This window comes from Barbus barbus (genome assembly GCF_936440315.1).
Source record: "Barbus barbus genome assembly, chromosome: 21".
Taxonomy (NCBI): Eukaryota; Metazoa; Chordata; class Actinopteri; order Cypriniformes; family Cyprinidae; genus Barbus; species Barbus barbus.
Window position 1 is genome coordinate 20,852,783 of NC_136749.1, and position 70,262 is coordinate 20,923,044.

The window sequence follows — 70,262 nt, forward strand, 5'->3', positions numbered from 1 at the left end:
TCAGACGCCAAACAGTTGTACGTGATATTCAACACGGGTACTGAATAACAAGCTCATGAAGTTATGGCAACAGACACCTCTTATTTTGTTCAGCTCCACCCTGAGAGACAGAAACATGGACTATAACCTCAAAATTCCCTTCATACTTGAAGGGATAGTTCTCCTTAAAATGAACATTCTGTCATCGTTTACTCACCCTCATGCCATTCCAAACCATTTTTTCACATGGTAGATGAACACAATAATATGTGTTGAAGAATGCAGGTGGTCGCTATTTTCTCTGGATTGAGATTTTCCTTTGTCTTTGGAGTGTTAAAAGCTGTTTGCGCATATAAGATGCATAAAGTCACAAAGATAAAAGTCTCAACCCCAAAGCGATATTCTTTCTAAAAGTTAAGACTCGCCCACGCTTTCCTAAAACGCCTCATTTAAACACACCCCCACAAGTCTACGTCACTGTCTTCGAAGATATAAGATATAAGCATAACACCGCCAAAATGTATATGCAAAGAAAGACGACGTAACTTTTATTCTTGCTGAAAAAAATGGCCTCTGGTCTCCTTTTCGTTAGCATTAGCTGTTACGCTTTTTTGACTAAAGATTGCAGGCTTGCCTTCTAGTGGCTTGGTATTGTTGTCTCTGGCATGTCGTGGAGACCATAGATATGTATAGATACCCCATTCGACCGCTCCAGGCACGTAGATGCAGCCGCCATCTTGGAATGGTCAACTTGACATCATTCACCACACTGTAGGTTCTCACAGAGCCATTGAGCCGCTCTGTGCAGGATTGTGGCATCTTTCGAATATTCAGTGATTATTATGGTGAATGACGTCAAATTGACCATTACAATATGGCGGACGGCTTACGGATAGCAGCCCGTAGAAACCATGGACATATATAGACGCCCTATTCGACCGCTCCAGGCACATAGATGTGGCCGCATGGAACGGTCAACTTTACGTCATTCGCCATACTGTAGGTTCACACAGAGCCGTTGGGTTCGCAGACCATCGGCTGTGCAGGATTGTGGCATCTTTCAAATATTCAGAGATTACTATTCAAGTTGACCACTACAATATGGCGGACGGCTTATGTATAGCAGCCCATAGAAACAGTCGCTAATGAGGCATCTACATATACATATCAATGATAGAAACAGTCGCTAATGAGGCATCTACATATACATATCTATGGTGGAGACACTGTGTGGGCGTAACATTTCCGTCAAACACTTAAGGTATTCGGCCAATCACAATGCACCAGATAGCTGGCCAATCAGTGCACGCCATGCTTTTCAGAGCTATGTAAAAATCAACTGTTTCAGAAAGGTGGGGCAGAGAGGAACAACAAGAATGTACGGTATGTGGAAAATAATGTGTTTTTTTATCCTTAAACTGTGTAAACACATTGCATTACACCAAATACACAAAATAAAGTTCTTTTCTTGATTCACACTCACCCTCCTCTCTCGCCAGTGAGCAGCTGTGGACGGTCCAAGAGTGCGATCAATCGTACTACTCACGCACCCTCTGCCAGAACGCAGGTTGGTGTTGCACACACGTTGACCCCGCTTCGGACCGACAGCAAGAGGCCCGAGCTGGGTCCCTGCGTTCCCCTTCGCTGCCCCACCGTGGGTATGTCCGTGGTTCCGTTGGTGCCACTTGTGCGGTTTCTGGGAGCCTGGCTAGCGCTTCCCAGTCGGTCTCGTTGGCTCCGTCAGACCATCAGACTCGGCTATGCGATTCAGTTCGCCCGGCGTCCTCCCAAGTTCAGGGGCGTCCACTTCACTTCAGTGAAGGCGGCAGAAACGCATCTTCAGGTGCATCTGTCCCGAGATTGGTTTGCAGCGATCGACCTGAAGGATGCGTACGTCCATGTGTCGGTCCTTCCGCGCCACAGGCCATTCCTGCGGTTTGTGTTCGAAGGACAGGCATACCAGTACAAGGTTCTGCCCTTCGGGCTGTCCCTGTCGCCCGTGTCTTCACGAAAGTTGCGGAGCCAGCCCTTGTTCCCCTGAGAGAACAGGGTGTTCGCATTCTCAACTACCTCGACGACTGGCTCATACTGGCTCAGTCTCAGGACCAGTTGTGCGAACACAGGGACTTGGTGCTCTCGCACCTCAGCCAATTGGGCCTTCGGGTCAACTGGGAAAAGAGCAAACTCTCCCCGATGCAGAGGATCTCTTTTCTCGGTATGGAGTTGGATTCGGTCGATCAGACAGCACGCCTCACGCAGGAACGTGCTCAGTCGGTGTTGAACTGCTTGAATACGTTCAAGAGCAGGACAGCGGTCCCACTGAAACAATTTCAGAGGCTCCTGGGGCATATGGCAGCTGTGGCGGCAGTCACGCCGCTGGGGCTGCTTCACATGAGACCGCTTCAACACTGGCTCCATGGCCGAGTCCCGAGGTGGGCGTGGCAATGCGGCACTCACCAGGTCCAAGTCACAACGGCCTGATGGCAAACCTTCACCCCGTGGTCAGACCTCGCGTTTCTCCGGGCAGGAGTGGCCCTGGAACTGGTCTCTAGGCATGCTGTGGTTTACACGGATGCCTCCACCACCGGCCTAGACAGCATCCTAGACAGCCTAGACAGCATCCTCAAAATCTACTGGGTGAATTGGCCTATATATATACAGGCCTAGATAAGCTATATGTTAGCAAAACAAGAACGGATTTGTTTCCAAAAACTTTAAAAAAAAAAAACTAATATAGATGGGCAAGAAACTGACATTATTTTCCAAGGTAAGTCATTGGATTTTATCATACTTAAGGCCACCCTGGAAAGGGTGATCTGAAACATTGTTTACTCAAACGCCACACTGTTCAAATAAAATTAACAGGTACTTTATAGTCATGAGTGCTCAGTCTCCTCCAAGGGCTGATTCATTTTGCTTTCCTCTGAATGGCTTCTTAGGTGCAGAGCTGAAAAGGAAGGAAAATATTTAGTTGGAATGTGAATGAGGAAAAATGTAATGAAGATGTTCCTTTATTGCGAGCAGATCACTATGTAGATGTCATATGTTTTCTCTACAGTTTTGTAGATAAAAAATTATATCAGGAAAAAAAAAAATAACGTTTTATTGACCACATGCAATTGACCACAGTCTGCTAAGGCAATTGTTGGTACAAGTATTGGCATGCATTCTGAATAAAGACGAGTCATAGGGAAGTACATACAAGGCTAATTCATACCAGAGAACATTTGGAGCGTTTGTGTTCCAAATGATCTCCTTAGGCTGTTGGTGATGTGCTGGTAAAAGCCCCATTCACTCAACACACAAAAGAGTATGGACGCCGTAATGAGGTACAAGACATGACTTTCTGTCAGCAGTTAACTTTCATATCACTTCATTGGAAGTTTGAAAAAGTGCTGAACTAAAGAACAAGGACACAAGTCTATTATTCAGGGATGACTTTCCCCATGGTGATGTAACTTATCCTTCTCTTTTTGCCTTTACATTCAAATTTTTAACATTAACATTTTATTTCGCTTGACACAAAGCATGGGCAGGAAAAAATGGTGTGACCTCAGTTTTAACTAAATGAGAGGCTAAATTTATGGAAGGAAGTGCAGTAAGACAGTTTTGGCAGTGTGAGTGCCTGTGCAGATGCCTGCCCGGCTAGAGAACGCCATTATATGGCAAGGCTCATTCATCAAAGGATCGTGGGGGACCTTACTCTAATTTACAGGTCCTGGAGCATGAATCAGATTGAATGTTATATTTGGCTGAAAACGTCATCTCCACTGAAAGCTGGCTGCGAATTAAGAACATTTTCTCATACTGCATTTCTCATACTCTCCATTAATACTGCAGGTCATCTTGACCAATCTGAAATTTTAACAAGGGATAGTTCACAAAGTCAATTCTGTCATCATTCATTTACCCTCATGTTACATACCTGAATGACTTTTTTTCTTCTATGGAGCATAAAAGATGTTCTGTGAGGAACAGGCCCAGATATAAAAAATAAAAAAAATCACAAATGTTTTTTGAGGTACCATTTTGAATATGCAAAATAGAATGTGGAAAAAAATGCAGTATAAGTGGAAAATAAAATTTGAGAGATACTACAATGAGGACATTTTTGAGTATAAAAAAACTAATTAAATTACACTGTACTTTATAAAGAATATCATATGGAATAGTTATAATTGTAATGATTCACTGCTCTGAGACTAGAAAGAAGACCCAAATGCTGTCTTTTATTCACAGTGATTCATGAGAGTCCAGGAAACCTTAAAGGTGCCATAGAATGAAAAACTGTCTTTACCCTGGCATATTTAAATAATAACAGTTCTGTACATGGAAATGACATACAGTGAGCCTCAAACACCATAGTTTTCTCCTTCATATGTAAATCTCGTGATTAAAAAAGACCACTGAAAAACAGGCGAATCAGAACATAACACCGACTGTGACGCAACAGTCGGGATCACTACGCCCCCAACATTTGCATAAACCCGCCCTTGTTCTAAGCCATCAGAAGCTCTGCAGGTATTGTAAATAAACAAGCGCGGACAACAGCGAAAATAACAAAATAAATTTTATGTTCCAGGCCGTGCAGGGGGTGTGAAGTGCAGGGATGGGTTGGTGTCTGTATTCAGAAAGGCACAGAAAGCAAATAACGCGAGCCACTAAAGGGACATGGTTAGCTCCTTGCTAGCGGTAGCCTGTGACAGTACATAAGATTTCACTCTCAGTAAGGAGAGATGAGGATGATGGCGAATGACTTACAGATCCTGAGCACCACTGACAAGCATCTGATCCTGTGAAATGTGTGGTAAGTACTGTTGCTCCATAATGTAAACATAGTTTGTGTGATCGCGTCTCTTGGAAGTGAAACTATAACGCGATCGATGGATCGTTCAAAAGCAGCCTCGCATATTAATAACGGCTCCCTGATGCCCGCGTTTTATATACAGTATAATTACCCGACGATATAACTGCCAGAGAAAGTATTTAAATATATATTTTCCTCCCTGTGCTTCCTTCTTGCTGATGAGCCGTACTGTGAAACAGCCAATCAGAGCAGAGCTCAACATTGAGCAGCACTGTGAAACAGCCAATCAGAGCAGAGCTCATTATTATTCATGACCCTGCCAAATAAGCCAATAACAGACCGTTTCATTCTAGGGAGAAATCCTAGGGTTGTAAATGGACATGTAAAATCGTTTCTGGAGATTTTTTGCCCTTACCTAAGCCACATACCTTCTGTGTAGATATCAGAGAACAATTTAAAAATACTGTATCAATGCATTCTATGGCACCTTTAAACAAATAATCAAGGGAATCCAGGAACAGGCAGGAGAGCAAAATCCTCAGAAACCAGAACTTTGAAATGCAATGTTAACAGAATGAGGACTTCACAAAGATTAAATGGAAATACAGAGTTTATATGGGCAAACCTCAACAAGCAAACCAATCACAGGTGGAGGTAATCGGGCCATAAAGCGTTCATGCAAAGGATTCTGGGAAATGTAGGAGAAGCTAAAGAATAGGAAGAGTACCCTCTGATGAAGATCATAGGGCACTCCAGCTAGTGGGTTTAACAGGAATATAGGACACTAGTTTTATTTGGACTATAGTTTTATGGTATTTTTTGTCATTGCTGCAGCTGTATGCCTCCGGACCACATTCACTTTTATTAAATAAAAAAAAAAAAAAAAAAAAACACAACATGTAACAAAACATCTTTAACTCAAGTAAAGTAAGTAATTTTAGGAAACCTATCCTTTTTCGATATTCTGGGGAAAAAAATTATCATGAATTTCATTATGCTTTATCTGATCAAAGTCAATAAACCTTGAGTTCATTTTTTGGCATCTTTATTTAACATAAAATAAACATCAGTGTTTCACTGGTGTTTTATTCTGAACATCAGAGCTGATCAAGAAAGATTACTCATCACTGATGGTAAAAGAAAAAAAACTGTAACTACAGATCCACACTGAAAATCTTAAAATCTAATTTATTTCCTGAGGATAAAGTTTCAACATTTAGCAAAATTTTAAACAACATTCAGATGTGAAATGAATAAGAAATATTGTCAGATTTACATGATAAGCCAGTTAAATTCCTCTTTTTATGACCAGATTAAATGATACCATTAAATGAATGAGATTATATAGCAGCAGTACAGAACGTTGTTTTGTTGGACTGTGCTGGGTAAACATGTCATGTGTGTTAGATATTAAAACAAATCTCTGGCGCCTTGCTTTGACTGTGGTTGATCCAGGTTAGTCATTATGACCTGTGTCTGGAGAGGTAGTGTGAAAACACACAAGAGAAAATGAATGTGCAACCTTAGAAGGCAGCAGAAGCACCTTGGAGATGCTCTGTTATATTGCTTGATTGTGGTTACGAAGGGCCCATGCCCTCAGTAAACCTGGGTATTAACACACTCTATCTAAAGTGCATCCATAGCTCATGTAAATTTACATCGCAGGAGAACATTGAGTGTGATGGATCGATGAACCATGCATTCTAGATGCATCAGAAGACTCTTCAGCTGAAGCCAAGGATCAAAGAAGCCTAGTAATTACATTTGGCATATACTTCATTGAATTTTAAGGGCACACAAACAACATGTAACAATGAAACAGGAGTGTGTAGTGATTCACCTTACAAATGCTGGCTGGCTTAAAAAAATAATAATTCCACTATGGTTCTTTCAGCCATAAAGGAATTTAAAGGTAGGATTGGAGGCTGACATATGACGAGTCATAGACCCATATTTACTCAAACCACATATGATTCTCTTGGAAACAGCTGCTGAAAAGTCAAGGCCATTTTCTGAATAAACATCATCAGACCCAAACACTAATCATCTCTGGTCAGTTTGATGTCAAACAGATATGGGCCTGAGTAAAGAGTAGAGAAGAGAAACGGGAAAAGTCATTTGATTTCACAGTCAATGGCGGTGAGGAATCTGAGGAGAGTTGGCTGACTGCTCTGAAATTCTAAGAAATAACTTTTTTTGAACGAATTTCCCTGTTGTCCTATAAAACACAAACTATTTGCTGACAGTCAATATTTAAATAACATGCTTTTTGGCCTGTATCAATACATTCATTTGTATTTGTGTACGTGTGCGGAAGGAAAAGAGAAAGCACCAAAAAACTTTGACGAGGTGCAGTCTTTGACAAAATACATGAAGACATATTCACTTAGTTCGATGTAGAGATTGAATGTACACCAAGTTATACCTTTGGCCCACAGAAATGATTTTAAAATGTGATGAACAGACAGACCAAGTAATCCAAAAGTGACCTGTGAAAGAGAAGTAAAAACCTTTTGTAACATCCAAACAACAGGATAGAGATCTTCTGGTCTCTCGGAATGATGTTGTAAATGAAATTGAATGATCTCAATTCTTCAAAATATTTCCCTAGCATAGCCAACAATTCTTCCATGACAAATTTAATTTTGAAACTTACTTATATTCGATGGTGCTTCTGTAACACAATTACACAGCTAAAGTTTACTTCTTACAGTTGAATGAGATTATATAACTTTTCCCTGATTTAGTGGTTCTTTTCAATCTGCTCTTCCTCGGCCAGACAGGCAGAGCCAGTGAACTGACCTGACCACAGATGTGTTCCTTTGAAAATTTTTAAAGCATCGGTTTATAATTCACAGAGTTCGGACATTTTGAACATTATGCACTCAATCAACATCCAGAAAACTATTTTTTTCTCAAGCTCTATGTGAGCTGATTTTTTTCCCTCAAACCACTAAGTGAAAGGGTGGAAACTGAATGCCTACAAGGAGATAAAATGGATTATAGTAGCGTGCCTTCTTTTGATCTTTACTGAGTAACTTCCTCTGGAGAGATGGGCCTACGTCACACTTTACAGTCCAGGTATCGAACAAAGAACAGAAGCACAGAAGTCAGAAAGACCATGACTAAGAGCTAAATGGCCTGCACTGTTGTCGTTATCTATGTTAAAGGGCAAAAGATAACCACTGGACCCACAGGCTGCCAGGTTGCCCTGTGATGTGAGCTTTTTATAAGTAAATAGGACGTTTCTACAGCTGATGATTTTTCATTGAATCAAAATGTTGCTGAATTGTGATGAATAATAGATAATACAAAATCTTCATGATTTCTTTTGGCTAGAGTAGCCTAATTGAATTAGCTATTGTTTAAGATCACAAAAATTCATCATTTGATGCCTTATCATCCAAAGTACACCCAACCCCCTTCAAATACCTGAGGACCATCGGTAAACCAGATGCACTAATGTGATGCAAAGAGAGACTAGAACTTCATGACAGCTTGTCTTACTTTTTCGAGCTGGAAGAGCTTGTTTGTTTTGGCTAGACTTAAAACAGACTTGGTCTGGCAGCGCTAGAGGTTCATGAAACTGATATTGTGGGTGGAAAGCCATTTTTGCGTTACACTTCAGATTAACGCAGGTTTTGATGAAAAAATATTTTTTTAATATTTTCAAAATATTATTACAATTTTTTGGAGATATTTCTCACCAGAATATCAATAGCTGTGCCAACTAAGGGCTGCAAAGTCACACTTTCTGAACAGACTATAATATGTAAACTGGCACTACACTAATGGGACTACACTGCAAATTTGACAGTGTTCCAGTACATTTCTATTTTTAATAATGCTGAAATAGCATGGGATAGCTAATTCACTTGCCTTCTATGAGAAGTAACTGTTATACAATATATATTTTAGTTCATTCATGGTTTTAGACAAACAGAAACTGATAAAGAAGGGAAAACTAGCCTAAAATCAGTGCACACACACCTGAACTCATCCATCCTTGTTCTTGGTCAGTAGAATGTCTATGTGCGTTCAACTGTGTGTTTTACGGAGTGGAATGATGAATTCATTTGAAAATCCCCACCTCATAATGTAGTTACCTTTTTATGAGATCAGGTTGGTCCTTTTTTGCATTCAGGCCTGATATTCATTATAATTTTAACATAGGAGTGGAAATGCAGCCATTTGTAACTTGAATGTGCGAGGCTTCCGGCTTCCAGTTATTTTTAGCTGCTTAAAACAGCTCATTATACTGTTAGATTGCAAAACGGTATAGTGCACTTTTGTACTGCAAGTCTAGCAAAGTAAACTGAATATTAAGCAAAAATGTAGCTTTTTCGCGTAATTGAACAGTTATATCTATAAATTTTAGGCATGTAAAAGTAACTTCAATTAATACACATTGAGCAAAGCTTTAAAATTCCTGCTAAGCTTATAAAAGCTTGGCTTCACTATAAACCCAAGTTTATATTGTGTGTTCCCGCCGCCCCCCACACACTTTTCGGATCGCTTTTAAGCTCCTGGCTAGCAGGATTACAGATAGATGTTTTCCTGTCTATTGCTATGAAACAAGTAGAAGAGCTTCTGGCTGATCTTCTCAAAACAGACACAGTGCTGACACACAGTATGAAGAGGCCCACCGAAAGGGCCAAAAAGAAGTACAGCAAAGTTCAATGGGTTCATCACACACTATTCCAATTTTAAGGATCAAAAAATTAAGCATGTTACTTCCTTGTCTTCAGCTAAATGGTGAAGTACATATGGCAGAGGGGTGCTCATAAACACTGGTGGTTTGAGGAGCATGCTCCTGGCATTATCGCCATTAACGGCTGCCAGAAGATAATGCTGCACTGTGATTTATGTGGTGTGAAAGCTGAGGCTACAGGGAGCAGAGAGCTAAACAAGTGGAAGCTTCAAGGAGTAACTTAACAGAGGATAAACACATTAGAGGAATGTAGCACCACACACAAGCCACAGTCCTGGCTCAGATGTGCCTATATGCATCGATTATTCACTTGTTCTGTAAATTGATTTTATTTTTCATGCTCAGAACCCCCAGATTATCCCCGTGTGATATTTTATACATGAAATAAAGTGAAAATAAATTTTGGCCTTTATACTGTCATTACACTAAATGATTTAAATGTTAACTAGAAGCTATTTATTTTCATTTTCATTGTTAAAGTAATGTTAGATACATTTTGTAAAATAAATAAACAAGCAAAAGAATCACTTTTTTTGTGGGACCCACCCTAAAAATACCCTGCAATTGTACTTTTGTTATACTAAACTGGTATACTTAAAGTCTGCTAAATTGCAACAACTAATTTAGTTCACTGTAAAAAAAAAAAAAAAAAAAGAATTTGGGCAAACTTAAAAGTTTAAGGCAACCAGCTTCAGCAGATTTTTGAGTTTTCTCAACTTCTTGTTTTAAGCTTATACAACAAAAAGTAGAGAAATTTCCTAAACATTTACTTGAGAAAACACAAAAATCTGCTGAAGCTGGTTGCCTTGAACTTTTAAAGGTGCTGTATGTAGGATTGACTCTAATACATTTGAAAAAAAGTATGTGTTTTAAGAAATGGCGGCACTGACAACATAAAAAAATATTTTATTTCATTAGAAGCCTGCAGTGTGTCATGCTAGCTATACATTGCTGTCCGATAAAGATGACTAATGTGTCTTGCTGAAATATTATCCAGAGATGCACATATGAAATCATAAGACACAGCAATTCAACTGGATGTGACTGTTAAAGGAATATCTGTCATGATGAGGTATGTTTTGATTATTCCTCGGCGAGGTTTCGATTCGAAAGAGGCATGTACCTTTTAGCCTGTAGCATCTTCTGCATCTGGAATTTGTCTAGTGACAAAGAGAATCTTGAATGTTTTCCGTCAAAAAAATGTTTATGATTTCTACCGCAGCATATTACGGTCTGACCAAAGAACGTTGAGGGGGAAACAGCCTAATGTTTATAAAAGATCATTGTGAATTTGGGATACTTTTTGTTTAACCAGAAGCCCTTAATTTGGTTAAAACGATATGCTACGCTTACTAACAGATGAAAGATTTCAGTGTTTACATTCATAAATTCGAGAAAACAAACTTCCTGTTCTGACTCGCATCACCACATATATTATTTGTTTGTGACATAATTTTTTACATTTAGAAATCAGGGTACATTCAGAAAGACATGTTTACCTAATGTTTAGATTTTTTTTCTTATGAAGCTGTTAATATAATAACTACTGTACTGCAAAAAGGTTTACCGTTACTAAACAATGTTATTAGAAATCTCTAGAAAGCCTCCGTGATTATCTGGAATGAATTGTGAGGTCACTTGTTGAGAAACAGATCATGGTCATATTGCATTTCCACGTTTGCCAATAAAATTCACTACACTGATACAAAAAATCAGCCTCTGGCTTTTTGCTTCGAAAGCTGTTTCAATCAAACTGCCGAATGTCTTTGAATGTCAAGAAAACAACGATTTTGGCTTTTGTAATGACTTCAGTGGTAACTGCCTGTCATTGGTGTGAGAACTGTGGATAGGGAGAATATAACTTCCTGTATTAATGCTCAAACATTCCATTCCCACGTTCTTGAAATAAATGAATAAAACGTAAATGTAAGGTCTACACTTTCATTCTTTTGCTTACGCATAAGAGAGCAACTGTTTTTGCCTTTGGTCTGTTAGTGTTTTTCCTCCCTGTTTTGCCAGTAGTCAAGTGTTGCCAATAGGGTATTTAACTTGATGGTGAAATGACCTGTTTAGCCTAAATCCTGGTTTAAGTATAGCTTTATCTGTACTTCCCTTTGCTGATGAGAATAATTGATAGCATTTGGTCTTTTAAAAGGACAAACTGTCTGCTTTCAATTCTTTTTTTTAAGCTTTAATCTTGTATCATTTACCAGTGACTCAGCTATAATTTGCTCAGTGCAGAAGGGGTAATGAGGCCGTAGGCCATCATGACTGACTGTTGAAAGGTACCTCTGGAGCTGGAGGTCCATATCTGCACTACAGATGATTATGTGACACATTTTCATCTTTAACACATTTTTAAAGCTGACTTTGAACATCGGTTTTACACAAACACTAAATGTTAACTTATATAGGGTTTATCATATTTAAAGAACATTAATCAAAAACTAAATGTATTCATATAATGTTAACAGATAATATGAATGCAGTGATATTACATGTATGAGATATCAGTAATATGAATGTAAATGTTATAATATAAATTAAATAATATGGATATTTATTATAATATAAATAATGTAAACATTAATTTTCAATAAATATATTATTTCACTCCTATTTATTTCCACTCTTATTTATTTGTATTATTATTAACCAAAATAGCTTTTATATGTCTATTCTGACATAACCAGTGTCTTAATGGCCTGGTTTCACAGACAGGGTTTAGACTGTGTCAGGATTAGGCCATTGTTCAATTAGGAAATTTAAGTAATTTTTATTAACATGCCTTAGAAAAAACTAATTCTGGTGTGCATCTTGAGACAAAACAAAGGCACTGATATATTTTAAGATCAGTTTCTTTCAGTTAAAACAACTCAGACTTACACTTTAGTCTGGGACTAGTCTTAAGCCTTGTCTGTGAAACCGGGGGTAAATGTTTTCAGAATTACATTTTTATTTTAATTTATTTACTTTTGTTCTTGTATTTATATGTGTGCAATGAAAGCTTCATTACCAAGTAAAACTTCTTAAGCAAGCATACTGTTACTCATATTATTAAATATGTCTTGCATAGTACATATTATGTTATATATAAAAAATATATAAAAACATTATTAAGAGTGCAATATCATTGCATACTTACAATATAATTGCAACTCTTAATACCTAAAGGGATATATTAATATTTTAAACTATAATGTAAATAAATAAATATCAATCTTAAATATAATATAAACTAAGCCAATTGTATTTTTTTAGCAATCATTTATAAACATATATTTCACAATTCTTCACCTCTTCTTCTGTAAGGAATAGTCAGACTGATTCGATTTTAGCATTCTAACGAAGAAATAAGTATGTATGTTTGAGGCAACTTTTTTTTTTTAACTTTCCTTTTCTGCTTTTTGTAAATAGGAAAATCTCAGATTTCTTTTTTATTACCGTAAGAAGCATGAGTTATTTATAACCCCAGAATGATAAAGATGATGAAGGTCCTGAACAAATAGCTTGCTTAGTGCATTTCCCACCACCAGCCAGACGCATCCAAATCCAGTAAATCCAAAAAAAAAAAATCCATCCAAATCAAGGCTATGGTCTCGATCCATCATTACTTTCTCCAGTGTGGATGCCGGGCAGTTTACTGGCAGTTCTGAGAGCAGATTAAGTGAATACCTAAAGGATATCATGACCCTGCAACTTTACCTAATCTTGACGGAAAAATCAAACAAGTAAATTCTCCCTCACTGACTGAAACACAGTGGACCTATCAGCAAGCCATCTTAAAAATACCTCTCACTCTGGCATCCATTGTCGGAGCACACCTGTTCGCAGCTGCTGTTAAATTGTTCAATAAAATATAATACATGCTGAATCCTTTATTTTAGGATAGCATTGTTCAATATCTTCTAATATCTTCTAAGAAGAGTTCATGTTATTTAGTGTTTAGCTTGAAACTGTGGTGTCCTCACTTGACTTTTAGTGTCACCATCCCAACGCAACGTGAACAATATTTTACTCACATATTATTTTATGATGATGATATTTGGCAAATGTAACCATGTTTCAAATGTACAATTGCACATCAAATGTAGCTCAACAAGGTTCTGTAATAAAAATGTGTCTCTACAAATCCTTCTCCAGATATTCTTTAAAAATCTAGTGCTTCCATATTCAAGCCAAATTATATTGCTCTAATTAATACTATACATAAGCAATTTTCAAATAACCTTGATAGCAGTTTTTCACAGACAACAATGTTTGAATTCAGTCTAATTTTGGAGAGTATTGTTTTTATTGTGACTTATACCAAGCAATCACAGAAATGAGCAAAGAGTCTGGAGCTTTCATAAAAGGATTTGAAACAAAATATAAAATTTACAACTCCGTTCAAATTTAATAGCCTTTCAGAGACAGTCCTCTGAGAAAATGTCTTAGGAAATCATGATTATTTGCCTCTCATCTTCTTTTGTGATGACAGCGTCTTATTTAAGCAAGCTGGATGTCAGAGAAATGAGGGTCTTAAAAGAGCAAATTAAATCTGAAAATATTTATCATGTTGACACATTTGATTTTAACTGAGTAAAGGCGAACAACTGGACTAAAAAAAAAAAGACTAAACTGTTTAAACTGTTAAAAGTTTCCATTTCTCTCACAAGACTATGAAACTGAAGATATTCCTTATACTGAGTTTCATTCATTGTACTGAGTTTTCATTCTCCTAAGAAATGTAGGAAAATTGTAATATTGTGTATATATTATGTTGGAATAAAAAAAAGAACAGAAAAAAGGACAAGTTTATTTATAATAACATCAAACTATTAAAGACAATCTGATATTTTTCAAGATTCCAGTGATGTGTCTATAGAATACTAGTATTATACAAGGTATGCCTGGTTCTCATTGACTATCTGAGCTGCCCCAGAAGCCATTATCTACGCATTCCACACAGGCTCTGTGCAGGTTTTAAGTTTACACGATACACCGGCTGGCAACGCAACATGTATTGTTGGTCCAAGCTGAAAACTGTTAATGCATCTGTGTAATGTTTGCTTTAATTCTATTTTGACAATATGCAATGTTTATAGTTCCTTTTTCCAATTTGTTTCCTTTAACTTGAGTCAAATGTAAACTTATAGTAGCCTAGAACATGTGCTGAAAGAAAACAGGTAAGTCATACATCTTGTTTTAATGTCAAATTTCAAGCAGCTCTCTTTAATTGGTCTAAAAGCATAAGACAAAGTCTTCATTCAGTGTAGCGAACGGACTCTGACTCTGGTCGAAGTGCAAAGACATGGGACAGGACAATGCAACTTAAGCAACAACTATCCCGGCATGCCCTCTTCTGGGTATGCAGAGTCCTGCATGAATTTAATGTGTGCATTATCAAGTCATACTGAAATAAAATGCAACTAAGAGTTTCCCAAATTAAAAATATATTGTCCTGTTACAATATGGGGGCGATAACTGTATTGATGCTGCAGGTCTAAGAAGACATTGCTAAAGCAGATTTTAATGCTTAGTCAACCGAATTGATTTTCAGATTCAAATGTATTGAACAAATAAACAGAAAATTAAACAAGAATTGGCCATTTAAAACATGGTTAATTGTTTATGATATGTGTCTTTTATCAACATCAAGATTCTTGAGAAGTGGGACAAAGCAGGGTGCGAAATTGAAAAAATACAACTTTTGTACTTTGAAGCTACATTTATGTATCTTATATGCACTAAGCTACTGAGCTATGCTTTGATGCAACCTCCCAACTTTTCAAATTTTTTAACAAAATGTGCTTTTTACCTTGGACTGTGTAATATAATTTCAACTTTATCTTTAACAGCATTCAAGATGTTTTTAACATTTCAAAACACATTCTCATGTTAGCAAACAGATTACACTTCCACATGTGACCAACAATTCCACAACAAAAATAAAATATCATAATGAACTATTGTCAAAATATTCATCTGACGGAGGTGACACATCTGACGGTGATGGCGAAAACCTGAATTTGTAACTTTTAACTATCAAATACATTGGACCAATCAATTACTGTACTAAAACAAACACAACAAACAGTGAGTTTGTTATTGTTCATAAAGCTTTTATTTAAGAGTCACATTTAAGTATATTGATATATTATTGGAACACAAAATCTGACGGTGGTGACAAATTTGGCATTTCTTTCACAAAACAAATAGAGTTCATGAAGTACTCATTTAGTTTTTTCTGTTGTTGCTAGATGCTAATGGAACCTGCTTCAGGAGAATAAAAATATCTAAATATTTCAAATAATTTCCTCAGAAATTGGAAGATGGTGTTGACATATCATGGTTGTGACCAGGAAATATTAACATTAGGATTTAAAATATTCTAAAACTATAAAACTTAGCAGAGCCTGTCTGACAGTGATGTACTCTACGGAGAAGGATTGTGGCGAGGGGGTTCTTTAGAGTGACAGCTGCCCCTGATATTCCCTGATTTTATTACATTTTAATAAATGTCTGACGGTGTTAACAAAAAGTGGGGACACAAATTTGAAACCTTATGAAACATGCATGTATCACTGAAAAACAACCTTGCTTTGATATGAGACTTTATTAAGTGTTACTTTTCATAAGGCTTTTCATCATTAAAAAAACTTTTTATCCATTTTATAGCATATGAATGATTGAACCCTTCTCTGTGGACACACTGTTTTAGATCTAGTGAGAAGACAATAAGTGTCATAGATTTCACATAGTAATGATAAAATCAAATTGAAGGGGATAATTGTGTTAAATACATTTTATTATTAATCCCCATAACATTTACAATTGAAAATATGTTTTATTTTTAAACCTAATAGCAGTTACATTTGCTGGACATGTTTTGTCCCATGTCTCATTTAATCTGTGGGTTTCATTTGAATGGTTCTGCTGTGTTAATCGGCCATTTTAAAAGTACAAATATTCAATTTAGTTAATCAGTTAATTTGTTATAAGGTTATGAAACTACATAATTTTAAAATCTGTTTAATGTTGTTTGAAATAAGTTTATTATTTTATAATTTTATAACTTATAAGACCGGTTTATTAGTGTACACTGACATAAATGTGGGTAAATTGAATTTTGGCTTTGTAGATTCTCGTTACTAACTCAGATTTAATTTCTGAGAACCTACGAACAAATTTGCTCAGGTTTGATGGTAAACGAAGAAAAAAAAAGTCGTCTCTTGAATGATGACGTATTTCCGGGTTTCTGTAGTTTATTGTAACACGTGGAACTCTACAGTGGACTAAAACTCAGTTATAATTCTTTATTTACAGTATTTGGACTGTCCCGGAGTAAGCGGTCACAATGGTCAAGCCAAAATTCAAGGGAAAAAGCTCCATAAATCCCTCAAACTCCAGCAGTAATCCCGGTAAGATTGAATAAACCGCTGGTCTGGCTGTGAACTGCTAGCCAGCTAAAGCATTAGCGAGCTATTTTTCAGGAATATATGAGACGTTCTGTAGTCATGTTTTCACCGTTGCCTGTTGGTAGAGCAGCTTTCTTCAATGTTTACAGGGTTATTAGTTGATTTTCGTGTAGCCTCCAGGTGTCCCATTAACTAGAGGCTGCTGACACTTGTATTGTCAGTCGTGTCTGGGTACCAAATTGCCGGGTTGTACATAGCATTTATACGTGTTCAAGAATCAATGAATTACAAACTTGTTCTAGATTGCTCCCACAATGTTTGAATGTTTTTCAGAAATGTTTAGAAATTATCTTTATTTTTAAAGGACAGTATTTGCTCTCTGCTTTCAGGGAGAAGTTTTTCACCATTATGAGAGCATAAAAGCACGCCCCGTGTTGTGCGTTTATGCCAAATACTTACAATGACTTAGTCTGAAATTGTCAGTCTGTCACTTACAATAGATGTCATATTTTAAATATACTACATATTTGTTTGTTGTCTATTAGTGCCATTTTGATCCAGACCGATTCATTTCATACATTGCTCATAATAAACTACTTTTTAAATAAAAAGCAGTATTTCTCTTTAAAATGTTTTGCATCTCAAGATGTGGTCCAAAGTTGAAATATTTTGAATGTAATGAAGGGTTATTTACGGCCAAATGCTACAAGTTGTACACTACTGTTCAAGTTTGGGGTCAGACTGATTTTTATCTTATTCAACAAGGACATATATTGATCAAAAGTGACAGACATTTGCAGTGTTACAAAAATGGTATTATAAATAAATGCTGTGCTGTTGAACTTTGTTAAAGACTCCTGAAAAAGCATCATATTAAGCAACACAGGTGTTTTAAACATCGATATTAAAAAATAATAAAAACGTTTCTTGAGCACCAATTTAGCATTAAAGTGATTTGTAATTCAAGTTGCCATCACATTTTAAAATATATTTAAATAGAAAAGTTATTCTAAATTATATTCACAATATTGTTTCATATTATTACCATTTTACTGTATTATGATCATTTAAATGCGGTCTTGGTAAACACAACTTTTTTTTTTTTACCTCAATTATAATTGTTGGACGTTGGAATTGACACAAGGGACTCTTCTGTTAATCATGGCCCTTGTGCTTTGATTTAACGATCTGTCACATTTATGAAGTGTATATAAATTATTGTAAATTGCACTATGTCCCTGTGTATAACAATGTTCATCTCTTTTAACATCCTCTATCCCACAGACCGGGTTAAGGGAGCTGGAGGGAACAACATGAGGGACCGTGCCACCATCAAACGCTTGAATATGTACAGGCAGAAGCAGAGATGGTAAGTCATTTACAAAATAACGAATCAGAATGAGCTTAATTCACCAAATGAACACAAGCAAACAGAATTGAATGAAAAAAAATAATATGCATTAAACACTAATCATAGAGCTTATTTATTTTAAATAAATACAAATCCCAATTAAACATTTTAAATTATAATGAAACAGATTTTTTTTTATTCATATGCCCTCAGTAACAATCGAGGTAAGGTGATCAAGCCCTTGCAGTACCAGAGCACAGTTGCTCCAGGAACTGTGGCCAGAGTTGAGCCCAACATCAAGTGGTTTGGTAAGAGCAATGCAGGTTTTTTTTGTTTGTTTGTTTTAATTAGTCTTGCCATCTTTTCCAAGTAATATTATAGACCACTTATTCTGTGGTCACACCATTCAAAATTCATATTGCATGTAAATATGTCTGATTATGTGAATAATCAGTTTCTTTGGTTTTCCCATATGCTTCCTGTGCAGCCAATACACGTGTTATCAAGCAGTCATCCTTACAGAAATTCCAGGAAGAGATGAACGCGGTAAAGAAAGATCCGTACCGAGTAGTGATGAAACAGAGCAAACTACCAATGTCCTTGCTGCATGACCGAATAAAAGCACATGTGAGTATAAACTCAAGTTACACATACATGCTGTTTTTATACAAAAATCCTGTGGCGTGATGTGAGAAGACAGGTAGGCTCATTGCTTGCGTGCAGTTTTGTTTGCTGTTTTTCAGAGCTGGCAATCCAGTAAAAAGTAGTATTGTGAATACTAAGGTTATTTATAATTCACTTACAACCAGAAAGTATAAATAAAAAATGAATTAAATCAGTTTAATGCATTTTTATGTGTATTCGAGTATTATAATATAACGTTAGCAACGTGGTAACATCTAACTTTACATGAGTATATAACATTTCTTTACTATAAGTGTTGATTAATATTTAAATTTTCCTTTATTTAAAATTTTTCAGTTTTCCTTTTAAATTTTGTTAGGTGGTTTTGTCATTTTTATACTCTTTTTCTTTTTCGCTTTAATATATTTTCTTTAATTTAAGTCATTTTTATTTTAAGCGACATGTTTTTTAAGGTTTTCATCTAATATTTATATTTTATTTCACCTTATTTTGTTTCAGTGACTTAAAATTATACTTTTAGTTAATGGGACGCTACGTGTGCTGTTTTTATGAGACACAAAAACAAAAAAATCTGTCTGCGTAGATCATTCCAAATTTAGAAGTGTCATAGTATGATGCTGTGTGTTGTCATTTGATTAGAAACATTATAGCCTAATTAAAGCAAAAATGTCTCAGACATTAGACTCTAACGGGAAAATTGCCCTTTCACAAAGTACTTTTCTGATTTGATTCATCAGCTGCTCATTTCTGGCAAATTCCTGTGAACAACTGGCTTTGCTCATTTGTATTTAAATGAGAAAACAGCTTTTTCACAACACAAGAACACAGTAAGAACAATTGTTGTGGCATGATAACAGTACAGTTATTTTGTTAGTCTGACGGTGGAGAAAGGGCATTGCCTGACCTGCGATAGAACTTGTTCTTTGGCACCTAAGGGCCTGCTGTCTGCCAGTAGTAAAGAACAGAGCAAAAAAATATGTGCTCAGAATAAAATGTTAGGTTTTGCTCTGTTCTTCATGTTCCTTCTGCAAATGTTGTTGATTTGCTTCAACATTTAAACTGTTCCATGTGTGAGCAAAACCTTTGCATAAGGAACGTCCCAATTTACTTTTGTTCTGTGTCTCAGGACTGTGACACACTCGCTGTGTTTTTTGTTTTTTTTGGTCTGGCAAAACTGTGTCAGTTATTGATTTTCATCTTCTCTTTTTGATTTGTGGTGTTTGAGCCGCTCCTCCAGCATGTGCCATAATGCCCATTGTTTGCGCACATTTTTTTTCTCTTTCTCAGAAATATTTTGAACATGTTGTGATGTGGTGGTTAGACTCAAATGAGGTTGGTTTTTTATCATCCACGTCAATTGTTTTCCAAAGAAATGCAATCTTACCAGAAGTACAATTTCTTACGAGAAATGTTACTGGCTTTGACAAGATCTGTAAATTGCTTGTTTTATTCCATCCTCTGTTGCAACAGTGGTATGGCTTCACTTTTGTTTTGTTTTTAGGTCATTACAGATTGCAATTTGGCCTGGTCCAGTTATAGACTTTAACTGTAAGAAGTTTTGTTCATTGTTATTTGGCTTTTGTATGACTTTATTTATTTTAGCATATTTTTCTGTATATTAACACTATTAAAATTAGCTAATTTTGGTTTAGGTTTTTTTTTGTAAAAGCCTATCTTCTATGAACACAAGTGTTCAATAGTTTAGAGTTAAGATTTTTTAATGTATTTTTTAAAGTGTCTTATGCTCTTAAGGCTATTTATTTAATTATTTAATCGAAAATTCTGTAAAAAAAAACTGTAATATTATGAAATACTATTACAATTTCAAATAACTTTTTCTATTTCTTTCTATTTCTAAAATTGTAATTTATTCCTGTGATGACATAGCTGGGGGGGGGGGTTCTTTGATGAATAGAATGTTAATAAACAACATTTATTTTGAATAATCACTTTTGATCATTTTAATGCATCCTTAATAAATATAAGTATTAATTTCTTTAAAAAAAAACATACTGACCACAAGCTTTGGAACAGTACTGTGTACAACATTCTATATATGCACAAGAATTTGTGAAAGCTGGTGTTTACAAACCTAATGTAAACCACATCTGCATTTAGTTTGAGAACTGCAGATTACCATCTGATTTTTTTGGGAATGTGTCTAAATAGTCAGATCGGATTTAAAGTTTCCCATGTTTCTACATTGTGCTGTACTTTCTGGAGCTGTGGCCAAATACACAGATTTACCCTCATTGTGTGAATTATGTCACTTAGCATCGTGTTTAGTCTTAAATCTTTACTATAGTAGGTAAAGTGCAGGCTACACTGTCTAAAAAAACTGATTTCACCACTCCATCACACAGAAAGTCAATCTTCAAGATAAGGAAACTAAATAGATTTATGCACAATGTGAATAAAGCCATATTAATATATGCTTTATAGAAGAAATCACGTTGTTTCGTGTAGCACAAAATTTTATAATCACTTTTGTAAGCCTTATATAATGTGCAGATGTGTACACGCTGCTCTCCCATAAATCACTGGGGCTTCTTTCCTCTTGGTAGCACAAAGCTGTCACAAAAATGCTTGCAAGAGCTGAAATATCAGATGCTTCATCAAAGAAATTCTAAAAAAAGCTATAATGACGAGGATAAAACAGTTCTCATGAAATCTGTTTGTCAATTGATCGTCTGCTGGTTCTTCTAGAACTCCAAGGTGCACATTCTGGACACAGAGACATTTGAAACCACGTTTGGCCCAAAGGCACAAAGAAAGAGGCCCACCTTGTCTGCGGGAGAGCTGAAGGACTTTGCTGAAAAGGCAGAGGTCTCTGCTCAGAGCTACAATGCTGAGAAAGACCGTGATTTGGTGTCTGAGGACAGCGGAGTCAAGTGAGCGAGTGCCTTCTAGAGATTATGAAAATATGTATTTCTGTACTTACTATAGAAACAAGCTAAAGCCCTGTTTTTCTAGCAAACGTGGCTTATATATCATGACATGACATAAAGCCATTTCATGTTCTCGTCACTGCAGGGACGAGGCTCGGGAGGAAATCTTCAAAAAGGGGCAGTCAAAGAGGATCTGGGGCGAGCTTTATAAGGTAGTTATTACCATCTCCCAACACCTTACTCATTGAAAGTTCTAACAAAAACCATAGTTGACCCCACATCCTAAAATGAACCATGCTTTGTGCAGGTGATCGACTCTTCAGACGTCATTATCCAGGTGCTAGATGCTCGGGATCCTATGGGCACTCGATCCCAGAGCATTGAGTCCTACCTGAAGAAGGAGAAACCTTGGAAACACCTCATCTTTGTGCTCAATAAGTGCGACCTCATTCCCACATGGGTCACGGTAAGAAATGAAAGTTTAATACTAGTACCAGTTCCAAAATCTGTTGAGCTCCCTATGTAGGCAGTATTATATAATGTGACATAAGCATGCTATTGAAGTGAACACTGTTCCAGAAGCTTTGTAAGATACCTTCACTTGTCAAAACTCAGTGTCTTGTTTCAGAAAAGTAAGCATTACAAAACTGAATGTTACGTTTGTGATATAACTATACTATTGTTGAGACATTAATTTAGCAACTTGCTAACACCAGCCTCTGTTAATCCATTTATGTTTGGGTTCAGAGAAATGTCAGAAGTCTTGATAAATCTGCTTATTCGGTCAGTGGCAAAAAATATTAACAAAATAGTTCAGCCTAATTAAAAAAGATTATTTACCCAATATATATGGGTACAGGAATTATGACATGGCATGAATTGCTCAATCTAATTAAGAACAACTAGAGTTTTGTGTTGTTAGCTTGGCAAGTTTCTATAGAATGATCCAAAATGGCCACTTTTGTTGTTCTACAACAGTTAGGATGTATGGAACCACCTATGTAGGCAGTAGACAGCAAGGCATCTCACTAGGTTTCTGGAACAAGGCCACTGTCTGCAATGTGTCCTGTTGCACATTAATTTCTACCGTCTCTGGAGTTTGTTTCACTGACAGACAGGCATGTTTATCTTGGCTTGTAATAGTTAACCAGTTAAAGGCTCCTTCCCTGACAGATAGTTTTTTCTGTCTTTCACATCTATAATTCTTGTTTGTAATTCTTGTTATTGGTGATTCTGAAATGCAACAACAAGGAATGAGGGAGTTACACCAGCTGTTTATAAGCTGCAGGCCTTTTCATTCAGGCCAAAAAAGCATTTGCCTACCTCCTCCAGATATATGACTGAGGTCTTTTGTAAACCTAACAGGCAAATGATTGGGAAACCCATTAGTTTTGTTGTTGAAAGGGAATCACTTATCTCTTGTTGGGCAGCTTGTGCCCTTTTATCTGTTCTCTCTTAACAAAAACGATTTAATAGATCCATAAATTCCATGAATTCATCCTACGTCAAAAGGATCAAATTGGGGTTGCTAAAGGCAAAAACTGACATAAGTTATATGTATGCCAACTGAAGAACATATGCACAATTTTTTTGTGCTCACTTACCAGTAATTAAAATTAAAATAACTCAACATCGATTAAGAAAACATCATAAGTAGGAAAAATAAATAGACACATTATGTCCACCCTCATGTTGTTCCAAACCTGAATGAATTTTGCTCTTCTGTTAAACACAAAAGATATTTTGAAGAATGTTGGTAAACAAACTGTTGATGTTCCCAATTAACTTCCATAGTGTTTTACTCCAATACTATGGAAGTCTATGCCAATGACTTATTGCAAAGATGGCACACTTGAAGTCACTGAGCTAAATGGGCCATTTTTTCCACTAATGTTTGTAAATGTAGACTGCATTATGTACAGAATGCAAATGTAGATGCTTAATTTTATACAGAGTTCTGGCATGAAACTCTAGATGGCACAGTCCGATAGGTCTTACTCAATCTGACCTAATGACATCATTATCACATGGCACAGCTGATTGGCTCTTTCCTGTATCGTTAATATTCAAATATATGACTAGTGCTTGCTGTAGAAGTTTGCAGCGTGCTTCAGACACCCTCCACCTTCCCCAGCTCCACCTGTATAGATCTGCTACAAGGTGATTCATGTATGCTGTATGGAGGTTATTTCATGTATGTTATATTTGCAGCAGCAGTATTTCTTACATGCTCACAGCAGCATGTTGTGGATGTATTGGCAGTAGCAAGTCTCGGTACTTGTTCTGCTGCAGCTCTGCCAAGACCAAATACATTAACAATGTCATGTACATTACCATGCCAATCCTTCCAAGAGTTGTCATGACAGAAATAATTTTATAGTAATAGAAATGCCCGAGTTAAATAATTAAGATCTGTTCCAAAACATTTGTATCCATAGTGGTAGGTATTATATAGAATTTGTATGTTTATATGTTCACATTGCTCTTGAATTTACGATGAAATGGGATTTATTTAGAGGGATGCTTTATTTATTTTAATTTTTTTGAGCATGCAGGCATTTTATAAATCATTCATTGGAATGTTTATGAATAATGTTGTTGCTTAGCATTTAGGATGATGCTACACTTATTTTTCTATATGTGAACTGTTTTTCATTCTTGCTTATTCTTGTCTATGTTGTAGAAACGCTGGGTTGCAATTCTTTCCCAGGAATACCCCACTATGGCCTTTCACGCCAGCCTTACCAATTCCTTCGGCAAGGGCTCCCTTATCCAGCTTCTGCGGCAGTTTGGCAAGGTGAGGCTTTAAACATTTACAGTGTATTTTTAATGCTTATACACATTATGGTGCCTTGTAAACCACGGGGCAACGGGTTTTAAATGCACAACAGTTTCGATCCACGTCGTTTATCTACTCAAGTTTTAGGACAAGGTCGGTCTGTTTTTTGGTCCGTAATGGCAACAGATGTACAGAGTAGTGGTTTGGTTGGGTACCAGATGCACCCCACCCTCCCATGCTATTGGGCTCCTGTCCTGTCTTCACATCTGCCTCGTAGCTATTTTTGGGAGCACAGCCGTAAACAAAAAATTGGAAATACTAAAAAGGAGAGAGGGCTTACGTAACATAAATTTTGTTGAGGTTTATATGACAGGACACTCTTTCAGGAGTTAGAAAACAGCGGTGCAAAATAAATCTGCAGGTGCAATGACATTTAAGAGGTCTTTGTAGGTTGTCTATCAAGTCTTTATTTCTTGGGCCACCTTTTTAATAGTGTATAATGAAATGTGAGAGGGAATGTGTGCAAATTATTGGGAGAAAGACTGATCCAAGATCGTCTTGTTTCCCTGACCTCAATACCATGAAATTGACATTATATCAGAGGACTTGACAATATGTGTGTGTTTCTTGTTTAATTGCTGCTTTTCAAAATGACGTTTGCTTAGTATTAACATGTCCATATTGATTTTTGCTCAGCTCCACTCAGATAAAAAACAGATCAGCGTTGGCTTCATTGGTTACCCCAATGTTGGAAAGAGCTCTGTTATCAATACCCTGCGGTCCAAAAAAGTCTGTAACGTGGCACCCCTTGCTGGTGAGACAAAGGTAAGACCTCAGAAGCTTTTTCTTTCCATCTCAGGGATGTGATTTCAACATAAGGATTTCTGTATTTTCCTACCAGAAAATAAGGATCCATGTGAATTCTGAGAACAAAACCTGAAAAAAAGAAATTGATGCATTTTGTATTTGTAATTCTACTTGTTCTATAACATAATATAAAATTAGCATTCTTTTACAGTACAATAATATTCTTGCTATAGTAATATTTCTTTGATTTGTTCATATTTGAATAATATAAAATAATATTTTTCAATAATAAAAATAATAAAGTAATTTGATATAATAATTATAATTATTTGTTGTATAGTCATACTGAAGGAGGAGATAAGGCAGGTTTTTTCTTAAATTTCTGTAACAATCACATGCCTTTGTCTCTGTTTGGTGCTAATTTGTTTTTTTCTCAAAGGCGTGGTTTGCCCAAAAATGAAAAGTCTATGATTAGTTTGCATACTCTAATGCCATTCCAAATTTGAGTGACTTTTTCCCCCTATGGACACGGGGAAAAAGTTTAACACGATGCTCATGCTGCTATTTTCCAAATAGTGTATATGAATGTTGCCCGAGGCCAAATAAATGCCTAAAAAGCACTATTAATAATAACCCATTACACTGTATTTCAAGCCTTTTTCTGTTCAAAAGTTATCATTTTTGATGAGCTTTTAACAATAACATACTTGTGTACTGACCCTGAGCATCATATGATCGAGTGATTTCTCTTGAACGTGACATTAAATGATTCCGATTTTTTTTTTTTTTTTTTTGGTGAGTGTAAGGTTACCTGCCAGATCTTGACATGTGGTAACATTTTGGACAGCTTAAGTTTCCAGCATTTTGGTTTTGGCTGCAACTTTTGTGTATTCATGTTTTTGTGTGAAGTTACTTTCTTATGTTGTCAAATTTTTCCTCCTATTTTACAAACAAGGAACTGAGAAATGGTTTTCAGAGAGTGAGTGAAAGTGCAAGGCAAAGGAAAAACATTACTGACGGACGCCAGATTGAAATCAAATTCTAAACAAATCTGGACTTCCACGCTCTTCTGTTTATGTTTTAAATGATAAATTGTTTCATTTAAAATTTCCCCAGTGTGCCCTGATTTGAGGGATTCTTCAGTTAGTAGACATTTATGTCTTCTATTTTCCTTTCTTTTTACAACAGTCTTTCTAGTTCGATTATGAGAGAGATAGGTTTGATTTGATTTTAATAGCTTAATAAATTGTTGTGCTTTGTCAACTAGTTTTCTTATGTTGAAATGTTGGGTTTGCCTGAATCACTGTTTAGGACTTTGGCCAGTCAGCAACATTCATAAACAATCAATTTAGTTTTAGTTTTATAAACTTAAAAGTTAATTGACTGCTTGCTAACTTGTCGAAAGTTCTTATAAATTGCGTATATTTAAAAGCAGTTCGTTATATTGAAATGTTTTCGGTCTTGTGGTTTCTTAAATGGAGGTCATGGATGAATCTGTGGACTTTCTGTCAGATGGCTCAAGCTCAACTTTAAAGCCATAACCAACTGTTTTCTTTCTCTCTTTTTTTCTGACAGGTCTGGCAGTATATCACACTAATGAGACGCATTTTCCTCATCGACTGTCCTGGCGTCGTCTATCCCTCTGACGACAGCGAGACTGACATTGTGCTGAAGGGAGTGGTACGATGACCTTGACTCTCAAATCAACCGTTCACATTGGCAATCCCAGCAGCTTCATCCACTCACATTGTATCTGTTGCATTTAGGTTCAAGTGGAGAAGATCCGAACTCCAGAGGATCACATCGGAGCGGTGCTGGAGAGGTCTAAAGCAGAGTACATTCAGAAGACATACCGCATTCCGTCCTGGAGCTCTGCTGAGGATTTCTTGGAAAAGCTCGCCTTTCGCACCGGAAAGCTGCTCAAGGTCTGGCCTGATTGTGGAGAATCTGATAAAATGAACTGTCAGTTTGGGCCTCGTGGCACATGTGTTTATTCTTTCTACTCAAGTGTCCGATTGAGATGTGACAGTTTGCTTACTTTAAGCCTGTGGAAAACATTTAATTTTAACTTCGGATAGCCAATTTACAATACTCTAATGCCAAAACCACTAAGATTTAGTGCAAAATGAGATTGTATTTTTTAGTTCACATCTTTATCTCTGTCCAAGACTGTCTACTGTACATGTTGGTGCTGTAATGATTGGTATTTTGTGTTGTTCCACTTATACAGGGTGGAGAGCCAGATCTGTCTACTGTGTCTAAAATGGTTTTGAATGATTGGCAGAGGGGACGCATCCCCTTTTTTGTGAAGCCCCCGGGAGGCGAGATGGATGAAGAGGTAAATGGACACTTGTTCTTAATATCCTACAAAGTTTAGTGTCTTTTAGCCAAACAATTAGCTTAGTCTTTGGAAATTTCACTTTAATATTCAAAAATGTCTTCCAAGATCATCACTGTTGCATATTTTGCTAAAATTAGAGCTTTATGTGGTTTTAAAAGACCTTGGAAGACTTTGTTTGTATGTAATGTCCTTAATGCATATTGAATTACTTGGTACAAATCCTCTCTTAACTCACTGTGGCCAGCAAAATTACTTGAATTTATACTGGCAAACACTAATGCACTTTTAAACATTTATAGTCTTAAACTGACACTTGATCTTTCCACTCAGAACAAAGCTCAGCCGATGCTGGAAATGCCTGAGATGGAAACCAAGAATGAAGAGCTGGGAAGCACACTTGAATCTCAGGGTGTGGATGGCGCCTCATCTAGTCAGCAGGAAGATCAAAAGCTGAGACAGAATAAGGAGGAGATGCAGAAAATCTTCAGCAACGTCAAGCAGAACTTTGGCAAAATAAATGTCGCTCCAGAGTTCAGCGAGGAGGACCTTGTGCCTGTTGAGATACCTGACATACTGGATCCCTCCTGGTCAGAAGACGAAGATGAGCAAGATGAGGAAAATGAGGAGGATGAGGAAAAAGTGGAAGAGCAGATTGGTGAACAACAGGAAGAAGAATCCTCTGTTTCTCACTCCCCAACCAAAGCAGAAAAGAAGAGCACATGTGAAGTGAATAAAGAGATGGATGAGAAGATTGCCAAATTAAAGCATTTTCTTGATCGTGCCAAGTCAAAGCACTTCTCCGCCATACGGTTTGTTTAAGCTCATGTGGATAATAATAGTAATATTTTATTTATAGGTGCCCTTCAGGACACTTTATAGCATAGACAGCAAGATCAAAAATATACAAAGCCATACAAGACATGAACTACAAACAAAGAATTATTTTAATATATAATCAGTAAAGTTATGATATAATTCTGTAAAGGTTAACGCTTACCCCATTTCAGTTTAGCTCTTATCTGTTGATATTATAATGCTGTCTTGATGTTGTTATAGAATTCCTAAGGGCCTGTCTGAAAAGGTGTTCATTGAAACCACAGCAAAGCAGAATGATGCAAAGAATCTGCAACGGAAAGGTACTACTAACTCAAGTTAATGCCAAATGTTTGTGTATCAAAAGACATGGTTTCTGCAACTGTGTATTTAATGTACAACAAAGCACTTATTATTATTATTATATATTTTTTATTACATTTTTAAGCATTTTTGAAGAAAATGCTTGTATACATTGGGGTTTTCATTTTTTTATGTAAAAAATCTCTTCTGCTCACCAAGGCTTCCTTTGATTTGATCAAATATACAGTAAAAACAGTAATACTCTGAAATATAATTGCCATTTAAAATGACTTTTCTGTTTGAATATATTTTTGAATTGAATTTATATGATGGCATAGTTGGATTTTCAGCTGTCATTGCTCCAGTCTTCAGTGTCATTTGATCCTTGAAAAAAATAATTCTAATATGCTGATTTGGTGCTCAAGAAACATTTATTATTATTATTAATGTTGAAAACGTGCTGAATATTTCTGTGGAAAATGTGATACATTTTAAGGATTCTTTGATGAATGGAAAGAAATGTCTTTACTGTCACTTTGGACTAATTTAATGCATCTTTACTGAATAAAAGTGTTAGTTTATTTAAAACTTACTCATCCCAAACAGCATATTCACAGTACTTAAATATTGACAATAATGACAATAACATTAATTATTGATGTTGACTGCAATATCAACAATATATAAAATATACTGTTAAACCTAGTTGAATACACTAAATATTCCACAGAATCTTGTGTCAATGATTAGGGTTGTCTGGTGCTTCAAACAATTGAGTAATGACACTCACCCTTTTTTGGTTTCCAGCTGTGAATTTGGGTAAAAAGAGGAAAGCTGAAGATGAGGGGCCTGCACAGCATACCAAACTCACATCTAAAGAGGTATGCACTATTCTCCCAGCTCAATCGTCTTGATTTCTCACTCCAGACATCTCACATAAATTTGAGACCAAACTTATCTCCTTCTCTCTGTTGAACTTCTTCACCTCAACAGAAAAGAAGACTAGAGCGTGCCCAGAAAGTGAAGAAAGTGGGGGTCCGCTATTATGAAACGCACAATGTGAAGAACAAGAATAAGAACAGAAAAATGCCCTTAGATGGCAAGAAAGGCAAACGAGCTAAGCGATAATACCTGGCCAGATACCCAGTAACATCAATCCCTGTTTCCAAAGCCATGTCAGTGGCTAGGTTGGAACATCTGGTGTGGAATCACGGTGATTTGTGAAAAAGTGAAGGTTCGGTTGATCTCTGATACAATTGTTCCAGTGCACTTTATTCATACTGTGGCACCAGCCATCATCCTGAACATTCGAACTACAGTCTGATAGCTAATTAATTTCAGTACATTGCATTTTCAGCGCAGTGATTATGCAGTGTTGAAATGTGAATTATGAACCTGTGTATCTACATATGTTCGTTTGCTTTTGTTTGGAGAAAGAAAAAATAAATAAATACTCAGAACAGATGCTTTAATAAATGTTTTATTCATTAAAATGGTGTATTAAAGTGTATTATTATTCTAATAATATTTAGGCCTTATTCCTCAGGGTAATTATGCCTTCCAGTTGTGCCTAAAAAATAAATGGTTGCATAAGAGTCTGAAAAATAATAAGAAATCATGGTTATGATTATCTCTGCTTTACCTTGAGTTGCTGATTAGTTCGTTTGAGGAACTGAACCTCTTCGGCATGCTTCTTTTCCTCAATTTCCCGCCGTTCTGCTTCCCGTCTCTCAATGGCCTCACATTTAGCCTTCTGCTCATTCAACAATCTCTCCAAATCTTGCTTCTCACCCTCCAACTCTAAAATCTACCAACAGTTTGTATCTCAGCAAGCAGAAAATGGTAATTTAATGTGTGCTTGTCAGGTCTTTCTTTAAAGGACTAATGTTGCATTGGACACCACAGACTTTCATAAGTTCAAAATATATTTTGTGTGTATATGTAATAGTTTTTGTTTTCTGTTACAAGAGCAAGATAATCGCATATAAACTTGTCTTAATCCAACAGGTTGAACATGATTTTTTATTTATTTTTTATAGAAAATAATAGGTAAAATACAAGTTACTGTAAGTGTCACTACATAGGTTTAGTTTTGTAGCTTGGTTTATTTTTTTTCCAAAGAAACTTTATGATTTAATTTTTATTATATGTATATACATTATATTTAGTCATTTAGCAGACGCCTTTATCCAAAGTGACTGTATGTGTATATATATATATATATATATATATATATATATATATATATATATATATATATATATATATACACATACAAAGTGACTGTATAATTGTATATATTATTGTAAAATTATTTTAGAATATATATAATGTTAAAATTATTTTAGTTTATGTATTAAAAAATGTCAGAAAAAAATTGAATAATTGCTTTCAATAATATTTTGCTGCAAATGACCTTGTTCTCCATGTCAGCCATTCCATGCTCTGCTTGAAGTGCTTTCCTCATGCCAAAGGCCACGCTGCTCTCATACAGTGTTTGATAGGCAGCGATGGTCATGCGAATCTCGTCTCTAACTTGCAGCAGCAGGAGGCCCCGCTCGGAACAGTTAATGGTGACCTGTCTGATTAACTCATCTGAGACATTTGAAACAGGGAATGCCATGTGAATCTCAACAGATATTAATATGACACTTCATTAATATGTGTATTTTTACCAAAGCACTGAGAGTAGAGCTCCCTGCGCACAGGGCAGATGCCCGTCTGTCTGGCCTGCCTTCCCTGCAGGCTTTTGTCCAGCTGTTCTTGCAAATGAATAACGTCCATGCGTGTGCACGGAGCGCTGGACACGGTCTGCACCCACAACTGGTTGTCCTCCATCCATTCCCTGTAACAGAACCATTTGAAAGTTTTTATACTATCTTTCAAAAGTTTGAGGTTGGTAAATATTTTTAAAATATTTTATGCCCACCAAAGCTGCGTTTATTTGGTTAAAATATAAACAGTATCGTGACATATATTACTTCAATTTTAAAACAGACGTTTTATACTTTATTACATTTCAAAATGTATTCCTGTGATGGCAAAGCTGAATTTTCAGCAGTCATGACTAGAGCCACGTGATCCTTCAGAAATCATTCTAATATGCAGATTTTGTTTTGGGGAAACATTTTTATCATTGCTTATTATTTGTGTGGAAGCCATGATACATAAGCATTCAGAACAGGATTTATGTTCATTAGAAATCTTTTGTAATTTTATAGCTGTCAGTCAAAAATCTTACTGACCCCAAACTTTTAGACGTGATTACTGTTATGGTAGTATCCGCACCCAGTTAAAGAAAATGTTTAATATACTAATAAACCTCGTATCTTATTTTACCTTGGTGGTAGAATGGCATTCAGGATCTCTTCGGTTTGCTCTTTGCTGGCATCCGCTGAGGGGCTCTTGGGTTTGGGTGGAGGAGGGACTGGGCCGCTCTCTACCATCTGTTGGGGACTCACTTTCAAAGGTCGACTCTGAGTCAAATGTGAGACAAGATGTGAAAAACTAATGTTCAGGCTTCATTACAACAACAAGGAATACTTTGCGGTTGTTTCTATAAGTTACATCCAAAAACTGTGCTTACCCTTGGAGACTTCCTCTCTGTATTCTTGCTCACCAACACCGGATAATCATACTTCAGCAAGGAGTCAGTCGGGAGAATCATGCTTGTAATGTGGAAGTATCAAGAAAATGTACAGGAATGTTTTAGTATAACGCTTTGGATGATTCGTGCACCCGCGTAACGCTGCATAAGTGTCGTTTTGTTGTTTCCTGTTGCTAGGACAACCGCTCTTTCCCATCACGTAGGTCAGTCCATGAAAGTGAACCAAATTAATCGGGAGAAGAAAATAAGCATTATTATTATTATTAAATAATCATTATTTTAAAAGAATTTACATACAAACACATTGTTCTATTTTTCTAATATTTATGTTCTAAAACACGAGACAGAACTCGCCACTGGGTGGCAGGCTGTTAAAGTAAAAAAGCTATTAATGAAATCATGTAATATGATTTTGAAGTCAATGTGCACATTTTACTGTTTTTTTTGTTTTTTTTTTTTACTTTTGTTTTTTTATTATTGTGCTCAAACACTTTTTTTATTTTTTAATTCCCCCTTTTCCATTTTATTTTGCTATTTATATTATTTAACCTGTTAAAATTGTAGCATGTAAATTATTCATATTTCTCTTGTTTCGTTTATATATAAACACTATTAAAATGTTTATACTGAAGCTCTAAAGAAAGCGGAACTTAATTTAGTTTTGTTGTTTTCTAAAAAGGAGGGGCACATTTCTTCAGCGTACAAGCTTCGAACCGGAAGTGTTCATGGAAGTTTCGTAAATGCGGTTTGAATCTGTTTTCATCCTTCCATTTGGTATGAAAGCCTCTTACTTTTTACGAAGCTATTAGGCAACCTTAATTTCACAATGGATAACAGGAGACGACACAGAGAATCTCCTGTCCGGAATGTAAAGACAAAAATTAAGCAAGAAAAAGTGAGTCCGGTGCGGCCTCCGCGGGAGCGCCGATCCAGTTCAGGCTCCAGCCGAGGAAGCAGCAGCCCTCCACCGAGACGACGAGACAGCAGGTGAGCGCCCTGTACCTCACAGCCTGTTTATCTTCATGACAGCTCCGCCGAATAGAGAGATTGCTCCTATATTTTTAATCTGGACATTCCATTAAAATACTGCAGCATGTGGGGATGATCAACAAGTGCAGTCAGTAGTTTCATACAAGATGCTTTCTGAACTGTATTTGTAGATCACCTGTCAGAAGAAAGGACAGGTCGCCAGCGAGGAGAGACCGTTCGTCGGGCAGACAGCAGGAGAGGTCACCTCGACCCCGGAGAAGTAGAAGCCCACACCGCAGCACTGACATTAGGATAAAGCGGGTGAGTTAAACTGATACATATCAGCTTGTCCAAAGCTAACAAGTTACGCGATTTCATGAACCTGACAAGAAATCTGTTTTTAAAGGGCTTTAAAAAAATTGCATTATAATATAATTTGACTCTTGGATGTATAGCAGGCCATATTATTTAATTTAATTGTTATTGAAATGCATTATTATTATTATTATTATTATTGCTGCTGCTTTGTGTGGGTTAAATTGTTGATACTTTGGTATTTTAGGATATATACTAAGCAAAATTATATTTTTTCTTTACAAAATGTTTTGTACAGTTACATTACAACTATATATATATATATATATATATATATATATTAGTGCTATCAAACGATTAATCGCATCCAAAAAAGTTTTTGCTTACATAGTATATGTATATGTGCTGTGTATATTTATTGTGTGTGTGTGTATGTATATATATATATATATATATATATATATATAATTACACACACACGCGTATATATTTCTGAAAAATTTTGTTAATATATTAAATATATTTATCTATAATTTAAATTATATGAATATAAATATAGAATGTAAAAACAAATATTTTCAATATAAATACTGTATGTGTGTGTATTTATATATGCATAATAAGTATACACCGAACACACGCATACTATGCAAGCAAACTTTTTTTTTGTATACGATTAATCATTTGACAGCACATCGTTTGACAGCACAATATATATATATATGCGCTCACAGTCCTTTAAATAATATAATTTTCTTAATGCCGTTATTTATTTTTTAACAACATTAATTGAGGTTTTACTTTCATTACAGGTTTTAACTTCATTAAGTTGATCTCGCATTAACTTGCCATAAGATAACAAGATGATACAACATGATTCATATTTTGTGTATTATTTTTATTTAATAGAAAACATGAGTTAAAATGCTAGTTATTGTCTCCATATAGTCTTAGTTTTGTAGGATAACTTTGTAGTTTTAGTAAATATTGTAAATAACTTTTTTTACAGATATATCATTATAATTAAATATTTATAAATGCTAGATATTTTAACTAGACATGTATAAATTGACATTTTAAGATATTCTAAAATACATGCATATATATAATTAAATATTAAAATGTTATAATTGCTTTCAGTAATAATTATTATTATTGAAAGCAACTAAAAAGGTGTACTGTACTAAGTGGAGTGTATTGAGATTTTTTTCACTACAGGAGCAAGATGATCACAGAGGATCTGAAAGTCATCGGCATCGTGAGAGAAGGGATGATTCAGACGATCGCAGGATGAAAAGGGATGGAGAGCGGCCTCGGCAAAGAGAGCGAGACAGAGAACAGAACAGAAATAGGGGAAGAGCACGGGATGCCCACATACAACAGCAACAGCAGGCTGAGAGGGAACGACATAATGAACAGCGGCGGGAGAATCGCCTCAGACAGGAGGCTCAGAGTGGCAGTGGTAATGAGGAGCATGAGTTTGGCAGTGAAAACGCTGGTGATTCTGCACCTGCAGCGGACAAGGAAAAGCCCAACTTTGAACTATCAGGTGCCTTGGTGGAAGATACCAATACATTCAGGGGGGTGGTGATCAAGTATAATGAGCCTCCCGAGGCCAGGATCCCTAAACGAAGATGGCGTTTGTACCCTTTTAAGAATGACGAGCCGCTTCCAGTTATGTACATCCACAGACAGAGTGCGTATCTACTTGGACGACAGAGGAAGATTGCAGACATTCCTATCGACCACCCTTCATGTTCCAAACAACATGCTGTTTTTCAGTACAGGTCAGAACAACAATAAAATATATTTAGTAAATGGTTAAGGAGATAGTTCACCTAAAAAATTATAATTCTGTCATTATTTACTCTTCCTCATCTATGGATTTCTTTCTTCTGTTGATCACAAAAGAAGATATTTTGATATGTTGGTAACCAAATAATTTACAGTAGCAATTAACATCCATAGTATTTTTTTTCCATAATATGAAAGTTAATGTACATCACAGTACAGAAGAAAAGATATTGTTGCTATTTTCACTACATTGCGACTTTAAAAATGTAAATAAATATCATTGATTTCAAGTGTTAATGATTTAACTTTTGTCTCTGACTTTTATCATCCCCAGATTAGTGGAGTTCACACGGGCGGATGGCACCACGGGCAGGAGAGTGAAGCCGTACATCATCGATCTGGGTTCTGGTAATGGAACCTACCTGAACAATCAGCGAATAGAACCTCAGCGTTACTACGAGCTCAAAGAGAAGGATGTGCTGAAGTTTGGCTTCAGCAGCAGAGAGTATGTGCTCCTTCATGAGTTCTCCGACACAGCCGAGGTTGACGCAAAGAAGGAGGATGAAGAGGATGAAGGCCTGGATGAAGGCCAGGATGAAAGCCTGGATGAGTAGTTCTTGCCTCAACGTTTACCAAAGTTACCTGTTTTGTACTGGAATCTTTGAAAGAGTTTCATCGGTAGGAACAGGACCAGCATGAATTTATTAATTCAGAATTTCCTTACGGACAATGAAAGAATCTCGCTTCAGCCTGCCCAAGTTGTCTGTATGACTATTCTCAGGTGGATAGTTTTGTATCCCATCAAACTGTGTGTACAGTGTTGTTCTTCAAAGCAAGTGTTCAATGCCAGAACTAATTAATCTTCAAAAAACATATATTTTGGATACTTTTGAAGTAGTGCATATAATGTCCAGATTTGGTTACTGTACATATGCTGGATGTATTTGATGTGAGTGCTTGTTTGGGGTCTTTTAGTTTGTAGTCTATGTGATTAGTTTTTGCACCAGCAGATTATCATCCTCATGGTTATGGAGACTAATCTGAATATTGCTATACAAAAGATGGCATCTTTAGATATTTTCTGTTCTCTCACAGTACATTCATATTTGGTTTTTAGATGTTTTGTATTGTAAAATAAAGATGGATAATAATGAATGTTGGCCTTTTGATTGTCTGCACACATTGTAAGAGTAAAGGAGGAAATCTGAACACAATAACGCAGACATTATTCCTTTGTCGAATAATTATGTATGCAGTGAATTTAGTGTTATACGTTTAATAATTAAATCTACGTTATTGTAGTAAACTGTTATTTGAATTAATCTATCACAATGTGCACAGCGCTCGGAGCCACAAAGCTCACATTTTGTCCTTTAAATAATACATTTTCATGGTAAAAACAAAGTTTCCTCCGATTTATAAAGTACAATTCTGTAAAGTTTATGTATTCTCCAAGAAAAGACGCCAAGTCAGTTTTTCTCGGCTTTTATTTTGAAATCCCCTACATCCGGTTTCCGTCACGTTTATAGCGTCATGTTGCAGCGAAATAATTCACTGACTTCAAAAGGTTTGTGTATGTGTTTTTCTAAATGTGTATTTGTTTTACGATATTAGATGTATTTGGTTTTACACATACATTAATTCTAGTTTTGTCCTATCTATCTGAATGAGTTTGATAGATGCCTCTATTCCCAGACCGCGCAAATCTACAGTAACGTTATCTGTTTTGTAGTATTTACATTTAAGTATACTAATAAAAATCTCTCTTGAAGACATAGTTTATGCAATGAAAATTCACCTTCATGTTGTTCAGTGATTGTTATTTTCCTTCCATTCATACAACATAAAAAAGGTATTTTAACAGGAAAAAAAATACATTATTTTCTCCTCTCTTTTAGATGTAGTCTAGTTTCTTCAGTTGCATAGTGGTGAACCTGCTTCATCATGACCTCATCAAATCCTTCAAAACCAGCTCTACATTTTGGCCAGGTTGTGATTGGTCCACCTGGCTCAGGTAAAACCACTTACTGCCGGGGCATGCAAGAGTTCCTCAGCCACCTCGGGCGCAAGGTGGTCATTGTGAACCTGGATCCTGCCAATGAAGGGCTGCCCTATCCATGTGCCGTGGACATATCCGAGCTCGTCACTCTGGGCGATGTGATGGACAGTCTAAAACTTGGCCCCAATGGTGGCCTTATCTATTCTATGGAATACTTAGAGGCAAATTTGGACTGGTTAGAGAGCAAGCTGAAGTACCACCACGACTGCTACTTTCTTTTTGACTGCCCAGGTCAGGTAGAACTTTACACTCACCATAATTCGGTGAAGAATATATTTGCACAGTTGTCGAAGTGGAATTTTAGGGTAAGTAGGTGTTGAGAACATTTCTTGAACTCCTCTTGTGTCAATGTCAATTTTATTTATATAGCACTATTTAACACAACCATGGGTTGACCAATGTGCTGCACAATAAAAACATTTCAATAAGACAATACAAAATAATTACTAAAAAGAAACAGTACAGTAGAATGTTCTCATTGTTAAAACGCAGAATCAAAAAGGTAAGTTTTCAAGATGGATTTAAAAACAGATAGTGAAGGTGCGGATCTAAAACAGAGGCAGAGCATCCCACAATCTAAGGGCAGCTACTGAGAAAGCGCGGTCACCCCTGCATTTCAGCTTTGACTTTGGGATACATAATAATCTCTGGTTGGACGACCGGAGAGACAAGAGGGGGCCTATGTTCAGTCAATAAATCTGAAAGATAAGCAGGAGCCAAACCATTTAATGATTTAAACACTAAGAGAAGAATTTTAAAATTAACACGAATGTAAAATTGGTGTAATATGATCCCGTTTTTTTGGTACTCGTTAAAAGCCTTGCAGCTGCATCTGCAAGCTGGATAGGGCTGACTGACTAATCCCAAAATACAGCTAGTTGCAGTCCAAAAGCAGGATTTGATCACTGTATTTATCTGTTTGTCAAATTTTAAACCCAGATTTAAAAAAAAATAACACCCAGATTTTTTACCCAAGGCTTCACAGAGGAGGTTAAATCGCCAAGATTTACTTTAGGTGTGCTAAGAGAATCCGACGGACCAAAGACAATTATTTCAGTTTTACTCTCAGACAGGCAAGACATAAGTGCTTCCAGACCATTTTAACTCTGTTTTAAGGGCAGACAGATTTGAGCGTCGTCTGCATAGCAATGGAAAGACAGCCCATACTTCCTAAAAATAGAACCCAATGGGAGCATATACAGTTTAAAAAGAATAGGAGCTAAAATGGATCCCTGGGGAACACCACACGACAAAGAAGCTACCTCAGATGAGTGATTGTGATTTATTAAGATGTATTTCCTATCTAATTTCATCTGATATTGGCAGCTGACTGCAGTGCATCTGGTGGATTCCCATTATTGTGCTGATCCGGCCAAGTTCATCTCTGTACTGTGTACGTCCCTGTCCACCATGCTGCATGTTGAATTGCCACATGTCAATGTGCTGTCAAAAATGGACCTCATTGAGCAGTATGGCAAACTTGGTAAGATGATATAGGCCAGACTGATGCATAAATGTCTGATTTGTGGATGTACTTTAATTTAATACCAACTCTTTTTTTATATATATAAGCATTCAATCTAGACTTCTACACTGAGGTTCTGGACTTGACGTATTTGGTGGAGCATCTCTCCTCAGACCCTTTCTTCAAAAAGTTTCACCACCTGAATGTGAAGTTGGCTGAAGTGATCCAGGACTACAGCTTGGTGTCTTTTGTACCTCTTAATGTGCAGGTTAGTGCTCACTTTTGTAATTGTAATGAAATGCATGCAGATGTGTGGCATGATTTTTGACCATTGTTATTTCTCTACAGGATAAGGAAAGCATGACTCAAGTTCTGAGAACTGTGGACAAAGCTAATGGCTACTGTTTTGGAGACCTGGAGGAGAGGAACCTGCAGGCCATGATGTCTGCTGCAGTTGGAGCAGATTTCCAGTTCAGCACGTATCCTTATCATACTGTTTAGTTTTCTGTTTTTGTTGTTGTTAACACACTTCTGTTCATTTCTGCAATCACATTGTTGAATTTTGATTGTCCTTAACCATTTGCTTCAGAACTCTTAGAGTACAGGAGAAATACATGGAGGCCACTGGGACAACTGTGGAGGATGAAGTTATGGACTTGTAACCATTTTTATATTGATTGAAATAAAAGAAAAACAAAAAAGCAATTTGCAGAAGTCGTATTTCACACATTCAAACACATTGCAGGCATGTTGGAATTCCAAAAATGAGCAAATAAAATAATTTTTTTTTTTGTTCCCCACACCAAAATTTGTACATATTTTTCAATTGAAATTTTACAGTAACACGGATAAAATCATTGTCTTAAACACTTAAAACAGTGGTCTTAGAAACATGCATTGCAAAATGTTTTCTACATAGGCAATAATTACACAATTCATTTTATCAGATGTGACTTTAATACACTATAATTCTTATTTTGCAACAAACTTATTTTTGTTCTGTATCTAAGCAAAGGACTGTTTGTCCACAGTACAACTAAATCTCATTATTTCAGCTTGAGTTGCACTGATAGAAGGAAACTAAGAATGATTGTTTTGGGTTTCGTAGTGTTTAAGCTTGAAAGATTTGATGCGTAAACAGATTAACTTCCTCCTCTGAGCAGCTTATTAATCAGTGAGTGTGTGCAGTGGAGAGTATCACCACTAGAGGTCACTATCATAACGGCTATGTGTTCACACAATATAGTCTGTTTTTCCTCGTTTATCACTGAATTTTGAAAAACTGCAGTCGCCTGAATTTTAATTCTGTGACCGAATTAAAGAGAGAGATTAAGGCAATTGAGACACTAAAATAACTAACAAATTACTGGCGTGCTTCAGTGTGTGTTTAAAAGGGAATCAATTGACGCTGCTGGTTGTTATTATTTGGTACACCCTTGTAAAACAGTACATAAAGGTTCTGGTTTTGTTTTTTCGTTTACACGTTTTCTTTCCCGCTCTCTTGATACATGGCGCGTAATTTGCGAACTTGTGGCAGAGAACCTTTATCGAGCCGGAACACCTTTCTCATCATGTGTAGACTGGACCTTGAAAAAGGCCTTCTCACTCGCGGAGGAACACAAGAATGCATTGTACACGAAAGAGAGACATGACAACTATGTTAGATAGTGCTCGGTGTTTGTTGAACTTGTCTTTTTGGTAATGTTTTTAGCTTATGTATGAAACTGCCAGAGCATCCCTCAGGAATAAATCTCCACAACAGTCACCTTAACACATACTTGTGCGAGCCACGGAAGTATTCCGGGAACAAGAAAGACGTGCTTCGCCTCTTAGCGCACTCGGTTTGAGAATTGTGGGAAAACGCGGAATGGATTAAGATCATTATATTGCACTCTAAAAACGCTTGTGACAGTCAGATGACTTAGTAACATTTAAATATAACTAAATATGCTGCGATATACGTTTATAGATAGCTGAAAAAGAATGTAAAGATTATAATATTCTTGTAATGAGTGCACAAACAGGACTGCGCTATTCCAAGGTGTATGTGTCATTAGAAATGCATGCGTTATCCATGTCAGTTGATAATCCAGTCCACATTTTAGTCGAATCTGCAGGGTAAAAACAGGAGGCAGACGGGGAATGGAGTTGGCAGTGTGAAATCTGTTTCTGCTTTACAGGGTCTGAGTATGTGCAAGCTTGGCGCTATATTTGCTCTAGGCATCATTTAGGGTGATAAAAGAAGTTTAGATATTTTCAGTGTGACAGGAACTACTTGGTGTAAGGCTATTGCAGTCAAAGAAATAGTAAAGTGTTTCTTTATTTAGTTCTTTTTCTCAGTTTCCTTCTATTCAGGACTATGATTTCATGATATTTGAATTCTGTTAACAAAAGAAATTAAAATACAATAAAGTTGACAGTGACACATATTGTTGCAAATTTTAGAACAAAGGTGCAATAAAAATAGTGTAATTTTCTGCTTAGGGTTAGGGTTGTAGTGTTGAATTTGCCTCAGATATTATACATACATTGTAGGCCACATAAAATCCTTGGAAGTTTCCCTCAAAATTTGAAAAAGTAGGCAATACTATGTGTTTATGTAAGTCGTATGGCATATAGAGTATGGCGTGTATGTATGTATAAATATATATATATATATATATATATATATATATACACATGCATGCATACAAGTTTATTTTTATAATTTTTTTTTTCTCAAATAATTGAACTTCAAGCCAGAGTTTCCAGAGGTTTTCCTCAGCCAAATGATGTCACCATGAACATATATTTTTTATTGTTATGAATGTCATGAGTGTGTGCCGAACACACGATTATGCCCCACTTATGGTTTCCTATGGCTCTCTGGAGTGGTACTTCCTTCCCTAGCACACTTCAGAGTATAATTTTGTGTGTGTGACGGCTGCCCAGCAACCTGCTGGCTGAGGACCAACTTCCTTGTGTCTGCTCTTGCTACTTTATGGATTCCCATGTGGGGGTGTGTCTGAGAACAAGGGATTGAATGAAGGGCTCTGCTGAGCAGTTTCCTGCCTTTACCAGCAGTGTATACATGTGGCTTATTGGCGCACTGAGGGTCATGAAAGGGTTTGAATACACATGGTTTTGTTTACACAGAAAATGTGCCATGCTTTGTACTCTGCCTCATTAAAACTGTTGACAAACAAGGACAGATGAAAGCCGTGCTTGTTTGGCTTTAATTTTTTCGCTTGGAAATCTCAGCAAAATCATTATGTCTTCCAGATTTCATTCTGTCTCAGTAATTTTATGCAAGGAGCAGATGATATCATTTCATGCCATTTAGAGAAGGATAACGTAAAATCTACAACGATTAAATTTTCACTATTTAGCACAAGTTATAGGATTGAATTCATTATTGTCTCTATAAACAAATGTTAAGATGTACCATCTAAATATTCACTATGTGGATCTTCTACATGTCTACTTACAGTAAATATCACAGTTCAAGACTGATTTGTGTTTTGTATCGATTGTCTTTCTTGTAGCTCAACTGATAGATCTTGATGCTAGCAACACCAAGGTCATGGGTTTGATTCCCATGAAATACTAATACAGCCAAATATATACCTTGAATAAGGGTTGTTGTTAACTAAAACTAAAACCATAGCAAAATATTTCCATTACTTGAAATAAAATTATCGTCAGCTAAAATAAAAAAAATACTTAGGCCTCTTTTCAGCTATATATTTAAGCTAGTTACCAAGGCAACATTTCTCAGCCTGAAGTACTTATTTAACTAAATCTAAAACTTAAAAAACCTATAAACTTATTTAAAAAGAACGAAAACTGTAACAATATGGCAAAACATAACAAAATTACTTAAAGGTTAACTAAATTTGCAATGAAAACAGAAAATATAAAAAATAAGTACTTGATAAAAGCATTTGCTGAAGGCATAAAATGAAGATTTGATAATGTAACAGTAAATAGTTATTTCATTAATATAGTATTATAAATTCATTTTTTTATTATATATATATAGCTCTGATAATTAACTTTTTACAATTTATTCCTTTATCTCTGCTAATTTGTTGTATAAAATAACATCATAATTTATATTTATGCCATCAATATTTGTATTATACTCCACCAAATATTTATAAAGATATAGATAATCTCACTCATCATTTTGACCGTCAAAGGTTTCAAATATTTAACAAAGAGATATTGGATCTCCAAATCAAACATATGAAACGCTATATAACAGCTTCAATAAATTATTTTATTTGCATATTCTTTGCTGTAAGATGAAATGTACATACATTTCACTGGGGAGAAATTCATTTCCCAGATTCAGCACGCTGTTAAAAAGTGACAGGGAGAATCTCCCTACTTCACAGGACACAGGCAGAGTAGGCCAGCAATGCTAGAGGCTCTGCATTGCATTAGGCTCTGCCCATCCCCCATACTGAGATACCAAAGCAGAGTTGTGCTGCTTTTGCAAGCAGCAAAGCTTCAGCTCGAGTGAGAGGCAGGCAGGGAGAGAGAGGGGGGGTGGGGAGAGCAGAGAACGAGAGACGGTGTGTTACTCTCCTAAAAAGATATTTTTCCCCAGAGATCCTTTTTAGATTCCAAACTGAACCACAGTATAAATAGATGGGCTTATTTTGTGATGATAATGTATTCTGCCTTTCAACCACTTTGTGTGGTTTATCTGATTTTCTTCTTTACTCGTGCTCTCTCCCTCCCTCTCGTTTTTCATTTTCACTTCCTGCTTGCAGACTAGCTCAACCCACCACCAACCCTCCCTTCTCTTACTTTCCTAACGCATTTCAATCAGCACAACCCCCTAAAACAGTGTTTCTCAACCGGTTTGACTGATCCAACACCGCGCCAAAACTGTTTTCATACGAAATGATAGTGAACTGTATTGAGAAATGCATGTATAGGCCCTACTTTATGAAATTTACTAACATAACTTTGGCTAAAAGGCAAGATTTGCTATTTGAAAATGATTATTAAACTCCCACAGCCACACATAATCTGTATGTAACGTTGCCTGTAGTGTATTTCATTTGACCTTGCCTAGTTTTACGAAGATGTTGGCATATGCCTATTTAGGCCAGCTTCTACCAAGTGACAGATGAATTTGTACCAAAATACCAAACACACAGCATGAAAAGATATTTATTATTCTTCGTTTAATATATAAGCTATAAGATATTACAAAAATGTATTTTATTATCCTATCTTTATTCTCTACACACACATATGGTCAAAATGCATGTCATGATATCAATTTTGCATTGTTTTTTATTACCTAAACCATGGGATTTTAGATGCATTCATTAACATTTATTTAACCAGGCAAGTCAAAAATCAACCAGGCATAGGCCTACATACACATACAAAACAGAATTTATATTTATATTTTTTTATATTATATTTATATAGGCCTAAAATATGTTGTCTATCCATTTTTCTGTCAGCCCATTTTAGGGTTGAAAGCAAAGTAGGTGTGTGTGTTTGCAGACTTTGGTATTTTATAAGCAGTGCAACAGCAAAACCAGTAAGACAAGCTTACTTCATGGAGAGACTGCATGCAACTAACGCAATCGTAATGTCTGGCTATATGCTTTCATTCAGTTCACTCCAGCCACAGTTTTCCCACCAAAATCTGTTCGAGGAGCAGTTTTCAACTCTGTAGTTATGCAACGTCAATTTAACACCCCCCTCTACCCTGCCCCCTTCTCTGAATCCGTTCCGCACTCCGAGGAGAGTCCGAGCCATGTTTTACTGCTCTCAGCGCACCTCGGTAAAATGGCTGTATCTCAGTGAGCCTCGTGCTGGTGTGATCCGTTCCTCGGCTGTAGTCTACTTCTGCGACAGAACCCCCACAAATTCCGTGTCGGTTAAATTTAATTTCCCGGGAACTCGGTGCGAAAGAGTCTAAAAAACGGAGCCGACGGTGGAGTCCGGATTCGGTCCGGCGTAAGGGGTGGGGATGAGTCGGGACACGGGTAAATTGTTGTAAAACTATTGTATTTACATTCAATGTTTCTCGTTTGATTGTGACCGACTCGCCGAGAGGGAGAGGGGGGGGATCATGGCCGCTCAGGTCGCCAGCGCTACCTCTCTCAACACCAGCCCGCCTTCCGAGCTGAAAAAACCGGATCGAGACCCAAAGGAGGAGTCGGTACCGGGGGAGAAGCAGCAGGAAAATAAGGAACCGGGACTCGAGAGCGGATCTCCGGCTCGAGGGGAACTGCAGGACCGGGCCGATGTGGGAAATGCTGGGGGAGGAGGGGAGTCGGAGATGAAAAACGGCAACGTGAATCCGACGAGGGTGAACAATAATCAAAATGAAAACACCGGGCCGGAGGGGAACAATCACCCTGGGATGGTACACCATCACGCGCCCGGGTTTCAACCCGCTTCCTATAACTACGCGCACCACTACGGCCGGGCCCCTTTTCATCAACATGGCGGACAACAAAGCCCTGGCATGGCAGCTGCAGCGGGGCCAGGCGCGCTGTCGAGCAGCATGATGGACCCCTATCAGCCCAACTCCCACGATCACGGCTTCCCGAACCACCAGTACAACAGCTACAGTCCGTTCGGGAACCGAAGCCCGTACCCGGGCCAGGGCTACGGCATGAACTCTCCGCGCAGCGCTCCTCAAGCCCAGGCGGTAGGGGGGCAGCCAGCCAAGCAGCAGCCAGCAGCGGCTGCATCTTACAGCAATCAGCGGTATAACATGGGAAACCCGCAGCCTACATCCACCCCGACTCTAAACCAGCTCCTCACCTCACCGAGCGGTACCCGGGGTTACCCGAATTACCCGCCGAGTGACTACAGCGGTCAGGACGGTGCTAAGGGACCAGCAGATATAGGCAGCAGCGGCGGGCAGTTCGGTGGGGGCCATCCGGGTTGGCAACAAAGGACCCATCACCCGTCACCCATGAGTCCTGGAAGTACCGGGCAGCCCCTGGGAAGAAACCAGGTAAAATTACAACCCTATTGCCTTTGAAAACGGCCTCTCTCTCGCTGTGCTCGAGTCATATGAGTGGTTGAAACACTGTGCTAGCTATTGTCTGAGCAAGAGACTATAAAATGGCTGCCTGCTTGGTTTTCCATAGCAGCTCATGCCTTTACTGCTAATAACGTAACTTTCCAAAAGCCGCAAGCTTCGTGGCTGGACTTGTGTTGTGAGATGAAAACTGTTGCCTATTATTGCTGGAGTTGAAGGTAGATCTCCGATTGAAGATGCGTATTTAGCTCAGGCTGATTCTCCACCAAGAAGGCTTCAACGCATTTAGCTTTTCCCTCATAGGCCTTTCTGTGTTTTTTATATGTGCCTTAATGTTATGCATATTTATCTAATATGCGATATTTAGCCGGTTGGTGTGTCGTTTGTCAGTTCTGATGTTAATTAGGAGCGTGATTAACACAAGATTAGCGGATATTTCATGTGGAAAACCCGTCTTGTGTAAACCGATACGTGAGTGTCAACACTTCTACAGTAGAGAAACACGTGCTGATTATCCTCATTTTGGTCTAAAATGTATTTAAGCACGTTTTAAAGGGATGTTACTAGTACATTTGATGAGGAAAAGCTTCGTTTTTAAAGCGTGGACTCAGCTGAATGGTCTGTGTGCGCTGCTTGTAAACACAAGCTCAGTGATTTGAGTAAGTGCAGATTGGGTCTTGGGTTGACATGCTCGCTGAGATCTGATTGGCTCTGCATCCTGTGCTCTTGGCCATTTATAATTGCATATGATGTAACACTGAAACACTTGCTGATTAGTTCATGTTGCTCACCTCCCTCACTCTTTCAGTAGTGTATTGTGTAAATATAAAATAAACATTGGCTTATGCTTTTAAGATGAATTCTACATATTCGAGAAATAGGAGTCTATTAATTCAATAAGTGAGGGGTTATAGTCAGACACTGACAGAATGTTGTCAGTTGATGTTTTAACATGCATTATATATGCAAATAATATATAAAGGATTTATGGACACAGGGCAATAAAATACACATGTTTGCAGATTTTATTCAAAGAATGTCAATAACAAAATTTGTGATTGGAAACTGGTTTCAAGTCACTCATCGACTGGCAATCTTTAGTGCATTTTTGAAGTTTCGGTTATTGAAGACACTTGAATAGTCTGTGTCTTATTTCTCTAGTCTGTTGGATATTGAGCGAGAAAATCTTTTTGAATTCTCTTTAATTCATGCCAGTTGTTTACAGTATGATGTTGTGCACGGTTTCCTGTCTGGTCATTCTCTGAATGCTAAATGCTTGTTCATGTGGTGCCTATCATGATTGTTTGTCTTGGATATGTCCAAACACTTTTAAGTGTAATTTCAAGGTTGAACAACATCTGTTTACCACAGTTAACTTAGTTTATCATACTAGGTTGGGGCTACATGTGCTTCAGTTTTGTCGCTGTGCATCTGATAAGGGGATTGAAACTCGGTTTGGAAGTTTTCCTTTCGGCCTAGAATTTCTGTTTATTTGTATTTATTTTTGTTTTCAAATTTTCTTTATTAATAACAATATGAGATTGTGAAATGAGAACCTGTGAAAAAACAGCTTTTATACCAGAATCTCAACCTGTTTTTCTGCCTCTTTCTTAAAATTTGAGCATTATTCCTTTTTGTTAACAAGATTAGGATCTCTATGCTCACTTTTAAATTTATTTATTTTTTTGGAAAAATGTCTCTTTATAAGGGAAGTTCTTGTCAAACTGAAGTATGATATGTGAGTTTGGCAGTGAAGATCTGCAATATTGTTGGGCCCATATATGTCCGGTATCATCATTAAAATGTGTTGATTGGGTTTTCAAACCATGTGACACAAGCAATCCCAATCCTAGCTAAAACACTATACCATTCAAAAGTTTGGAGTCAGTTGAATGTTTTTAATATATATGTATGTATTATTATTACTTTAATGTTAAAAAGTGATTTATTCCTGTGATGGCAAAGCTGAATTTTTAGCAGTCATTACTTCAGTCTTTAGTGTCACATGATCCTTCAGAAATCAATCTAATATGCTGATATGGTGCTCAAGAAACATTTCTTTTTATTATTGTTGAAAACAGTAATATTTTTATGGAAATTGTGAGATTGTTTTTTGGATGGGGAAGCTATGAGCAGCAGATTTTTATTAGATTTTTTTCATGACACTATAAAAGTACTTTCTGTTGCTAAATAATAGTATTAATTAAAAAAACTTACCGACTCCAAAAAGTAATGTAGGTCTTTTAGTTTTTGTACAGAACTTCTTGGTTATTAATTATATTAGCTTAATAGATTAATTTGGATATAGTTTTGAACTTTCTCTTATTATGTTTTATTTAATCTCAGACAGAGTTATGCTTACTGCAGCATCTAATGCCGTCCTGCCTTCAGTCTTCTGGTGTCCACCCCATCCCCCATGGCCAATCACAACGCTCGTGCAGCAGCCTCTCCTGCCAAGGGAGCCCTCACTTTATCTTATGCAGATTAGCCATGTGCTGCTTTTATTTATTTTATTTTTCCATTCGGACACTGGAAAATGTCAAGAGCAGCTTGCCCTCAGTCATTTCACACTTTAGAGCGTTTACAGCCGTAGACCTCCTTTCAAGGTTTGAACTCAAGCCAGATTCTAAACGAGCCTCCTAGATATTAGACCGACATCGTAGAGGAGGATTCACTGGTCCAAAGAGGATAGGATAACACGGTGTGCTTTCTTGTTTTGTTATAATTTAATGTTGTGTCATTCAATAATGATGTTTAAGCTTTGGTCATGTTTGAGTCAGTGCCCATCTGTGAAGAACGGATGATTGTGCCGATCCATTTTTCCACAGTCTGACTAGACAAAATGATACATACATAAAAAAAAAAGACTAAACAAAGGGTCATTTGAAAGAGTTGACTGACATTTGAATGTCTTCAATTTGGTTCCTAGTTTTGCCTCTGTCAGTTTAACACTTTATATCAACATGGATTTCATATGTCAATGTAACACTTGAATAGGCAGCCAGAATATGCACGAATGCATCATTTGTACATTGTCATTTGACATTTTAAAAGCAAAATGAGTTTTGTTTTGTCATCAGATACAAAGATGGCAAGAAGGACTTTGTCATATGAATGTGAGACTTGAAAGTGATCTGAATATGTGCACTTTCCAATTGCATTTATGGTGTTTGATTAAAGTTGTGTTGCTTATCACAGAATTTACAATAATTACATCAAAAGATCACTTTAATATAACAATGATTCATCCATTGCTTAATGAACTTAAAGATATTTTAAAGTAAAGATTATCACCTGACATAATAATCATATACCAGCAGCATGATATTCAAAATAAATATTGCCATTTTATAGTGTATAACAGTATCTGGGTAATGTCGCTAAATATATCTTGCTTTTTCAGGCTTCTGATTATGTTTTATATATAAAATATCAGAGACACCTTTAAAACATCTTTCATAACTCTCATATTTGCAGTTACAAAAAGGATCATGTTTAATGACATACTCTTGAGGAAAGTGGCTAATTAAAAAGCTTGTTAATGTCATCACCATATTCACAAAGTTGCATTATTTTATTTTAGATAATATTCAACATATCACCCAACCATATATTTTCACTTAATGTAATATGATGATATAAGTTTTATGCTTACTCATACAGTTAAAAAAGTAATACAAATATTATTACATTAAACATTTATCATGATTGCTTTCTGTTTTTATATATTTTTATGTTTAAAAAACTTTCAGCAGCTGTCACTTCAGTCTTCAGAGTCACATGATCCTTCAGAAATCATTCTAGTATGTTGATTTGCTGCTTAAACAGTTAAAAACAGTTGTGAAACTTACTATATTTGTGGAAACTATGAAGCATTTTTGAGGGTTCTTCGATGAATGGAAATCTTTAAGCATTTATATAGAAACGTTTGTAACGTAAATGCCTTTACTGCCACTTGTGGTCAGTTTAATGCATCCTTGATGAATACACGTATTAATTTTTCAAAAACGCATCTTACTGACCCCAAAATTTTGAACTGAATTCAGATATTTTGTGTAGGTGAACGCTGGAGAGGAGTTCATTTGGCTGCTTGGTAAATGTATTAAGCTGACCTTCAGGATTTCATGTTGAATAGCTTTTACAATCATGAAACAACAGTGGACAATATGTATGATAGTATACTTAGTATTTCATGTTTCAGAGCGTTTTTGTTTTTGAATGTACATGGAGGGGAATTATATTAAAATTATTTTTTTTCTGTGAGCCAGTTTTGTTCTCAAGTACATCAAGTAATTGTTGAAATGCAAGTATGTTACTAGTATGAAATACTGTACTTGAATGCAACACAAGTATTTAAATTGCATTCATTTTTAACCTGGAGGAGAACAGGATGCAGACTCATTGCAGTGCAGCCAGTATAATGATGTTAAATCAATTAACATTTAAAAATGTTTAATACAGTGAAAATAAATGTCTAAGCAGGGCTCTAGACTGCGACCATTTTTTGAGAGTGTGCGACTAAAAATTTGATGTGGTCACACTTGTGCGAGTGCATGGTCTGCGCTGCTCCAAAGCATCTGCTTCATACAGCGCGCGCTGCAGAGATTTCACTGATCACGTGAAGAGAGGCGCTTTGTGGGTAGAGCCTGGTTTATACTTTATACTTTATGCTCGCCACATAATACAGCATGTGATGTGTCCTATGCCATGCCTCGTCTTATTCGTTTTTGTTAATGTTATATAAGCTAGATAGTCATTGTAACCTACTGTTTTATTGTTGTTGTGCTTTTTAATTAAGAATAACAATGCATCTTTTAAAAAAATCCATCTTTTGTTTGTCTTAAAGTGAAAGGTGTATAGATATAAGCAAAACAGACAATTATCTTTTCTTGTAAAACGTGATACCAAGATTGCGAATTTGAAAGTGAAAGCGCACAAAAAAAGGAATTCCTGTTCACAAAATTTAAATCACAAATAATACTGATAAAAAAGAACGGGTTGAATGTTGAACACTTTCGTCACCATAGAACTATAAACTATGATAAAAGTTCATCAGCGTGCATTGATTAATCATATTTTGTATCAAATAAATAAATAAAAAATTTCACGGACGAGAATCCATAAAACACATTAAACTATTTTCCAAGGCTGCATGATATATTAAACCCATTTAAAAATAATTAAGCATAATTGTGAATTCACAAAAGCTATGATTTAAATAAATAATTATATGCGATGCAGTTCACACAGTATATGCTCTTTAATTATTTACATGTGTGTAGGTTAAGTGCGTGAATCTCACAGCGGCTCCGTTCACAGTAGCTCAGCAGGAACTGTTATCATCAGATTTGTAAGGTAAATGGGTGGTGATGGCGCAGTGGATAAGACGCATGCCTTTGGTGTGAGAGACCCGGGTTCGAATCCACTGTGAGACACCAATGTGTCCCTGAGCAAGACACTTAACCCCTAGTTGCTCCAGAGGCGTGCGACCTCTGATATGTATAGCAATTGTAAGTCGCTTTGGATAAAAGCGTCAGCTAAATGAATAAATGTAAATGTAAATCATTTATAAATCTACACAAACAGGAGAATACATGGTGATTTCAACATAAAAGCTCAAACCCTCACTCTGAGTTTACACGTTTTGATATCCACATATTCATTTAATCACAGTGGCTATAGCATTGCTGTCCTAAAGAAATGGCCAAATGTTAAAGATTAAGTGGACATTTGAATTAAATGGTGCTTGGTCAATATTAAACAAGGATTAGATCGCGCAGTAATGTGTAAAAATAATCATCAGGCCATTGGCGCCCCTGCAGGCCTTTGTTGTAATGCGTAATCCATATGATTTCTTGCTTTTGATATTGCATCATTGCTATTTTATATATATATATATATATATAGCTTTTAAAATGACTTAAAATTATATATGTATGTGTATATATGTATGTGTGTATGTGTGTGTGTGTATATATATATATATATATATATATATATATATATATATATATATATATATATATATATATATATATATATATATATATATATATATATATATATATATATATATATATATATATATATATATAATTATATAATTATATAATTTTAAGTCATTTTAAAAGCTATTGTTCACTTCTATTTTTATTACCAAAAAAAATAAAATGATTATAATTATAGGGCCCTATGAAATCCGTTTTATTTACAAATTCATTTTTTTTCCATTTAAATTTTTCTATACTCTGTTTTAATGGTTAAATGACATTTTATTAATCAAAAAGCCTGTCTAATTAAGTTTTACAGTTTTATCTGTACCAAATTCTGTTTTCCATTATTTTCTGGATTCCATTTTAATGGTTCCATTAAATTTGAATAATCAAAAGCATCTCCAATTAATTGATTTTATATTAAAAAAATTTTTTACTGCACATTTACATTTTTCACCTAAATAAATTCTGGTAAATAATATTTCTAGTAAATACTCCTTTACAAAGTGTTTTTTGATTATAATTTTAGTATTAGTAGACTAGAACACGTGGACATGTTGTCATTCTTGCACTAATACTGAACTTTGATTTCAGTGATTGGGACTATGAGATAGACGCTTGCTTCTTGCACTCTGTTGCGCTTTACTTTTGCTGTAAAAAAAGGATTTCATAGAAATTTGGATTTCATTTGGTTTAATAAAATATTAAGTAAAATTGTTGATTTTTTTTTTTGTGGGACATTAATCGTTTAGATTAACCGATCAATCGATAAATTAGTCGATAGATTAATCGAAATAAAAATAGTCGTTAGTGGCAGCCCTAAAATGATGTGCTCGTGCAACCAACTGAGAAAGTTAGTCGCACAAGTGCGACCAGTGGGAAGAATTGAGTCTAGAGCCCTGCTAAGGACACATAACAAAATATTATCAACTGCATGTGCATGCAATAGGATTGTCATCGCTTGTGGGTAATGAAGAGCTTCTAAAAGGAAAATAAAGACTTGGCTTACTAACACTTGAAATTTAAAAATACAGACCTATGTTTGAATCAGTCAGATTGTCTATGCGAAAGACTCCATAAGCTGATGCAATTAATGTAGTGCCATGTTCTGCAAATATCAGAATCGAATGCTGGAAACTTGCTGTATTTTGTTGTCCATCAGTGTTTGTGCGGTTGTTATTTGTTAGTTTACAACAAAATGACTTGTATTCCAACTCCAATATTTACGTGACATTATCTTGGACTTCTATTTTCCAGTGTTCATCTCATTGCAAGTCAAGCTGGACCTCTTCCCTCGTGTCATTAAGCCCTGTGTCATTCATTCGGTGCCAAGATTGCCGTCTTTTTCCGAAAAAAGGAAAAGCTGGCTTGGCCGAGGCTCAAGCAGAGCTACAGCTGGGATGTGTTAAATATTCGGCAGACTGCCCTCCATTTGAAATGAGTTATATATAGCACTGTTGACTTCCTTAACTAAGGCTGAGCAAGGTAACGGTCAGGTTAATAACCGTGGGAATCGGCAGCAGAGGGTTATTTGCTGTCTCTCTTTTTCCTTCTCCTTTTTCCACTGTAGTTTCCCCCCTCTGGCTGTTCTCTCTCTCTTCTTCTCTTGTGGTTTCTTACATTTTTATTCTGTCCTTGCTATTCTTTCATTTCCACCCTGGCTTTTTAAAATCAAATTCTCAAGTGTGGGAGTGCAGTAATACAGAATAATGGTTTGATTTAATGGTTTTGGAAAATGTGTCCTTGAGTTTTTAAAAAGCTTTGTAGATGTCTTTGTGTGAAACTCAGTTTATGCTTTTCTGTCATTATCTGTGAGATACCTTTGCTCAAACCACTTTGTCACTCTCGTTCCACAGACTCCAGGCTCCATGGATCAAATGGGGAAAATGCGTGGTCAGCCTTATGGGTCGGGCGGGCCTTATGCCCAGCAGCCCCATCAAGGGCCTCCTGCGGGGCCCCAGCAGGGGCCTGCTTACCCAGGCCAGGGCTATGGGCCCCCTGGCCCTCAGAGATACCCTATGGGCATGCAAGGACGTATGCAGTACGGCCAGCAGGTCAGTGATCTTTCTCAGTGGTTTAAGGGTTCACGGTTTTAATATGCTGCACTGTTGTAGTTAAATGAGTGAATATCCTGGTTATAAGTTGTGAAGCTAATAATGCTTTTTTTTTTTTTACCTATTGCGATGTGTTTTTTCATTTGATCAGAGGTAGGGGGAAAATACTCAGTTGTTTTGCAGTGTTCTTTTAGTGCTGACATCTGTTTTTTTGTTTTGTTATTTTTTTAAGTACACTGTAGAATGCTTTTTAAGATTTTAAATAGAATAGATACACAGACACTGTTTTCAAGGAAGAAGGTTCAAGGTAAAAAAAACAACCTTTTGTATAAAGTCGGGTTGCTAATAGTTCAACACAAAATTGCAGTCAAATTAAAAAGGAATATTAACACTGATGAATGAAGAAAATGCAATAGTAATAATAAATTATTATTGTTAACAATTCAAGATGTGCTATTACTGTAAGATCATTATTATCTTTGACCTTAACCTGTAATTCTATAAAAAAAATGTTTGATACCTTAAATTCAACGTTGTTTTACAATGTCATTATGCACCAAATATTACCTCAATATCTTATGTTTAAATTTCAGAATTATATTAATTTGAAGTAAAAAGATTTTTGGGACTTTAATTTTTGGGTTAAATCACAGTGTATCATACTGTTTGGTGTTACAAAGCTTGGCAAAAATAGCAACGTGTAGCATATTGTGTCCCAGGTATCATGGGATCTTAGCCATTCCTAGCCTTAATACATAATTACAAATGTGATGCTGGACAAGGTCACACTTTCTGGTACAATAACTACATTTTATCCTTGTCTTGTTATTTAGGGAATAGGAAGGATAAAATGTTGTTGTGCTGTGTACAGGTTATAAATAAAACCCATCTGATCTCTTTTAGCAATAAACTTTCTGTCCTAGTTTTAATATTAAATATTTATGTAAACTCATATTAACAATAACATGGAATTCTAAAATTGTAATTTTCAGTGCTTGGAAGAGTCATGGAAATTTCTGATGTTGAAATATCAGTTTTCTATTAACGCTGAGTGCTAAAAACCTTCAGCAATGCACGGTTTTAAAGACGATTTTACTTTCTTACTGATAACATTTTGTACATTTTTTAAAAGTAGCAATTTTAAACTATGAATTTTCATCCTTTAATCAAGAACGAACTGGAAAAGTAATGGAAATTCAAGAAGTCTACTTTTATAAAGCTAAATACAACACATATTGCTTCAAAGCAGCTGTACAGTAATGAACAGGAAAAACCGCGTCAGTATCACAAATTAATTTGTCAAAGGAAGTGGGAGCCTTGTCTATTGCATGTCAATAAAAAGAACTTGTCTTTTTGTATATTTACCCATGTGATATAAATCAGTGTGGGAAATACCATAAGTATAATGATCTTTAGTGCCATCCTACTTGTTTGCACAGATGCCATCATATGGACAGCAGGGACCAGGGGGTTATGTGCAGCAGGGGCAGCAGCCCTATTATGGCCAGCACGGTCAAGGGCCTCACTCGGGCCAGCAGCAGTCGCCATACCCCGGGCCTTCCCCTGGACAACCAGGAGGTCAGGGACCTTATTCACAGCAACCTCATGGCCCCCAGTCAGCTGGCCCACATGGACAGGCTGGCCCTCCTTACCAACAACCCCACATGCCCCAGCAGCCACAGGGGCAGATGACCGGCCCTTCGCCGGGCCCGTCGCAGTCCCCGTACTCGCAGTCCTCGGCGCCACCCCAGGCCAGCCAGTCTCCCTATCCACAGCAACAGGTGCCTCAGTCCCAGCCCTCGCAGCAGGGGAGCTCCCAGGCTCCTCCTGCATCCCAACCCAGTTACCCTCCTGCTCAAGGTCCCCAACAACAGCAGCAGCCACCGCCAACATCACAGCAGCCACCGCAGACGCCCACACCTGCTTCTCAGCCGCCCGCGGGACACGGACAGATGCCGCAGGGACAGCCCTCATCGTACTCCCAGAATCCCCCACAACAACAACAGCAGCAGCAGCAGCAACAATCGCCATATCAGCGTTTTCCTCCTCCTCCTCAGGTAACTTAAGCTTTTGGCTTTCGTATGAAAGTGGTGGTTCAGGATGGATGAAAATGAGATAATGAAAGTGAGAGTTACTGAGATCGACTGTCACCACGGTGCCCTCGAGCAACAGTTCTAAAGTATAGGTAATGCTTTGCAACAAAATGTAGTTAATGCATTAAGTGTCAGTAATTAACAATGATTAACAATTTATTATCATTGGGTAATGTTAATCAGCATTAGCATATTAGAATAATTTTTCAAGGATCATGTGACACTGAAGACTGGAGTAATGAAAATTGCTGATGAAAATGTAGCTTTTTGATCACTGGAATTAATTGCATTTTAAAATAAAGACAATGGAAAGCAATACAGAACACAGTTATTGTGAATTGTAAAAATATTTAACTGTTTTAAATATTAGAGGCTAGAGGAGACTTTGTTTTAAAACAAAAAAATCTGACTCCACAGTAATGTCTTATTTTCTTCTAATAATAATAGTGTATTATGGAACATTAATTAACCGTGAATAATAGTACATTTATGAATTCACTTAATCTAGGTTAAAAAAAAATGAAATGGTTGTTCATTGTTAGCTTAAACCTAATGCAGTAACTAATGTTAACAAATGTAATCTTGTTGTAAAGTGTTAAGTATCTGCCGAATAACAATGTAAATGTATACATTTTCTGTGCTGGATGGTGTTTTTAACCCCGTTTATTTCTGAACATAATGCAAATTTAAAGGTGGGATGTTAATAGCATGTTTAATATTCACTTTGTGTGTTGGAACTAAATTGGATGACTGCTTTTGCATTTATTTGAAGTCTGGAATGCATTTCATTTCACAGTGCCACCACATTTACAGACTCGTACGGTAATAAAAGCAGTATTGTAACTGGTTATTCTTAAGTAAAAAAACAGAAACTTGTATTACTAACAGTGAAACTGACCTAAACCCAGCATGTAATATTTGTAAGCAGAAGCATCTATATATGCGTCCACTGTCCTAAATACCAACTTTGACTGACCTGGGATGCCTTTCTCCCCCCCACAGGAGATTTCCCAGGAGTCTTTTAGCTCCCAGTCCAGCGCTCCCCCCTCCGGTCCTCCTCTGGCATCGAAGAGCAGCTCAGAGGACATGCAGGGCAGACCCTGCAGTCTACCAGTGAGTCTGACACTTTCATTTCACACAAGCTGTTGACTGCGTCCAACCGCATTTAAAGATGCATTGTGAATTTGACATTCACGAATGCGCAATCAAGTTGTTTCAGTCAAACGCTCTATTTTATGTTGACTTTTATTTTGAGGTAATTAGCTTGAAGATAAGAGCATAATTCAGCCTCAGCTGCACCTTTATCTCTGGAGTGATTATGTAGGACCTTTGGGGTTGTTGATAAATGAAGAACTTCATGTGGTCTGTCACGGAAATATATGCTGTCGGTTCTCTCTCTACCTTTTTTCTGTACTCTACTACATGTGAATTCTGCTTCTCTGTCTCCAAGATTTAATTGCATTTGACTGTGTTATGCGAGACTGTGTCTGAAAAGGACACATGGAGAGACACCCAGCTGCGCTGACTCGGCACACGTGCAGCCGACTGCCGTAACTATGGCAACCTCAGGGACGCTGTGATCTCACTTTTTTCCCCCTCCTAGATGAGATAAATAAGGCCAGCAGCCTCTGGCTGTGTGATTGTATGTGTACGAGAGCACTTGAGCGTGTGTGTCCCGGAGAGGGAAAAAAAAACTGTGACCGAGTTCATTGTTGCCGAGTGGAAGAAGCTGTCACTGGGAGATTTATTCTAAAGAAGAAGAAAAGTTTTTGTGGTATAATAAAATTTTGATATTGTGCTGCTGATTTAAAAAAATGTTTTGTGAGCGAGTCCTTGGGCTTATTTTCAGTACAGAATATCTATCTTGCCTTGGCCTAACAATTAAGCAACAAACCTTATCCAGAGCCTACAAGACATACTAGTGTTTCCGAATGTGGATTTATTTTTTAGCAATATTCTTTCATTTCTGTGAAATTAGTTCTTTGAGATGGCTTCATTTTTAAATCCCTAGCAGAAATGCTGGAATACCAAATGATAACACCAGCTGAGCCTGTTTTTTTTTTTTTATTTTTTTTATTTCTAGTTTTTTCTCTTCTAGTTATGTTTTTGTTTTTCTATGGGAACACACAGATTATTTTTTCCCCAAGCACGTTCATATTTGCAGTGCATGAAATGGAAATAACATGCATTTTCTAAATGAATGTTATTGGTCTTACTGTGACAGATTCATTTTTCAAAATTATTATTTTTTGAATCTTAACATCATAACTCAACCTTTCAGTGAAATGAGACTTCTCTCTGGTGACACTTGCCAGACTCCAACCATTTAGTCTGCTTAAACCGGAGCTCACATTTCAGATCTGCCATTCATCTAATGAACCATCATTGGATGGTTTCCGCCCTACAATTTTTTTTTTTCTTCCTTTTCCAAAAAATCAGAGGAAAAGATCTGTCGCTACTTCTGTTACATTACGACTTCCATCTTAGATTTTTCTGACCTTCTCTCTATGGTTCTCTTTGCTTAGGACCTATCCGGTTCAATCGATGACCTGCCTACTGGTACGGAGGGCGCTTTGAGCCCTGGTGTCAGCACATCTGGAGTATCCAGCAGTCAAGGAGAACAGAGCAATCCAGCACAGTCACCCTTCTCCCCTCACACTTCTCCCCCGGTGGGCTCTCCTGCCAGTGCCTCAGCATCTCGTTCTGGGCCACTGTCCCCTGCCACGATGCCTGGTAGGGCTAGTACACCTTAAGTTATTTTGAAATGTGTTCATGCCACTCTATGGGACAATCATCAGGAAGATGGTTTGGAATCGTTACACACATTAAATATTAAGAATATTTTGTGGCACCAATTGCAAATTTTTCTTTTCTTTTTTTTGAGCAAATGACATGAGTTTGTGGTTTGACTACCAGTTTATCCTTACTAATGGAAGATGGTGGAGTGCTTGAAACACTTAAAATTTAAAATGTATAAAAAAAAATCTTGTTCAAGTTATAGAATGTGATTTATTTTTTACAATTTATTAATTTCGTTTTTTTAACCACATTGGAATTTCTCATTTTTAGGGAACCAGATGCCTCCCTGCCCTTCGAGTGGACAGTCTGATGGGATGATGCACCCTTCAATGAATCAACCTGGCATGGGTCCAGAAAGAGGTAACTCGGTCTGCATAATTTGAAAAAGACAGGAATTGTTTTCCATCCAAATGCTCTCTTTTTATTTATTGTATCAACACATTATATTATTATATAGGATATATTCAGAGAAACCCTCAGATGGCACCCTATGGGTCTCCACAGTCTAGCTCTGCGTTGTCTCCTCGTCAGTCATCTGGAGGCCAGGTGCATGCTGGAATGGTCCCTTATCAGCAGAACAACTCTATGGCAAACTATGGGCCTCAAGGTGGTCAATATGGCCCACAGGGTAAGGGGTAACAGCGACTTGTTACAATTAAGAAAAATAAGTCCCTTGTTGAGAGAAGTTATTGTAGTGGAGGTGCAGATATTGGGCTTTTATTTATTTATTTTTATTTTATTTGTTAGGGACAGATACAATAAACATAGATGGAACTGAAACAACAGTCATCCCATGCACGTACCATAGTGCTTATAGCCAAAGCTAATTCGCAACACTTGTCCCTAGAACAAGTGTTCTCTTTCTCTTCTTGCTGTCCTTCCAAATCCTTCTCACTCTCCCTCTTTTTCTCTCTGTGCGACCAGTGGATCACAGTCTGGTTATTTTTAGCGTCAGTGAAAAAAAGGAAGTTGACGTAGCATGGCTCACGTCAGTTGAGCAGCTACAGTGACTGTGGGTTACAGCAGCGCTACATGCTGCTAAAACACTCAAGGGCCTGGAAGTCTCTTAACAAGCCCACCAATGAGGCAACCATACCCCAACACATTCGGCCAATGCTAATTGTTAATACTGTTGTGTTCAGACTTTGTTTCATTCCCAAATTGTAGCATTGGATAAGATTTCTTATTAAATGTTTTATTTCTCTCTACAGAAAGATGCAGCATAAGCAATATGGTGTTTTGATTAACTTAACTGCTTTAATATTGTCATTGTACAACTGCTTTAATATTGTCATTGTACAACTATTATTGATATAGCATTATAATGGTTTGTTTTGCATTCCAATGCATGCATTTAACTGTACTGTACTTTTTTTGCAATTGTGGAAACATTGTATCAAATTAGAACTTCCTGTCTTCCTCTTCAGGTTACCCCAGGCAGCCTGGTTACAGTGGCATGCCTAATGCCAATTACCCAGGCCCTGGCATGGGCGGATCCATGAACCCTATGTCTGGACAAGGAGGAGCGCCAATGTTTGCTGGCATGCCGGCTGGAAGGATGCCTCATGGACAGATGGGTGCACGTCCCTATGGCCCCAACATGAGTCCCAATATGGGTCCTAATATGGGCAACATGCCCCCTCAAGTGGGAACCGGGATGTGCCCACCTCCAGGCCTCAACAGAAAGGCACAGGATGCCGCATCAATGCAGCACGGACCCGCCAACTCAATACACAACAGGTACACAAGAGCTGAAATACAACTGAAGTTATGCATTATCATTGTTCTGTAACAAATGTCTGATTTGTTAGCCTTGTCTCCTTTTTGAGTACAAACTGGATCCAGTCAGGTAGTTTGACGTTAAATGCGTTTTGCCTCCTAGGCTACCAGGTTACACCAATATGTCTCCTGGTCCCGGGATGATGGGCTCAGGACCTTCATATGGCCCTTCCATGAACAACATGCCTGGAATTATGAATACCCAGGGTTCGCCCTACCCTATGGGTGGTAACATGGCTAACAACACTAGTGGTAAGATAAAAAAAAAAAAAAAAAACTGTTTTGTATGGTACGAAAAAAAAGTCATTTTTACCTGCCAGGTCACGATCATGGTTAATGTATCAGTTTTTCTCTTAGGCATGTCCCCTGGTCCGGACTTTGGTATGGATGGGAAACTTAACCAAGCCCAGAAAATTAATAACAAAGTTGAGGGGACGCCCAAGACAGAATCAAAATCCAAGGTTTGCTTAACACTTAGATAAAAGTGTAATGTCTTTACAGCAGAAATCAGTCATCCTTTGTTGCACTTCCTGTGTAATTCCTTTTATATAAACTGCGTCTGCCTAGAAGTCAAATTCCTCCACAACAACCAATGAGAAGATCACTCGGTTGTATGAGCTAGGCCCAGAGCCAGAAAGAAAGATGTGGGTAGACCGTTACTTGGCTTTCATAGAAGAAAAAGCCATGGGCATGAGTAACCTGCCGGCTGTGGGACGCAAGCCCCTTGATCTCTTCCGCCTCTACGTGTCTGTCAAGGAGATTGGAGGTCTTACACAGGTATATTCAAGTTGTCCATACACATTAAGATAATGTTGAAGGTTGAAGGTTTGCTTATATCCTTTGGCATCCTTGTAATTGCAGGTTAATAAGAACAAAAAATGGAGGGAGCTGGCCACAAATCTGAACGTGGGGACCTCCAGCAGTGCTGCCAGCTCTCTGAAAAAGCAGTACATTCAATGTCTGTATGCTTTTGAATGTAAGATCGAGCGTGGCGAAGACCCACCACCTGACATTATGTCTGTAGATAGCAAAAAGAACCAGGCCAAGATTCAGCCTCCCTCCCCAGGTGAGTTCTGGCGTCTTGGATCTTAACAATTTAACTGCTGCAACAAAAAACCTATTCTAAAATTAAGTAAGGAACATAAAATAATGGTCTTGTTTATATTTTTTAAGATAAAAAAACTTCAGTTATTGAAGCATCATCATCATATGTTTATGAATTAATACTGTATGTGCAATTTAAGCTCTTTATTTAGAAGCACATATGAAATGGGCATAAGAAAGATACATTATAATAACATGATAAATGTGTGAACATATGAATCATTGCAATATCTCTAATGACCAGTTGCAGAAGTCACAAGTGAACTTTAAGGGGCCATGAAACCCTTAAACACATTTTTGCAGATCTTTACAGATTGCAGATTGGAGAGTATGTGTGTATGTCATTTAGATTCTGAGCATTTCTCTGCATTATTCATGAGAACTCGTTTCATTACACTTTAACTGCCCAAGAAATTGGCTTGTGGTACTAATGATGTTGTAGTACTTGCATGTAAATATAAGGAACATAAAAGTATAATGTTTCCTATCTTTTTTTTTTTTTTTTTTTTTTTTTTTGGCATGGAACAGCTGGATCTGGCTCTCTTCAGGGGCCCCAGACGCCACAGTCCACCAGCAGCTCCATGGCAGAAAGCGGAGACTTGAAGCCCCCTACTCCTGCCTCCACCCCACACAGCCAGATGCCCCCAATGCCAAGTGGCAGGTGAGATTTTCTCAATTGTCTTGCAGTACTGTTTGCGTTATTTGAGTGTGAACCACTCCTTACCTGCCCTGTTTCTTAGGAGCAGTGTGAACCTGCAAGATCCATTTGCTGATAGCGACTTCTCTCGGAGAAACACTATGACGCCCAACTCTGGCTACCAATCAGGCATGAGCACCCCAGAGATGCCTGGACGCATGGGACCCTATGAACCCAATAAAGATCACTTCAGTGGTATGCGAAAAGGTTTGTATTGTAGTCATGTAATCCTAGTCCATTATAGTTCATTATAAGCTACCTGGTGTAATGAGCTGTGTGCTTGTGGCCCTAGTTGGAGAACAGTTTATTCCTGGTGGGCAGGGTCCCAACAGCAGTCTCGGTGATCAGTACAACAGGGGACCACCAGGCCCTATGGGAAACATGCCCATGGGGCAGCGGCATCAGTATCCATATGGCCCCGGCTATGACAGGAGGTACATTGAAACTTTGCTTTGGGAAGAAGCTAATTCCTTTACTTTCATTGGTGTTATGTAAATGATGCAATGAACCTTGAACCTCTCCTGTGTTGTGTTGCGTAGACCAGAGTCCGGGATGGGCCCAGAAGGCAGCATGGGGCCTGGAGTGCCACAGCCAAATATGATGACTTCCAATGCCGAATCTGGGATGTACTCACCAAATCGTTATCCTCCACAGCAACAGCGGTCAGTCCACTAATTAGTTCATTTTTATGGAGATTGTATTTGTATATCTGCTATATCTAGTTCTCATTTCTCTTGCATATGGTTCTCTGTGCAGGCATGAGTCCTATAGTAATCAGTATCCTGGTCAGGGTGCGCCTCCTGGTGGCTCCTATCCGAGTCAGCAGCCTGGAATGTACCCGCAACAACAATCGGTAAGAAAGCGGTTAATAAAACGATCTGATGTTTTCTATATGACTAAATGATACTGAAAGCCTTTTCACATATTTTAAATGTAATTTGTTGCCTTTAGAACTACAAAAGACCAGGTGATGGTGGTTACCCACCTGCTAAACGGCATCATGACGGTGAGATGTTCAGTGGGCCATACAACGCTCCGCAGCCACAGCCACTGCCGCAGGCTCCCCCTAGTGGTCCCTCAAGTGGTCAGGAAATGTATAACCAGTACAACAGTTCCTACCCTGCCTCGGACCGTCGTCCACCTGGTCCCCAGAATCAGTTCCCTTTCCCCTTTGGAAGAGATCGGATGCAAGCAAGTACGGGCCCAAACTCCCAGGGTTCCATGCCTCCTCAAATGATGGGCAGTCCAATGCAGTCTGGTCCTGACGGTCCTCAAGGTGGCATGTGGCAGGGCCGAGGTGATATGGGCTACCCCAGTTACCCTAACCGTCAGGGACCTCCTACTGGTCCCAGTCAAGGCCCTGGCTACCCTGCAATAAATCGATCTGAAGACATGATGCCATCTGAACCACGCATGAATCATGAGGGCCAGTGGCCTGGGCCACGACAACCCCCATATGGCCCTAGTGGGGCAGGTCCACCATTGAGCAGACCCTTGCAGTCAAATTACCAGTCTCCCCAAACCATGCAAAACCACATTCCACAGGGGTCAAGCCCCACGCCCATGCCTCGGCCTATGGAAAGCAGGACTTCCCCCAGCAAATCAACCTACATGCCCAGCAATATCAAAATGCAGAAGGCGGGACCTCCAGTGCCTGCATCTCACATTGTACCTCCCTCAGTACAGCCTCCAATGATGAGAAGAGACCTATCCTTCCCTCCAGGTTCCATAGAGGCAACATCACCAGTTCTCAAATCACGTAGGCGTCTTACCATGAAAGAAATAGGTATGAGTAAATTATTGTTTTGTAGTAAATTACATTTTGGTTATTTATCAAGCTCAGTCCTGAGAGGTACAGAAAGATAACTGTACTACTTTTTGTAGGCACTCCAGAAGCATGGAGAGTCATGATGTCTCTTAAATCGGGACTGTTGGCGGAGAGTACATGGGCTTTAGACACCATCAACATCTTGTTATATGATGACAACAGTATTTCAAATTTCAACCTTGTACAGGTGAGTAATTTTTGGAAAATTACAAAAATGTTTATTGCAATTACTTAAGTTTCATTCTAAGTAATGTATTAATATTTTCTTTTAAAGCTCCCTGGTTTCCTGGAACTAATCGTAGAGTATTTCCGCCGTTGCCTCATTGAGATCTTTGGGATTCTGAGGGAATATGAAGTTGGGGATCCAGGACAAAGAGCTCTTTTAGATCCCAGTGTGCTCAAAAAAGATGAAAACATTGTGGATGATGAGGCATTGCTTGAGGGCATGGAGGAAGATGGAGAAACAGAGGAGGAAGATGAAGGAGAGGAAATGCACAGGTCAAAACATCAGGAACAACACATGGCACAAGGACCTCTCCAGATAAAGCAGGAAGAAAAGCCAAGGACACTTGAAGACTCTGTGAAGAAAGAAGATTGCCAAGGGACTGAAGGAGAGTCATCTGCAGAATCCAAGACTTCAGAGCCACCATGTCTCGAGTTGGCTGTTACTCAAGAGAAGCCCAAACAGGCTAGCAAGTTTGATAAGCTTCCCTTGAAGATTGTGAGAAAAAAGGATCCATTTGTGGTGGACTGCTCAAATAAGCTTGGTCGGTTGCAGGAATTTGACAGCGGCCTCCTGCACTGGAGTATCGGTGGAGGTGATACAACAGAACACATTCAGACCCACTTTGAAAGCAAGATGGATCTGTTGCACCATCGGAAGTGTCTTCCTGCGCAGGTCCCTGACAGGAAGAGAGGAGCTCAGAAGGACAGCCAGGCACCCTCGCTGCCCACATCCAGTGAAGAGAATGGGAAAAAAGTGGACCGGCAGCCCTCTCCAGAGTCATCTACTGAGAAAGTGACCAATGGAATTTCAGATATGAGGGACGACAGACCTGCTGACTCCTTAGAAACTGCCTCTGAGGGGACTTCACACATAGAGAAAGATGAAGAGAAACAAGTAACAGAGGCGACAACTTCAGCAAACATTAGGCCAGCACCTCCAAGCCCATCATTACAGGGTCAGCGCTCCATCGCCGTTTTAGAAGATGAGCCACACAGCAAGGATGAAGCTCCTCTCGTCACTCTCTCAGACTGGCAAGACTCCCTTGCCCGTCGCTGCATCTGTGTCTCCAACATTGTCCGCAGCCTCTCGTTCATCCCGGGCAATGACTCGGAGATGTCAAAGCATCCAGGGCTATTGCTACTGCTGGGCCGCCTGTTGCTTCTCCACCATCGTCATCCAGAGCGTAAGCAGGCGCCTTTAACCTACGAGAAAGAGGAGGAGGTGGATGAGAGTCTTTGTAGCAAGAAAGACGAGTGGTGGTGGGACTGTTTGGAGGTACTGCGGGAAAATTGCTTGGTCACTCTTGCCAACATCTCAGGCCAGCTTGACTTCTCTGTCTACACTGAGAGCATCTGCCTGCCTCTGCTGGATGGCTTGCTCCATTGGGCCGTTTGTCCTTCAGCGGAAGCCCAAGACCCCTTCCCTAGTCTCGGGCTTAACGGCGCCTTGTCCCCCCAGAGACTAGTCCTGGAGACCCTCTGTAAGCTCAGCATTCAGGACAACAATGTGGACCTCATTCTGGCGACGCCACCTTTTAATAGATTAGAGAAGCTGTTTGGTAACCTTGTGCGTCTAGTTGGAGAGCGAAAGGTGCCTGTTTGTCGGGAGATGGCGGTCGTGCTGCTGGCCAATCTCGCACAGGGTGACAGCCTGGCGGCCCGTGCCATTGCAGTACAGAAGGCCAGTGTAGGGAATCTATTGGGCTTCTTGGAGGACAGCTTAGCGGCTACGCAGTTCCAGCAGAGCCAGGGTTCTCTACTGCACATGCAGGGATCACACTTTGAGCCAACAAGTGTGGACATGATGCGGCGGGCTGCTCGGGCTCTGCTCGCTCTCGCTAAGGTGGAGGAGAACCACTCTGAGTTTACGCTGTATGAATCGCGGCTACTGGACCTTTCTGTCTCCCCGCTCATGAACTCATTGGTATCCCATGTCATCTGTGATGTACTCTTTTTGATAGGCCAGTCATGACAGCTGTGCGGAGCTTTGGCTCCACTTTCTCTGTTATTCGTACTTCCCCCTTGCCTGTCCTCCCCATTGGCGAGTGGGGATTGAAAGCAGAGAAAATTGACTTTCTTGTTTTTTTGTTTTGTTTTTTTAATTTATGCAAGCCCTTTTATATTACACCCACTGGTCCCCCTTTTCTCTGCGTCTCACTTTGGGAAGGTTGTCACGAATTTGCTGTGGATCATGAACCAGAGCCTCAACACACTGACACAAACTGTAACACTGATGCCAACTAGATGACATGGACAGGGACCCCAACTTTTGTGTCCTTGTCTGAGGGGAAAGTACTTTTTTATAATAAAATAAATAAATGAATAAAATAAATAGCTTGAAAAAACAAACTATTTACCAAAGTTGCTGTCTTGTTTACAGTGAGTTTTGGGGTTAATTGTCTCTTTGTCCTCCCCAAGAGGGTGCAAATAATACACAGCTCTTGTTCACTTTGACAGGTGGACTCTTCATTGTTTGGTGGTTGTATTTTGATGCTACACGGTCAACCTTTCTGGATGCGTGTACAGCAGAAATGAGTTGTCATTTTCTGTATAGTACTCCACAACTGTAAACACTGCAAACGTACTGCACTGTTCCACATGGGGAAAATGTTGGCTCAGTCGGCTTCGTTTTTAAACAGTTTTTAAACCATTAGTTTGCTGGTAAGGAGAATACCCCCCAAAGTATCAAGGACGTACAACACCCTGACCTCTTCTCTTTAACCCTTGATTGTATGAATTGACCCCTATAAAGAAATCACCTCCTAGGACTGGTTTTCAACTTAAGATACAGCCGAGGCTGTACTGTATATAAGATGTTGTACATTTTCACCTCCTTTTCTCTCTTTCTCTCCCTCTCTTTCACACACTCTCTTGCTTCTTATCCCTTTTTATCTATCAAGAATGAGAGCGGACACTCAAGTTGGGTTATTGCATCAAAATGCCTAGGTATATAAACTGAACCATCTTTTGGCCTCCACGGTTCCTCCATAGTGCAGCAAACAACTGAAATATTTTAATTTCATCTCCTGGTACAACAAAATAACTCTAGATGAAGAAACACAGTTGAGATTTTTTTCTCCAGTGATATGAATTCTGCATATTTGTATTTCAGACTATGTAGCTTAATGTAAATTCCTTGTTTTTTTCCCTTTTTGGCTCAATGAATATCATTTATTCACTATGAAATCTTTATACTATATGTTCCACGTGGTAAGAATAAATGTACATTAAATCTTGGTAAGATGTTTGTGATTATTTTCATTTATATAATTAAAAAACAAACAAAAATCATAGAAGTCTCTCAATAGAATTCTGTAATTATGAATGGAAGGTCAAATCAGAATGTTTACTTTTTTTATGCATTTTAATTTGGATGTTATAAATTAACTCAATTTGTAAGATTTAACATTACTCTTATACTAGTGCTCAATGATATTTGTCCGCTAAAAAGATGTTTATCAGTTGAAAAGGCCATGAAAAGATTTATTCAAATATATTTGTCTCCCGAGACAACGAAGGTAAAGCAAAATGGCATTTATAAAATCGAAATAATTGATTACCTAACTGTTTTAAATGGTGTTGATTATCCAGACCACATAGATATATAGAAGTAATAGAATAGAATATATTCCTATAAGTAGGTTTACATTTCGTAATACCGGTTAAGATATTGGGGCTTTTATTTTGACATTTGTAAGACTGCATGCCGGAAGTGCTCTGTCGTTCTATTCAGTGGCTTTATGCGATGAATTGGAAAAACGTGAATATAATTTTCATTGTTTTATTATTCGTGAGCGGACGCTGCTCTTTGCAGTTGTTACAAACCTCAAGAAAGCATATCACCCTTTGGCTGCTTTTTTTGTAATGATGTCTCTGCTAACGTACTGGGGTTAATATGATTGCTATTTTCTATAAAGGGAAATTTTCTACTGTTATTTTCGTTCAAGAAAGTGTATGTTAAATATGTCAAACACTTATATAAATGAGGACATGTGGACAGTTGTACGGTTTGCGACGTTCACGCGACTGCTTTCCCTTGTTTTACAGGTAAGCAATTGACACAAACAACTAAATAGCCTAAACTTATGTATTTGTACTTTGACAAAATTTCCTACCATAGACACGTAGAACTCCTTAAAATCAGTACTGGCCGTATTTGCAAAATTGAGATTAGAGTGACACCGTCACCTACCGCACAAACTGAAAACAAGGCATATGCCAAATTACTGTATTTTGTGCTCTTTTGAAGGCTGTGCTGAATGCAGTGATTCCCGACCATGTGGCAGATGCCTTCAGCCCTCCACGATCACAGACCCCTCTCCTGCTCGACCCTGTCATTGAAGCATTATTTGGTGGCCTTAGTCACTGGGATGCAGAGCATTTCCTCTTCATTGCAGAACGTGGCTACTTATATGAACACAACTTTGCATTCTTTCCATTGTTTCCTCTCATCCTGCGATTGATGGCAGCCACTGTCCTGTGGCCCTTGTGTGGATTTCTCACATTGTATGGCCGTTTACTTTTAGCTGTAGCTTTAGGGAATAGCATTGTCTTTGTCCTAAGTGCCGTGGTACTATACAGACTGAGTCATTTGGTGCTGCAAGACAGAAAACTTGCCCTTGTTGCAGTCTTAATGTACTGTCTGACACCAGCTAATGTTTTTATGATTGCAGGCTATTCAGAGACTCTCTTTGCAGCACTTACCTTTGCAGGCCTCTGGCTACTAGAGACCAGATTCACACTTGGAGCTTGTCTTGTGCTTGGGTTTGCTACTGGTGCTCGTGCCAATGGACTTGTGAATGCTGGATTTTTGCTGTACCTCAGTTTGCAATTGGGTCTTGGCCGTGCACGGGCTCTTAACAGAGGAGCAGGGGGCTTTCAGTATCATCACTATGTCTGGGAACTTATTCGTTTTGTTCTCACTGGAGCATTTTATGCAGCTCTCGTGGCAATACCTTTTTGTTTGTTTCAGTTTTATGGCTACCAAACATTTTGTCATCCGACTGCTACTCAGGTTCCTCCTGTGCTGCTTAATCTGGCTCGGGACAAAGGATATCATGTGGCTGATGCAGCTTCTCCAACACCAAGATGGTGCCAATGGCGAATTCCAGTTTTGTACTCGTACATACAGGATGTTTATTGGGATGTGGGCTTCCTGCGATACTTTCGGTGGAAGCAGATACCTAATTTTATCTTGGCGCTGCCTGCTGCAACTCTAGGATTCGTGGCCTCATATATGTACGTAATGGCCAACCCAGTGTTTTGTATGTATTTGGGGTTGGGAGACAGAGAAAAAGACAGAAAAATTCATGGTTTCTGTAACCCAAGAGTGTTTGTTTACATTGTACACAGTTCTGTGCTGCTTCTATTTGGAATATTCTGCATGCATGTGCAGGTGAGACTTTTATAATTGATTATTATCATATGACATATGTAGTATATATGCTCAACATGCCTTTTTTATATTATGTCCTCTCAGGTGTTGACACGATTTCTTGCTTCCTCCTCACCTGTTCTCTACTGGATCAGTGCCCACCTGCTTTTTCAGTATGAGCCTCTGCTGCAAGATGAAAAGCTGTTCAGATCAGACCGAATAAAGCAGCAAAAGGATCACAAACCTGGTTTTGGTTTTGTGGGCTTGTGGAGAA

General features: G+C 37.8%; 6 protein-coding genes across 8 annotated transcripts in view; 5 read left to right on the top strand and 1 right to left on the bottom strand.

The window, feature by feature from the left end:
• The first annotated feature begins 16,713 nt into the window (after window positions 1–16,713).
• On the top strand, window positions 16,714–30,313 carry LOC306886931 (nucleolar GTP-binding protein 2-like). The gene is made up of 16 exons (XM_079444311.1): window positions 16,714–16,900; window positions 18,182–18,266; window positions 18,462–18,556; window positions 18,736–18,875; window positions 21,600–21,784; window positions 21,927–21,993; window positions 22,089–22,247; window positions 24,465–24,578; window positions 25,257–25,385; window positions 26,943–27,047; window positions 27,134–27,292; window positions 27,598–27,705; window positions 28,039–28,517; window positions 28,765–28,844; window positions 29,632–29,705; window positions 29,818–30,313. Exons 1-16 carry the CDS (start codon window positions 16,837–16,839, stop codon window positions 29,950–29,952), a joined length of 2,178 nt encoding a protein of 725 aa, XP_079300437.1. The 5' UTR covers window positions 16,714–16,836; the 3' UTR covers window positions 29,953–30,313.
• On the bottom strand, window positions 30,290–32,609 carry LOC306886932 (axonemal dynein light intermediate polypeptide 1-like). Its single transcript, XM_079444312.1, has 6 exons — window positions 32,411–32,609; window positions 32,164–32,300; window positions 31,500–31,669; window positions 31,241–31,419; window positions 30,467–30,631; window positions 30,290–30,394 (listed from the first exon to the last, which is right to left on the bottom strand). The coding sequence occupies exons 1-6, from the start codon at window positions 32,489–32,491 to the stop codon at window positions 30,353–30,355; spliced, it is 774 nt and encodes a 257-aa protein (XP_079300438.1). The 5' UTR covers window positions 32,492–32,609; the 3' UTR covers window positions 30,290–30,352.
• A 501-nt stretch (window positions 32,610–33,110) lies between these two features.
• LOC306887690 (uncharacterized protein) lies at window positions 33,111–37,076 on the top strand. Its single transcript, XM_079445645.1, has 4 exons — window positions 33,111–33,418; window positions 33,592–33,721; window positions 34,934–35,502; window positions 35,844–37,076. Exons 1-4 carry the CDS (start codon window positions 33,258–33,260, stop codon window positions 36,121–36,123), a joined length of 1,140 nt encoding a protein of 379 aa, XP_079301771.1. The 5' UTR covers window positions 33,111–33,257; the 3' UTR covers window positions 36,124–37,076.
• Window positions 37,016–39,734, top strand: LOC306887691 (GPN-loop GTPase 2-like). Its single transcript, XM_079445646.1, has 6 exons — window positions 37,016–37,076; window positions 37,408–37,873; window positions 38,895–39,051; window positions 39,141–39,301; window positions 39,382–39,512; window positions 39,623–39,734. Exons 2-6 carry the CDS (start codon window positions 37,454–37,456, stop codon window positions 39,693–39,695), a joined length of 942 nt encoding a protein of 313 aa, XP_079301772.1. The 5' UTR covers window positions 37,016–37,076; window positions 37,408–37,453; the 3' UTR covers window positions 39,696–39,734.
• A 5,136-nt stretch (window positions 39,735–44,870) lies between these two features.
• LOC306887602 (AT-rich interactive domain-containing protein 1A-like) lies at window positions 44,871–67,854 on the top strand. Of its 2 annotated transcripts, none has more exons than XM_079445465.1 (20): window positions 44,871–46,015; window positions 53,892–54,089; window positions 55,529–56,146; window positions 57,185–57,295; window positions 58,708–58,915; window positions 59,252–59,341; window positions 59,439–59,609; window positions 60,409–60,721; window positions 60,864–61,012; window positions 61,118–61,221; window positions 61,328–61,537; window positions 61,622–61,826; window positions 62,393–62,525; window positions 62,605–62,768; window positions 62,854–62,995; window positions 63,101–63,223; window positions 63,318–63,414; window positions 63,513–64,347; window positions 64,446–64,576; window positions 64,664–67,854. In XM_079445465.1, the coding sequence occupies exons 1-20, from the start codon at window positions 45,119–45,121 to the stop codon at window positions 66,584–66,586; spliced, it is 6,822 nt and encodes a 2,273-aa protein (XP_079301591.1). In that variant the 5' UTR covers window positions 44,871–45,118; the 3' UTR covers window positions 66,587–67,854. The 2 variants fall into 2 exon arrangements, with proteins under 2 accessions (XP_079301591.1, XP_079301592.1); XM_079445466.1 differs by having other exon boundaries at window positions 62,611–62,768.
• Window positions 67,855–68,300: 446 nt separating this feature from the next.
• The window catches only part of LOC306887565 (GPI mannosyltransferase 2-like), a 2,370-nt gene continuing 408 nt past the window's right edge, over window positions 68,301–70,262 (top strand). The window contains exons 1-4 of one of the 2 annotated variants that reach the window (XM_079445398.1): window positions 68,301–68,661; window positions 68,864–69,852; window positions 69,967–70,009; window positions 70,094–70,262. The exon at window positions 70,094–70,262 is cut by the window's right edge and continues 402 nt beyond it. In XM_079445398.1, coding sequence (XP_079301524.1) covers window positions 68,569–68,661; window positions 68,864–69,852; window positions 69,967–70,009; window positions 70,094–70,262 — 1,294 coding nt within the window. In that variant the 5' untranslated portion in view covers window positions 68,301–68,568. Of the gene's footprint in view, window positions 68,662–68,863; window positions 70,010–70,093 lie in introns of both variants that reach the window. The other variant, XM_079445397.1, reaches the window with a different exon arrangement.

Bases quoted from the DNA above. Each gene is read 5' to 3' on its own strand.
- LOC306886931 (XM_079444311.1), top strand. From the start codon at position 16,837: ATGGTCAAGCCAAAATTCAAGGGAAAAAGCTCCATAAATCCCTCAAAC. The intron at 18,876-21,599 runs GTGAGTATAAAC...TGGTTCTTCTAG, and splicing joins ATGACCGAATAAAAGCACAT to AACTCCAAGGTGCACATTCT. The intron at 24,579-25,256 runs GTGAGGCTTTAA...ATTTTTGCTCAG, and splicing joins TTCTGCGGCAGTTTGGCAAG to CTCCACTCAGATAAAAAACA.
- LOC306886932 (XM_079444312.1), bottom strand. From the start codon at position 32,491: ATGATTCTCCCGACTGACTCCTTGCTGAAGTATGATTATCCGGTGTTG. The intron at 31,670-32,163 runs GTAAAATAAGAT...GTTCTGTTACAG, and splicing joins AATGCCATTCTACCACCAAG to GGAATGGATGGAGGACAACC. The intron at 30,632-31,240 runs GTCATTTGCAGC...AACTGTTGGTAG, and splicing joins TGGCTGACATGGAGAACAAG to ATTTTAGAGTTGGAGGGTGA.
- LOC306887690 (XM_079445645.1), top strand. From the start codon at position 33,258: ATGGATAACAGGAGACGACACAGAGAATCTCCTGTCCGGAATGTAAAG. The intron at 33,419-33,591 runs GTGAGCGCCCTG...CTGTATTTGTAG, and splicing joins CCGAGACGACGAGACAGCAG to ATCACCTGTCAGAAGAAAGG. The intron at 33,722-34,933 runs GTGAGTTAAACT...TTTTCACTACAG, and splicing joins CTGACATTAGGATAAAGCGG to GAGCAAGATGATCACAGAGG.
- LOC306887691 (XM_079445646.1), top strand. From the start codon at position 37,454: ATGACCTCATCAAATCCTTCAAAACCAGCTCTACATTTTGGCCAGGTT. The intron at 39,052-39,140 runs GTAAGATGATAT...TATATATATAAG, and splicing joins TGAGCAGTATGGCAAACTTG to CATTCAATCTAGACTTCTAC. The intron at 39,302-39,381 runs GTTAGTGCTCAC...ATTTCTCTACAG, and splicing joins TTGTACCTCTTAATGTGCAG to GATAAGGAAAGCATGACTCA.
- LOC306887602 (XM_079445465.1), top strand. From the start codon at position 45,119: ATGGCCGCTCAGGTCGCCAGCGCTACCTCTCTCAACACCAGCCCGCCT. The intron at 63,224-63,317 runs GTCAGTCCACTA...TTCTCTGTGCAG, and splicing joins TATCCTCCACAGCAACAGCG to GCATGAGTCCTATAGTAATC. The intron at 64,577-64,663 runs GTGAGTAATTTT...TTTCTTTTAAAG, and splicing joins CAAATTTCAACCTTGTACAG to CTCCCTGGTTTCCTGGAACT.